The 62,012-nt window shown below is 43.2% G+C and overlaps 1 protein-coding gene across 7 annotated transcripts; it reads left to right on the plus strand.

The window, feature by feature from the left end:
* The first annotated feature begins 10,092 nt into the window (after positions 1-10,092).
* esrrb (estrogen-related receptor beta) lies at positions 10,093-58,342 on the plus strand. Of its 7 annotated transcripts, none has more exons than XM_074692657.1 (8): positions 15,175-15,284; positions 17,099-17,272; positions 31,058-31,467; positions 36,755-36,880; positions 43,046-43,156; positions 43,652-43,813; positions 52,253-52,522; positions 55,247-58,342. In XM_074692657.1, exons 2-8 carry the CDS (start codon positions 17,265-17,267, stop codon positions 55,489-55,491), a joined length of 1,332 nt encoding a protein of 443 aa, XP_074548758.1. In that variant the 5' UTR covers positions 15,175-15,284; positions 17,099-17,264; the 3' UTR covers positions 55,492-58,342. The 7 variants fall into 7 exon arrangements, with proteins under 7 accessions (XP_074548760.1, XP_074548759.1, XP_074548758.1 ...); XM_074692652.1 differs by lacking the exons at positions 15,175-15,284; positions 17,099-17,272 and adding exons at positions 18,416-18,860; positions 22,421-22,489; XM_074692653.1 differs by lacking the exons at positions 15,175-15,284; positions 17,099-17,272 and adding exons at positions 18,416-18,860; positions 22,421-22,489 and having other exon boundaries at positions 36,755-36,871.
* The last annotated feature ends 3,670 nt before the right edge of the window (positions 58,343-62,012 follow it).

Genomic DNA, 62,012 nt, shown 5'->3' on the forward strand with positions numbered 1-62,012 from the left:
TGTATAGTTTATACGTTTATACTCGGTGTATCCCTCGGTGGCGGTTGTGTGACTAACTGACTTCACAGAGGAGGAGATGCTTTATCAGATTACTCCAATAAAAAGAAAGGATCCTCGTGTCGTCAGGACGGTTGAAATCTTGCGGCCAAATGGCAATGACCTATTTTCAGAGGCATCAAATCTCATTCTAGGATATCAGAAAAAATTAAATATCTAATTTTTTGAAAATTCAGGGGGTGAAAGGTCTTGTTTTCAAATTTATTATATTATATGTAAGTATTAAATCAGGGATCAGCATGATATGTCCCCTTTAAGTCTCTATGACAACACCACATTGGCTGACGAAGTTGAGAGGTGGAAAGAGAGATCTGTGTTTGTCTCTGCTAAAAATGACTTCTGTGACTAATTTTGTAGTGATGGTGGACACTGGAGCCTAACTGTCAGACAGAAAAAGACAGAAGAGCAGAAGAAAGACAAACAGGAGAGTGACACAGCCCAAGCTAAAGGCTAAAAAGGCTAAACTGTTTGTACTAATGCTCATTCCAACCCACAGTCAGCAGTTATTCTGCAGTGGTCTGTTCAAACTTGAATCTATCAATAAAATGAAGAGCGAGGTTCCGTTAGCTCTGATTGGTAGATGACTGGCAGGTCATAGCTAACCAGGATTTACTAACGTTACACTTTACAGACATGTCTTAGAGCAGTCAGTAGCATTACATATGGACAACTACTAAACTACAGCACAAACTGACAGTTTGCTTGTTGTCACATTTCAAACAACAGCCCTATGGAACTGTACTGATAAATATCTTACCTCATTGTGTTGTATCTGGTAAAAAGTTAACTTGAGCAGAGAAAATTAGTTCCAAAACAAACACACGCCTGGTTAAAATCACATCTTTACGACAGTGTGCGTGAGACTCCAGGCCAGAAGGTGGCGAGGCAGTCTAATTAAAACAGATCCTCCACATAGCATCTTTAAAAAAACTCTCTTCAGATTTTTACAAATGGTGGGTTGTGAGTGGGTTGTGTAATAGTTTTATGAAGGCAGCCAATTGCCAACTACACTGGTGATCTCTCAGTCTCAGGGCAATGAAACTGCCCTCTGCCATCTCCCTCCTCTCTGCCCTTTAGGACCCATGGGAGGCGAGCTGGTCGTATTGTAATGCTGCAGCTCGCCAACAGCCGTAGTTCAGAGAAGGCTTATTCTCACTCACGCCACTCACTGAACTCCTCCACTCTTTTTGCATAAAGTAATTGCTGTCAGCGAGTGTGCACTGCAGAGAGTTGCTTGGGCTCCAGAAGCACAGAGGGTGAGATTAGGGAATAAAAGAGCTAAGTCAGTGCTACTTAGGCACTCCCAGATCCCGCGTCTGTCATTGCTGCTGCTGTGGATGAGGGCTGACAGTGATGAATATTGGCCAAAAGTTGGTATTCCACATGATGATTTTCCCTAATGAGAATTGATGAATGCGGGAGGGAGGGACTCAGGATTGTGTGATGAGAGGAGGGACCACTCATTAGCAGCCAGTCATGCTAAACTGCGCCGCTTTAAGGTGGGCAGGACTGCTGGGCTGAGCCGTGCCACTCCAGCAGTTCTTCAAAAAACATCAGCTGATTCCACTGATCAATACCGCCTCACATAGAAGAGTGTCAAATGAGATGTATCCATAAGAGGAGAAAAATCAATACTGGAACTCTTCCCTGTGCACAAATAGCATTTAGCAATACTGTCCACATAGCAGAGCATTTATTAGCCATGCATCAGCTTCCATATATAGATGTACAGCAATCTCTGAATACATATGCATGAAGCAATGACAAACACCTGGGTGTGGGACAGTCGCAGGCCTCATGAGCTGGGGAGAAAGGGGAGCAGGGCCGGTGGTCTAGCAGATGGCAGCGTGGGCTTTGAAAAGCCGTGGCCCTGAACGAGCCCCAGGCAGCCCCAGAGGCCAGCGCTCAGCCAAAGCCCCACATGTGGTGAGCCAGGAAGGACATTAAGTGGATAATAGTTAATAGTGAACCAGGTCATTTACTATCATGTGCCTACTTTATGGAGCACAACCACTCGTGTGTGCAGAAGGAGGCCGCGGCTGAGAGAAGGTTTAACTTTTAGATGCAGATAAAAGCTCCAAATGATCGCACAGGGCCATAAGCGGAGTGTCACACTCCTGGATAAACATTGTGCAATACTTCATGCACTTTAATAGCTTGTTGTTGGTTGATGAGGAAGCATATTTGTGGAAATGTTGTTCTTTCAGTCATATGACTGAGCACAGAACACGGCCTCACTCATTCAACATTTTCCACTGCTGATGTTAATGGACGTCTCCTGTACTGAAAGCCATGTGATGTGTCACTCTGCTGTGGTTAAGTATAGATGAAGAGATAACCTCTTTAATATCCAGGAGCTCATTTCGCAGTGGCTGGCAGGTCACAGCATGATGACAGCTAAACAAGCCAGTCTACGTGAAGCCTCAGAGCATGTGGACAGAGTGTACAGAGGATATACAGCAGTCTGAGAGGATTTTTATTAAGACAGAGCCAGTGGTGAAAGCATACATTTCCCCTGATTAACATGTATGAATGAAGATGCATCAAATTGTTCCTGCAGAAGGCTTCTTCCAGTGAGGACATTCAGAGTTTCTTAGTGAGTAACTTCACTGTCGAGGACAGTCTGAGTGTTTTCTCCTCCTTACCTGCACAGATTGACTTTGTCATTGGTGGATGCAAAGCAGGGATATCTGGGGACACATAATAGGATTGCCTTGTCCACATTGTATTTTCTCTCAAAAGTGATTTAGCATATCTCTTTTCGTCACATAGTGAAATAACGTATCCAATCTGTGCATTCAAAACCATTAAACCACTTTGTGTGTTCATAATTGGATTTTAACTGCAGGTTTCTTGAACATCTAGCCGTCACCATCTCCTATATTAGATTTTTTTCAGATTCTTCCATTCATGCAGGCCTCTCTTTATTCCCTTCCTGTTGAAATGACATGCTTTTTAATCAGCCAATGCAAGAAATGTCTGACTGCACTGGAGTCATTAAAGCTGCCTCCACACAGACACATGCTCACATCCCACAGACTGCAGAGCCTATTAGGGAGATGGAAGATTATGGCTTAAATGAAGCCATTAGTTACGCAAACCTAATGATCATCTTATTTGTATGTTTAAATCTGATCCATTTCAAACACTCAAGGCTAATATTTCTCCCCTTGAATGATTCTGGAGGAATTGAGTAAAAACAACAGAAGCATCAACAACAAAAACAACATCAGGAGCCCTAATGAAAGGAGCGGAGGCAAAGGCACTCAGGCAATTGCATCCATTACCCCTCTCCACTATATGGACCCCTTCATAGGGATTACCCCTGGTTCCACAGAGGTTGATTATTAGACGCTCGCAAAGGTTTCGTTTGAATCGCCCCAGTTAAACGAGAAATTGCAGGCTGAGGAGAGAGGCTAATAACAGTTATTAACCCCGTGCGGGCGGCGGTGTAAAAGAGCGCCACAATAACGAGGTGCACCACCAAGGTTTGAGGCGCAGCGCAGCTAGCACACCCCCGAGGAGAAGCTAACTTATTAAAATAATGAATTAGCCGACCAGATTACTGCAGCCTGCGGCAAAGGCAATTATCCCCCTCCAAATCCCTGGACAGGGCTCCCTAGCGCCACCATAAAACAAGTGCTCAGAAAGCAGGAGCCCTCCGCTCCACACAAATGAATAGGCTGTTAATTAGGATCTCTCCCGCTGCGGGTAGCCTTCCCACTGCCATAACAGAAACCACTTCCACGACAGGGAGAGGAGGAGGGGGAAACAGAAACAAGAGGATACTGAACGAGTGTGAAAGATAGTGACATACGTAGAGTTGGACGGAGCGAGGAAAAAGTGAGGCTGCAAACTCTCCAGTTGTGTGAAAAAGCCGTGCAATGACAACGCAAGAGGTGGTTCAACTTACAGAAACTTGGAGCTGTGTGAGAGGAAACAAACACAGGCCATCAGAGCCCAACCCAGGGTGGCTACTACACGTTTGACAACTTAACTGCAGAAGGCCAGGTCCACTGAGTCAGTGTGACCCGATACCACAACCCTTCTTCAGTAACTAAACACACTAGAGCTGGACCGATATGAGATTTTTGGGGCCAATGCTGATACCGATACTGGGGGCAAAAAGAAGTCGATATCCAATATATCGGCTGATATATGATAAATTCATTGATATACACAGGATATATAATGTATATGAACACAAATTATGACTAGCTATTGAAAAGTTCCATCGTCCATTTAATGCATGGGACTAAACTAGATTTTAAGTTACAATGTAGCTGCTTTCAAAACATGCAATAAATACAAGTACAACAGAATACAATGAAACATTTTCAAAAACTATTTCAACCAAAACAATAACTTGTGAATTTATAAGCCCAGGTTAATCCTGCATGGCATTATGAAGGAAGACGCCGTGTAGTAGCCTTTTATTAATTAACACACAGGAGCAGGAGGGACAGAATCTCTGCGTAGCAAAATTTTTTATAATCGTTTACATTTTTGATGTTGATTAATCGGTGACAGGCTTTAATCGGCCTGATTAATCTGCCCACCAAATTAATCCGTTGGGCTCTAAAACACACATTAGTTATGTTTGCTCAACAGCAGACGTAGATCCAAACTGTGCTCTCTCTGCCTTACAATCACACTTCCAAAGAAGTGTGAAAACTAATGAAGATCACCTGCAGCAGCAGGGTTAAACTGTCCCCTTTCCTCGGGGTTATCAGTTCTGATGTGAGGGAAACAGCCAGACGAGGATGGAAGTGAAGTAGGCCAACGGCCACCCTGAAAAAGAGCCTGCTGTTCTTTATATGACACATATACAGCCCCTAATGGTTATAAATACTAAAGCATCACATGGTTGACATCATGAACCAAATCTGGCCACCTTCTGCGATCACCTTCCAACTCCACATCAGTAGATATAAAGTTTTGAAGGCTGGACTCACCTTGTCCTGCATAGCTCTACTTACACAGAGCAGGGAGATGGGTGTCAGAGTGGAAACTGTGCCAAAGGGATGACTGCTGCAGGTAGAGAGGTGCGCTTCTATCAGTATTTAGGTGGGAAAGTCATATTTTTAATACAATAGATCTAAGAACAGATCAGAATGCTCTACATTTGAACGCTTCAACCATCTTCTTAATTGTTTGTTTCCTGCAGCCTCCACCACTCAACAGTAAGTCTTATATACTCTGATAAAAATGGCTCCCTGTTGATTTCTTTGGGTTTTCACCAGAATAACAATAACCCACTCAACAAGAGGAAAGCAGCTTTTTATGTAAATATCATCTGCTATAATATTAATTACCTCTGGGTGAACTATGCACCACTATTATGATACACTACGCATCACATTCATATTAGTAAAGTTTGCTTTATTTACATTACAGGGAAGTAAAATGTACTTCTATACGACACCCTGCAGGGCTGTTTTTACCCTCTTTCTACATACAGCCTGTTAGAAAATAAAACATTATGTGTTAATAGTTTTTAAAGCATACTCTTTATAGTGCAATGTGCTCCCAAGAGGACGATTATATAGTCACGCAGATATACGGGGCACGAAACAAGACATTATGCTGGTGTACTGTATGAATATGCCTGCAAGGGTTGACATGAATGCAATTTCATGTAATTTGAATGCCTTTCATGAGGCAAGGACTCTTTTGAACTGTCTTAAAAAGCTCATCCACCACGGTAGCTGCCAGTGGCCCTGGGTACAGAGGAGTCATGTCGACAGGCCCAATTAATGATGGGGCGTCTGAGAGTGAATGAATGAGGAGCTTTGAGAGGATTCCTCCACCTTAAATCCCCCTGTGCTGCTGCTCCCAGACTGCCTGTGAAGAACAATCAAACGGCAGCAACCCCCTCCTATTTATCACTTTAAGACATTAGCCAGACATGGGCCTGAATATTAACCAGCTCCTTTTCCAGGAGAGTTCCACACCAAAGGCTGCGTGTGGCAACATACATTTTTAATCACAGGGGAAAACGAGGCCTCTCAATAGCTCTCATCTATTACTGTGTGCTTAACTCTGCATTTTTCTCCAGGGCTTTCAAGATGGGAAACAAGCCATCATTGTTGTTACTCTTTTAATTTCACAATCATTCAACAATTTTATCAAAACAGCACCAATCAGGTTTTTAAAATCTGTTTTCATCCAGGTTTTCTTGATGGATCTCAGTGAGTTTTCTCAGTGACTGGGGACAGAGTTCTCCTCCCTGTGTAGGACGACCAGGCTGAGGCAGTGGAGCGGGAACCGGGCCTCTACTGCTTAATTGGAGTCATGTTCTCCGGGGCCTGGAGCTGCTCCTCTCCCTTCTCCAGCCTCTCCAGTGCTGGGCCTGTGGTGGCAGCGGGCAGGGTATGACGATCTGTTAACCCTGATCCTCTCCCTCTGGGTCCCCCCACTGTGACACAAGGCACCCTGGTGACAAGGTCACTCTACTGTTGTGGCACCACGGGGCGAGCTGGCCCTATTATCAGGAGAGAAGATTTTCTACAGAAGAATCTAAAGGAGGATCTGATGTCCAATCAAATATGTTCACATAAGACAAGGTTTTTTATACCCAGAAGCTTTCTAAGTTTTTCAAGGTTGAAATTTTCATTAATAACGGTCATTAGACAATATGAGCAAAATCCAGATACACTGACATAAAGAAATATTCAGATTACTTGAACATCATGTTTACCTGGGTTTCTATCTCACTTTTTATAATATGCATAATAATAATGGCATTTGGCACAATAAAACAAAACCAAATACACCACACACAACCACTCTGTTGTTAACATAACTCCTGTAAAACTTGTGTCCATCCACCTTTAAGACCTCAGAGAGATGTGAATTCAGCATCACAATGTACATATGCTTCAAAACCCAACCCAACAGGCTGAAATGGTTACTGATATCTCTTTACAACTCACTAAAGCAAACACAACCATCAGATTTAAGATGATTCATATTGAAGCTCCTGTGAGGAGATTTTGGCCACTTAACTAACAGTAACATTTGATCTGCTGTCTCTCTAGGGCTCTCTAAGGCCAACTTCTCCCACCAGAGCCTGTTCAAGATGGACGGTGAGGAGAAGATGGGGAGAAAAATCTATCCTGGTGTCTGAGAAAATTTGACACTCCATTTGAAAGTCATGACCCATGTCCATTGCTTTAACGGGGAGTGAGATCAGCTGACTTGTTTTCAGTGCACAGTTTAAAGCCCCGTTTACACGACAACATTTCATTCAAAAATCAAAAAAAAATCTGCGTTTACACAAAAACGCTGAGGGACTAAAAACACTGTAGTAAGCATGCCAGGCCTGTTGTTGAGGCTTCATTATAAGTTGCTTGGTAGATCTCCACGAAAGTAGAGTTGGGCCGGTGAATACTAAGTGCAGAAATGGAGCAACAGATGCTCATTTTGTTGAAAGAAGGTTAGAAGATACAGCAGATTGAGTAGCACAAGCTCAACATGGTAGACCACAACGATTTTAACAACGGTATGGTCACACTGTTGTATGTGCTTGTGTGAAGTGCAGCGTGACATCAGCATTTCCACTGAAAACGCCAGCTCACTGTTTACACGGCAACGGTGTCGTGTTTCAGAGAAATTCCACTGTGGAGGCTGTTTTCAAAAGTTTGCGTTTTAGGTCTTGTCGATATGCCCTCTATAACATCAGGAGGATCAGACCCTACCTGACACAACAGGCTACACAGCTTCTGGTACAGGCTCTTGTGATATCACGCATTGACTACTGCAATTCCCTCCTAGCAGGCCTTTCTGCGTGTACATTTAAATCTCTGCAGATTACCCAGAATGCAGCAGCACGTCTGGTCTTTAACCAGCCCAAAACAGCACACGTCACCCAGCTGTTAATCTCTCTTCACTGGCTGCCAGTAGCAGCTCCAATCAAATTCAAAGCTCTACTCCTGGCTTACAAAGCATTAACAAGAATGGCTCCTGCCTACCTGGGGTCCCTCATCCAGCCATACACTCCTTCTCACCCACTGCACTCTGCTTGTGAAAGACGCCTGGTGCTCCCAGCCCAGCATGGCTCCAAATCACTAGCCAGACTCTTCTCCTCTGTTGTGCCCAAATGGTGGAATGAATTACCTAACTCTATATGATCCGCAGAGTTCCCTTTCTACTTTTAAGAGAAGTCTGAAAACTTATCTGTTCAGGGAACACTTGTGCACTTAACCTGACCCTTCTCCTCTTTGCCCTCAGAGGGAGAATGAGTCAGAGGGTATATGACTCAGCTCTTGAGATTTTTTAGCACTATTACTGATGTTTGATGAAGATTGAGGTATACTGTTGCAGCATTGCATGCAGTTTGCTTGTTGATTATTGTACCCCCCCCCCCAAAAAAAAAAAAAGAAAAAAAAAAGAAAACTTACACTTAATGGCAGCACCTGCAGCCGAATAACTTGAAGCACTTTTGTCGCACTAACTAGGTTTTCCTTCTGTCTAAATTCTTGCTTGTGTTGTGCGTCGCTTTGGACAAAAGCGTCTGCTAAATAAAACTGTAGAACTGTAGGTCAGTTGAAACGCTGTTTCCGTGTAAATGTAAGGCTGAAACGCAACAAAACTTTTGTGTTTCACCTTAAAACCGTTGTCATGTGAAACGGCCCCTAAACCTGCAAGAAAAAGATCATGAAGATGATCAAGTGCCCATGGCACAGGATGGTTATACATCTGCATCATTAATAGTGAATGATCTATACAGGGTTTGGAGCGACATATGATCCCATCCAGATAATCCCCTTTTCCTTTCAGGGAAGACCTTTTTTCAGCAAGACCTCGCCAAAAAATATTCTGCACATATCACAACATGGTCTTGGGGTAGAAGAGTCCTGGTACTACACTGGCCTTTCTGACTCAACATGTGATGCATCACCTAAATAAATAATTAAAAAGAAACCATGAACTGCTAAAAATCTCATCAAACTTGGTTAGAGCTAAAATCTTTTATCAGACAAGAATGGGACAACATGTCAGAGTAAGATCTCTAGAAACCGGTCTCCTCAGTACACAAACTTGTACAGAGTGATGGTAAAAGAAGAGGTGATGCAACACAATCGTGCCTTTTTAACCAAGAGTCTATCTCACCTTTAAAAGCTTCCTCAGCATTTATTTTCTGGTTTATGTCCCATTTGCTCAGGTAATCATAAAATATTCTCTGTTTAGCAGGGGGATTAGAAAAGTCAGTTAAATGAGGTACACTATGCATGGGCTGGCAATGCACTGCCAGCATTTATCAATCTCAATCTCTCCCACTGTGGGAGAAAGTGAAAACTAAGGAAAGTCATTTTGTGCCCAATGAAAGTTTTCCTTTGGAAATTTTGCCTTCCATTAAGAATCAAATTAAGCACTGGACCAGTGAGTCCACCCCTACACACACACACACACACACACACACACACACACACACACACACACACACACACACACACACACACACACACACACACACACACACACACACACACACACACACACACACTTCTAATTCATGATTTATTATGCCCTCCATGTGTTGGGAGCATTGGTGTGCCGGTGAGTGAGAGCTGGTTTCTGCTCTCCACCCAGGGCACAGTATGTGTGTGTGTTCGCTAGCATACATGTGTGTGTATGTGTGTGTGACAGAGTTTTACGCCATCATTCACTGCTGTGGGTCAGCCCTCACACGTGACAGCAGGTGACCAGTGTCAGACAGGAAAGGTCACTGGCCTGCAGTCTGCTTTACCTCCTGGTTTGCAGAGCTTAAAAAATCCTGCAGACAACCAGGTGAAAAATCTGACTTTGTAAGACAGATTATCCACCTCTCACGCTGTCATGGTGCAGCTCTGAGGCTTGGGTCATGATGTGAAATTCATTGGATAAACATGCAAGCTCACTCTGCTGGATGCCTCCAAGCCTGGTACATTTTTTTCTGTCCCCCTCTCGGTATTTCACTTCCTTTTTTGTCCCTTTGTCTCCAGAACTTAGACAGCACGTAGCCTTTCTTCCTGCTTGTCTGTCTGCACGGACCCTGATGACAGCGAAGTCTGCAGGCAGTGTTTTTGAACTTCTTTCAGCCTGGCTATTCTCAGTGGGAGCCCTCGGACTTGAAGGTACCACCTTATTTGTCTAATGCATGATGCAGATTTGACATTCACCTGTGTATGAGTGCGTGCATGTGTGGGGCTTTTTTCTCGTGTACACAGCCCCATTAGTTAAAGAGATAAAATGCACTGTTCCTTTTTGTCTCTTTATTGCCTAAAGGCAGTATTTTTCTTGATTTTGTAGCAATTACACAAAGCTTTCCCTCATTAGTGGTGGGCGTGTGTTCATTTCTTAATTTAGACACAGCCGCACGTGCAAATGTCTTGTTTGGCACAAGAGGCTATATTTAAGTTTCCTTGGTATGTGCTGTTTTGTTTTTATTTTTAAGGAGGATAAAATCTGCAGGATGGAGATTAGGAATGAAGTTTAACGTGGGAAACCTTTGTACCGGCCCCTCCATTGTGGGAAAAAGGGCACTGATAGGAAGGCAGATAGAGCTGATCAATAGGTAGTGCAGTTTTCTCCCCAGGCCTTCTTTCATATCTCTCTCTTGTTTGTGTTTTGAAGGGGTCGGGGGTAGGGTCTGGTAAAGTGGTGGCGTAGGCGGGCTTCTGCCCCTTTATCAATCAGGATTTTAATTACACACGTCTAGGGCGACAGCTAGATTAGAAACCAATCGACGCTATCGGCCACAAAATCTAATTACTGTTTATTGACAGATAAGGGCAGGCCCCCTTCACTTTTCCAAATAAGATAAACCTCCCCCCTCGTACACAATGAAGAGCAGCTCATACTGTCCATGAAAGACTCTATGATAAGTAAACCCCTGCCAGAGAATTCCTCTATGCTTATAGAGAGATGTTTGCTCTATGGACTACAGTTATATACATGATCAGCGTGTATGACCCAAATGACACCTCTTCTTTAAAGTGGGACTCATGAGACGCTTCATGCTAAAAGTTCATACCTAATTAAGAAGGTTATTTTGACACGTGTCTCTGTGCCCTTTGGCCTCCTGCTTCATAACTATCTCGTGTTGAACGTTACTGAAATCAATAGTTTTAATGATGAGTAATGAGTGACCTTTAACCCCGCAGCACATCCCTCTCCTGTACACACACGTCACGACAGGACAGTCCACCCTCAAAGTCTTCCCTGAGCTAGAAGCTGCCCTGAAACACCCTCCTCACCCTCACCCTTACCCGTATCAGCTGTTTTACAGCCCCCGCCACTGCGCAATGCACTTTGCCTCCAAAGCCGAGAATCTGCCTCAGGTAAATATGGAGTAAATGATTGGATTATTGTTCTTTCATTTGGCTGTGTAGTAATGGCTGGATTATAAACATTGCAGAGTATAGATTTCCTGTCAGATCCTATGAATCAGACATCCTTATCTCATTTCCAGACTGCCGCTCCAGCGAGCACTGCCATCTCCCAGCCAGAGAGTCTGAACGAGCGCAGGACAGCCGTAAGAGTGCACGCACATACACGTGTATGTCGACTTAACCATAAACAGACATAAACATAAACAGACAGACAACAGGAGGAGCACACACAGTCTCAGCTCACATGTTTTGGTTACGGACAGAGAGATGCTCAGAGACTGTTGTCACCCAGCACAGCACAGGCACTCCAAAGTCCATTCGAAGATTTCAAAAACCACTTAGGCCCCCTGTCCATATTTGTTAAGCAAGTAAATCTAAGGGCTACGGCGCACTGAATTCAAAGAGAGGGAAGAGACAGCCACGTACAGAGCATAGGAGAGAGGGGGAAAGGGAGAAAGATGTCTCCTAAATGAAATTTAGGCCAGGCTGGGATGGAGGGAGGCTGACAGCAGGTGGAGGGAGAGAGGCTTCAGACCCTCTGATTTGGTTTGAAACACGCAAAGAAAAATGTTTGGGTTTGAATTATGCAGCATTTCTGACCAGGACTGGAGATTGATGCATGATTCATCGGACGCTTGGACATGATATCAGTAGTTGTGTCTGATATGTTTCATGTTTTTCTCTCAGTCTGCCTCTCTGCCTCTTCACTGGATTTTCTCTTCACTGGATTACAAACAGTGTAATTGGGTTAAAGAGCCACATGGACCAGTGATGGCCGCACAAGCTAGCTTTTGTTGGAATCCATCAAACTCACCACAAAACTAAGTCAACAAAAACATAATGAGGTGGGCTCACTAAACATCAGTAGAGTATGTGGTTAGATTGACTCTGAAGTTAAAAACAAATAAAGCAAAAATGTAAATCAGTGTGAGTGTTCAGCAGGAGACAAGAGGGAACAGAAGAGAAACAGGATCTCAAAGACCACAGTGATGTTGGCTCTTATGTTTATTTGGTGATGACAGTCAGGGGAGCTTAAGAAAAAAAAGGAAATTTAATTTGATGCAGATCTTCAGTTTATATCAATACTCAAATCAATGAATGTGTTTCCAAGGATAATATTGCAGCAGCAGGGAGAAAGTATATGGCCTAACTAGTAAGCGTAGTAGCATGTAAATGTTAACTAGCATTGAGAGGGATCAGTGAGCTGAGCTGAGATAAATAACATAAAAGTGTAGGAATGGATGTGACAGTATTGTTGCTTTGCGGCTCAGGTCAACAGTATATCAAACTTATTTTTGTGCATTTTTATTTCATTTTATCTTACTTCATTTTATTTTATTCAACTTCATTATATTATATTATATTATATTGTATTTCAATTTGTTTTTATTTATTTTATTTTATCTTATTTCATTTTATTTTATTCTACTTCATTTTATTTTATTTTAATTTATTTCTTTTATTCATAAAATAACTGAAGAGGGACAGATAATGCTGGAGCTAGATAGGGGGGATGCTGACCTCTGCACATAGGGCTATGGCCACTGTACATTGGGCAAACTACAAGGCCAGCTGGCATCCCAGGTTTTGAACCATTTTAGCCGTTCTTGGTTTTTACTGGTTACGATTACCACACAGTTATCTTAATCCTTTAATTGATCAACTCTTTACAAGAAAATAAAACTACTAATCAACAAACAATCAAAGCTTTTGCTTTAACTCTATCAAATCTCATGTACTAACTTAATTTTGGCGCCCCCTGTGGATAAAATGATGACTTTTATTTTTCACCTACGTTGCCCTATAACTGTGTACTAGTGTTTCTCTTTTTTAACAGCCAAATGTATGACTCTAATATATCTTGTTTTTTTCAAAACAAAACATTAACTGTAGAGAAACAAGCCATTTGTTTACAGATTGTCTAGTTTGCTTTTGTACCTCATTAAGAGACATTCATTTTAATTTCAGACTCTTTCAGAACCAGTTTAAAACAGCAGACAGGAGCTTTAAGTGAAAACTTTAAGTAAAGACAGTTAAACAAAGATTCATTAAGATTATTCTCCTCCATGGTCCAGATAATCTTCCTGTTGGTTGTTAAGCACAGCTAAATGCTAGTTAATATTCCTAACAGAGGGAACTGAACAGGCCCGCTGTTGTCATCCCTTAGTGCTGAAGCGCTGTGCCATTACATTTATAGATTTTCTCTTTGATGGGATAATTTGGTCTTTATATCTCTCACAAATGAAGTGATCCTCAGCGCTCCTTGAGCAGCTCACTGTGCAGCTCACTGTGCAGGTCCCATTTTAAAATACAGTTAATTGCATTCGAAAAGAATCAATGATACTTTCATGGTGACAATATCATTCTTTTAATGTCACTTAATTTCCTCAGTGAAATGATCACATCAATAGCCCGGAACCCATTTCTATCTTTCAGCACGAATTAATCTATTACAGACAATAATTACACGTTTGTAATGGATGGGATTTTGTGCTCGGTAGTAAATGCAGTCCACTCTCCATTGGTTGTTGGCACTGTCCTGACTGTCATTCATTCAGTTTATGAATTACACTATCACTCCAGTAAAATAAAAAAATAAATGTACCTCTGCTGCAGCTCTTTGGTGGCCTTGTTGTGAGATAGCCCTCCCTCTAGTGGAGATGATAGAGTTGGTCTCTGCTGTCAGTAGGCTTCATGCTTTGCTACACACCTGAAGCAGAAAGTCAGGGATGGGGAATGTGAAATGTGGACAAGCTCCCAGGATAGACAATAAAACAGAAAATATAAAAACGGTTTTCCTTGTTTTGTAATAATTTTAAATGAGAAGTGGCTAAGGGTGCTGTGGAGTAAGGTTTGTTCCTGAGAAAAAAAGGTTTTAAAAACATTTTAATATACATATACAGGTTGTGATATGTGAGGCTTTGCATAAATATTGACACTGGACTCAAAAAGGAGCCTGAGAGCCACCTGTGGCAAGACTGTAACTTACCTCAGGGTACCCCATTCGTATTGGTTTATGTTCATCAATGTCACCTGTACATTTGATAATAATAACATTTTTTTTAAGTAGGCCCATTAAAACTTACTTAAAAGGCCTTGAAATAAACTCACTTTGAGTTTTCTGAGGCTTTTGACTGTGGCACGACACCACCGTCTTCTCTCTAACAGATTGAACACAGCTACTGCTCTGTTAATCCATTGGTAAATGATGAAACTAGCTAATGGTGGGATGTTTAGCCTTTCACGACTGTTGTGTCTTGCTGCTATCACCAGGTAAAAATATACTCAGCACACCGAGAACTCATTGTAGCAAATACACCAAATTACAGCCTCTGTATTTGCTCGAAAAAGGAAAAAAGGCTATAAAAGTAGAAAGATGCACTGCGGAAGGCTACAGTGACAGTGCGTTTCCTTACCGGTTCGGATGCTCATTGATGTTTTTAGTAACAAAATAAAATTACACGGTGGAATTGGCTAATAAATCTGAGGTTTAAGAGGGTGTTGTTGTTGTTTTTTTTGACAATACTTAAAGGGAGAGTTTATGTCAGAGGGACAGAAACCGCAGCCTGCATTTAAAACTTCTTCGCCCCTCTGCTGCGCACCTCACCTCTTCTCATCTTGAATCCTATCTGACCCCGCTCACCCGGCTCCCGCTGCCAGTAGAGGTGTTTGGTTTAGCCACAGGGCGCGCGCCGGAGGAGGAGTTGATAGTGTGGCTGCAGTGTGTGACAGTTAAACGGCGCGCTCAGACACACAGAGCCACAGCACCAGCACCACCACCACAACCTGGAGACACCACGGCTACTGTGCGCTGTGCTCAGCCCGGGATGTGACATGACTTGTCCGAGTAAGGTACACGATACACTCATTAGCCTGAGCTTAGCTTGCTTTTTGACACTCGAGACACGAGGTTAAGCTAACTTTCTTACTTTGAATGTTTTATGAAAATGAGTTTTGACGCACCTGTAGCTAATGTGAATTACATAAGTGTGCACGCGCTATAACTGTAATTGGGACATGTACAGTGCACGCGGACCTTTACGCTGTACCTGTCCCTTTAGGAATGATGACTTGATTGTGTTATCGATTTGACCATTTCTAAATGCATGAAATACTTAAATGTTACATTACAAGCCCCCTGTCTGTTTGTTTCAAATACATTTTGAACTGAATTAGTAAGTAAAGACAAAATAAATTTGTTTTCACAAGTTTATCCTTAGCAATTATTTGTTGAACTCGATCTCCTCTTGTTTACTCAATTAGAAAATAAAGGTATAATGCGCTAAATTAACATGACAGTTACAAAACTGATGAAAGCAGTGTCATCAATCTGATTACACATATTTCTTGTTTGAAGGGCAGCCAATTTTAACGCTTCAAAGCGTAATTTCAACAATGTAATAAATGGATAAAAATTAAAAGACTGTCATTTTGTGACTTTAAAGACTAATTAACACACACAGATACAAGGCCTATATGTTAGTTTACCAGACAGCTTTAAGTTCACAAGTCTCACTTTTCTTTCTTCTTTTGATGGGTTAATTTTCCAAGTTAATTCAGATTCAAACAGGTAACAATAAATTCATAAATCTTAGTTTTACAAAAACAGAAAAATTGACATTGCATGTGATCAAACAGCTCCTCTCTTGTCATACTCCTCCAACTTTGTCATGTCATGTGTGATAGAGTGTTTGTCTCATGCAGCTCAATTCTTTATTTGTATCTGATCCCTTTGTGTCAAATCAGCTGTCACCTGCCAGGATTTTTTTTTTTTCATAACCAAGCTGATAAGAAGCAGAGATAGCAGCAGCACAGCTTTCATAGCTCACACTGTGTCAAAAACCTGTGTGGTGTCTGTAGAAATGCCTTGTGAGGCCAAAAAAAACAAAACAGAAATGTGATTTATCAAGTCGAGGAAGATATCAACATGAGAAACAGTACGCTGGTTTGATTAGACATTATTTTGCAGTCTATCATTTTGTATTCTCTTTTTTATTTCTTGTGAGTAGTGCCTGCATAAGTCATATTTTTACTTTTAATGGTGGATTTAATTTTTGATGCAGTTATTTAACTCATAATATAGTATTTTTAACATTTTCAATAAAGTCAGAGACTTAACACCCTCAATGAGCTGTAACAGGATGTAGAAAACTGACAGTAGAAGCTGAAATTCTTCATTTAAAACCATATCTAAATTCTGATCAATAACAGGTTAAACTTTCTGATACTTTCTGCCTTGTCCACGCCATGTGAGCAGATTTGTGTTATTTTATATGTTGCATTGTCTTCTGTGCTGTAAATATGTAAAGTCTGAGAACAGTGTTTGATGGTGAATTTAGCCGCCTTTAAGGAATTAAACTGACAGGTGTTTCATTTGGCATCCGTCTTCATTGGATTTTCATTTATTTAGCCATTTGTTTTTGTCACAAAAAGAGAGCAGATGCTGTGTGATCTGTGCCACTGTGGAGGCAGGCACTATTGCTGCACATCAATAGGCCTGTGATGATCAATAGGGATTGCGTGATGTTTTTGCATTGATTATAGAAACGTGAGCCGATGAATGGAACCGGATTCCTCTCTGAGGGATTTGCAGTTCCTGTTCGTCAGAGAAAAGCAGGGAGCAGGAGAGCGACCTAACACACCTTTTTTGTATGATCTGCTGGTAGATCTGGACTCCTCCTCGCTCAGTCTGACTTTTACTGAAGTAGCAGCAAGCAGACCGTCAGCAGGCACCTTTTGAGTTTCTAAGAAGTGACCAGGCTCCTGTTTTCCCCCTGCTGCTTCACTCGGCCAAGCGTCTGCTGTTGTCGGACCGCTCGCTCCTCCAGTAAGATGCCATGGTAAGCTCTGTTCTTCTAATGTGGGGATACAGTAACATGGAGACCCTCACTGACTGTGAAATGGTATCTGCATTCTCGGCATTCTTACTGAGCTTGATCAACAGTGAAACACACGGCTCTAAAGCTGGGGTTAGAGAAGACAGAGCTGGATTTTCCGCTGCTTTGGAAGCTGATGGGCTTCCAGAATATGAGTTATGGCTTGAGATCATCTCTCATAGGTGGTGAAAGGTTTCACAATGGTACCTCACATGTAACACCAGCAAATGGAGCCAGCGACACAGCTCAATAAATACATTTACTGTCCTCAGTGCTTTGAAAGCTATTGCTTTTTGAGAGTGAAGTGCTGCAGATGCACTCGACTGCTTGTTGGAGCTTCTGTTGGGGAGATGAGGCTGGTGGCACATTTTACTTTGTGTGTTATATAACAGTGAAGGCTTTGCATGGAAATCTGTAAAACGCATTGTGTAGATTACTGCGGGGTGTTTAGATGTTGTGATACGCTGGTTTTGAAATGGTGATATTCTTTGCTGTTGTCTGATGTGATTTGGTTTGACTTTCTTTTGTTTGATGCATGGTGATGGACACATGACGACAGGATGCACAAACTTGGGAGAGAAAACATCAATTTCAAATGTGAAGAAATTCTAGAGAAATGGTTTGCAAAATATAAAAGCTATTTTTTTTTTTTTACTTGAACGTGATGGATGTTTTTTGTTTTTTTAATAAAACAACATGAAACATCTAAATTTCCAAAATATTCCAAATGACACAATCTCTTATTTTTGTCTTTCCAAAAAAAAAATAAATAAATAAAAGAAGTAATCTTACATTTTAACCCTGCTCAGTTAGTAAACCCAGATGTTAACTTTATGTGGTGGCTGATCCACTTGCGTCTCTGTTGTTCATGTGATAGGTTGTTTTGTCTATCCGGTGTGAGTGCGTGTGTGTGTGTTGTGTGTTGTGCTTGTGCAGAGCAGAGTGTGCGAGCGAGCAGTGAGCGTTTGGATCCCTCCTCCCCGGTGCTCTGCCGGCCCCTCTGTCGCTTTAAGTCCTGCCCCTCGGAGCCAGCCAACAGCAGCTGTTCCATATTCATCAAGCCCTTGAGTCTTAAAGAGCCCTATCCCGACCATGGAAAGAGTCATTCCTCTCGCTCGCACTCTCATGCTCTCTCCATCTTAGCGCTCATCCCACTGCTGCTGCTGCTGCTGCGCTCCTCTCTCACCCCCCTGTACCTCTCCGTCTATCTGTCCCTCCCCTCTCCACTCTCCCTCTCCCTCTCTCTCTGACACACACTTAGGCACACACTCTTTCTCCCCCCAACACATATATACATAAACACACATGCTCACACACACGCGCGCGCCCACTCGATCCATCAGAGCCCGACATACCTGTGCAGGCTTGGGGGAGCGGTGCTGGAGGGGCTTTTCAGCGGCGCTGTCTCTGAGGGTGCTGCGCTATCATTTGGGGGAAGAAGTGGGTCTCAGTTGTTTCCTCTTTCCTCTTCCTCTCACTCCTGGAATGCTAAAACTGGACTGATGGACATTTCAGAACTTTGTCTTCCAGACCCTCTCAGCTATCATAACCAGTAGGTGCACCTTGTTTCTCTTTATTTCCCTCTTTCACTTTTTAACCTCTCTGTTGTGATGCACTTTCCTTTCCTCCTCCTTCTCTCTGTTTGATATCTTTTCTTTTTTGTAACAGTGTCTGCTTTAGTTTTGTAGTTCTGTCTCTCTTGTCTTGTCGCTGAACTTTTTACATTTTTTATTTGTGATATACTTTCTGAGCTTTTCTCTTCGTGTACCCTCTCACACCTACTCACACTCTTAAACATGCACTTTCTCTTGTTCATTGTTTTAAGGGCTCTTAAATCATGCAGGACTTGACAGTTTAGAGCAACAGGGCAGGTGCAACTGTGTGGCGTGTGTGCATGTGTGTGTAGATTTATTGTGTGTGCCCATCATGTATGCAAGTCTTTTTAAATTTCACCCTGAGCATGGCTGATTGATTTAGCTCGCTACGCTGCAAAGTGAGTCTTTTCTCTCTGAAGAAGTTGGGGTACCTGTCCAGTCGGGTTAGGAGGTTGTTTGCTGATGGCTTTGTTCCTGGATCTGACCACACAGGGAGAATGTGAATGATATTTTAGGAAGATGAGATTAATGTGAGTCAGGGGAATTAGGGAGGATAAATTACACACAGTAATATTTGGAGCCAGAGAAAGAGGGATGAAAGGAGCCGGTAAGCTCAGCGAGCTGGCAGCTCTGTCCCAGGCAGCGGCACACGAGGCGAGCTGCTGCTCGACAGTCTGAGTGCTGGGACACTCTGCTCACACACTACACACTTAAACTTTGTTAAAAACCTCGGTGTTAGACTTTAAAAACAACCTTTAAAACAGATTAATAATTATCTATTTTTTATTTTTAATGAAAGGGTTTAATGGATTGATATACTGATGTGTTTTCTCAAACACGTGCTGGTAACAGCTTGAAAACACACACTAGAGCGATAGACTTGTGAATTTGTAGGAATATTTCATCTTTTTGTAGTTTCATCATAATTTTCAAAAACATTTCTAATATTTTAGAATATATATAAAAGTGGTAATGTGTGGAAATGTAAAGACATTTCATTAATTTCTTCAAATCAGCTGAAATCTTACTTGATTTTAAATCCTACACTTTATTCTCTTTATTGAAACATTTGTTTTTAAATTTTGTTTTACTAATTTACTTGATGGAGTTCTTCTCTTTTTTAACAATGACATCAATTGATTAGATATTTAAGCACAGCATAAAGTCAAAACACCTCACTGGAATTAACCTGTCACTTCACAAAGCTGAATTCTCCTATTGTTATTGCTTCACTTTATGTTTTTTAAACACAGAAAGACTTTCCTCATCGCTTTTATTACTGCACGTTCAAAAAGAAATTTTACGAAGGCATATTCAGCAATCTTCACTTGTGTTCTTCCTCTTAAACTAAAGTGTTTTCTCACTCAGATATCTTAATACCAAATTACACCAACAGCATTAACAAGGTTGATATTATTCTACCACATCAGGTCTTCTACATTAGTGTGAATTTTTAGTTTTTATTCTAACATTTCATGAAAATGTTGACTGAATTAGTGGCAAAAACTGCAATACTTAAGATTTACACCAGCTCAACAAAATGAACAAATACAACATGTACATTCAAAAGAGTAAACGTATGATGTTCTGCAGATTTTTATTTCCTTTTCCTGGAAAATATTGTACAATACATTTGAATCATTTTAGAGAAACAAGGAGTAACACTGAAAACAAGTATACGTTTAAAAAAAACTATTCATGCTAAAAAAAAACACACTTAAACTGAATGTTTGCAGTGGTTTTATCGGACTTTTCCCTCCTTCTGATTAATCCAGTGATACACAGGAGTGTATTTGTAATTATTGTATGCTCGTTTAATTTAAATGTTGCATGAAAAATATTTATAACAAAATACTGCGACTAATGTATTTGGGTTTTTCTTAAACATGGTTTTTGTGTATCAAAGAATTGCAATATAATAGCTGATTAGGGGATGGGTGCACTGATTTGAACGTGTTTTAAAATGAATACAGGTGATATTTATGACACTTTGCACAAGAAAAGAGCAGCATTTTGTCCTCCATGCTGATAACTTTTCATTATTATCGGAGAATAAAACATGAAGAAAAACGTGAACAGAATCTCTGCTGTGTGAAGAGCTGAGGGTGTTCGGTGTAAAAACGACTCAGTGTATTAGAAAAGTTTGCTGTTCTCAAAGATCTTCTTCTAAAAATCTCTCCCTGCATTAAATAAACATTTACATGTCAGCCTACCAAGTTTTCCTCTCCTCAGTGTGGCCTCAGAGTGCTCTGTATTTACGTGCATTGGCTTCTCTCAGCTAATGTACAGTGGTATTTGCAGCCCCTCACTGAGGGCTGGATGTGGCGCTGATGCTGGGTTGAGAGGATTAGTGGGACGTATGTGCTCCATGTAATTAGCACAGCACTGCTGTGGAATCACTGTAGTAATACACTCTATAGATTGACCCGAGGGGCATCGCCACGCTCTGGGAGCCAGGCAGAAACTGAGTTCTTTGCACTCAGAAACTCTTGTCTCTCTGCACAAAAGAGGTTTCAATAAAAGTTTTTATATTTTTTCACAATATGTTTTTTCTCAGAATCCAGAGAGTCACATCGCCGCTGAAATTAAACCCACAGATCTCAACCTGTTTTCTACTTTTGCTCGACTTGTTCCATTCTAAGCAGCGCTCGGCTCGTGCAGGGAGACGAGTCATTTACTGTGGGACTCTGACAGCCTTGTTGTTGATCATCTATTGCAGTGTCAGTTCGCTCCTCTCAGAAGGCAGCCAATGCAGAGGATTGTCAGTTTGAGTTCCCGGCTGCTCGCTAGAAAACACACACAGAGTGTGAGCGGCAGTGAATTGAGATGTGACTTCTTTTTGTTTCTAAACGTTCCATCAACACCCTTGATTTCCTTAAGCCCTGGCAGAGCCTCTGCTATAAACTAACAAGGCTATCCAATTTCCTTTCATGAAATAAAAGCTTTTTAATGTATTTTTTTAGAGAAGTTAGAACACAATGATGAATTAGATTTCAATTTATTTGACTTCATTCCCAGCCTGCTGCATTAGAGCCTGCAAACACCCATCTCCAGCAGTCCGTCTGATTCTTATTAGGTTTCAGAAAACAAGGCGAGGGAATTGCATTAGTGTATCTTAAGTTAAAAGCTCTTTGCTCTTTGACCAAGTGTTTCATTGTTATTAGGTTAATCAGATTTTTGCTGTCTTCATGGAGATGCTATCGCAGGCTAGAGGCAGTGGTGGGTAACCAAAGCAGCCGTGCACAGACACTATCCAGATGGGATCAGCTTACGGTAATTTGGTTTCAGAATACATTACCAGAAGAGGCTCCTGGCCGAGAATGGCCGTCCCGTGATGTGAGCCAGGAGCTGGTGGCCTCTGTAGCAGCAGCCTCAGAAAACCCACCTGTCCCAGTCCCACTCAGCCCGTCTCCCACAGATGTAGGAGGTGTTGGGAAATGTGCCTTTGACAGAAAACCTAATGTTTTAAAATTCAGTTTGTCACACCATTCTAAATACTTCCTTCTTGTACCAACAGGGCTTTGTTGTCCAATTCATTAGAGAGATTCCTGAGTCCACTGGCCACGCTGGAGCCCTCTCATTTCTGGTATCTAGTATCATTACTTTCACTGTAAATATGTCACTCAGCTCAGGCTGAGCGGGGGGAGGGTGGAGCATGTTGTCCCTCTCCAGGCCAAATGGGGATGCAGAGTATATTGACACTATCTGGATGTTCACTGTTCTGCAGCTCCAGAGGTATTCGGGTTCATTCCTGTTAGCTCTTATGCTGGCACATTAAGCTCACTTATTAAAATGTAGTGGTGCTTTATTCCCTTACACTTAACCAAGATACTGTGAGTAAGAAAAGCATGCAATATCCAGACTTGTCTCATATTAAGTATAAAAAAACAAGTAAACCTTTGAAAACCTGTTTAAAAAGAGGGGTAACAACACTGCATAAATGCCTTTGCAGAAAGATTTGAATTTAAAAATATCTGTCGCACTCTGCCCTTTGATACCCCATCTGCTTATCAGGCTTTACACCTTTTAGTGATTGGAGTCCACGCCTCTTTGGCTGTTTCACCACATCCACCCATACAGACACCACCGACCATCACCGCACGTGTCCCCTCTGATTTCTCATCCATTGTAACCTTGGACACCTCCACCGCAGCAGTGTGAGAATCTGTTTAAAAATAACCAGGTCCATTAGTCTAGAAGGATAATGCTAGCCTACGTGGGCTCTCATGCCCTTGTGGCAGCAGAGTGCTATCACTGACACGGTGCGTCAGCACTTCTTCCTGTTGCTCCAACATTGAAGGGCTCCTCCTCATTTACACACATGCACACATGCCTTTACACCCACTAGCATACATACATACAATCTGAGCATTAAAAAACTGAGTCATCAAAAGAGCCACCAAATTATACTTGATAAAATACTACAGATAGTCAAGTGGTAAATGAGTTGCAAGAAAACATGAAGTTTCCTGTTTGCAAAGTTTTTCCTGAGTGTCACACTGTCAGTTTAATGTTTTTCAGTAGATATGAACGTTGTGTTTCAACCTCCACATCATTAATGTTGGAGTGTGAGTGTAGGTCCATCAGTTCTCACTCTGTTAGAAAATGTGATGTAAGCTGGTTAACTGTATGGGTGTTTATCAGTGAAGGCTATTGGTATTGAACAGAGTTGTTTGAAGGTTATGTTTCGGAGCAGTAATTGAAATGCAAAATAACATTAGGATCGATGGTTAGCTTTGTTTATTTATGAAATCAATATAGAAACCGTCGGTCACAGCAGCTGCTCTGATTCCCACTGACAGCTTCACCAAGTTTTCTCTGCACGGCCGGATGAGCCTCCACCCATTCCAGCTTTTAGGACGAGCTCTTTCATTTTCCTCGTCACATTTTGGAAGATGTGGAGAAAAAGTTTGTCTCTACCTCAGTAGAGTGTCATTAACAGTATTAACTTGAATACTAAAAACTGATGCTGCGCTCAAACTCACAGTAACTGTTAGAGTGAGAGTCCGACTGTCACTGCTCCCTGGTTTGTCCAGAGGAAAAAGATGTGACCGATAACACAGCCATTAACAGGGCAGTGCACAGACGGACAGACAGACAGACCTTGTTTCTCTGTGCTGAACAGAAATGATTATTAATGTAGTTGTTCCTCTCCAGACCAAAGTCACATCTGCACTGGTTATATCACAGAATGAAAAACAAATCCCTTCAATCTGTAACAATTTTTCCTCTTTGGTTGTTAGCTCCCTAATCCTGATCCAGAAATTAAAAGTAGAGATGTGATAGGAGGAAGATTTTTGCTGCTTGAGGCCTTTTGCAAGTTATTTAGTTTTGTTTACCCTGATGTTTTTTTATTTATAGTTTTAAAGCAGATAAAAATATTGTTCCCTTTTTGATTTTGATAAGGCCTGACTCTTCATATTTGATTGATTTTGAAAAAAAGAATGAGTTAAATGAAAAAGAATCATAATTTTTTAGGTCGAGGTTGGGGTTACACAGTTGGTTTGTCTGTGTGTGTGTGTGTGTGTGTGTGTGTGTGTGTGTGTGTGTGTGTGTGTGTGTGTGTGTGTGTGCCTGACTCCCCATTATACGACTCTGTGCTTCTGTGTGTATTTTCCTGTTAGCCACAGAGCATGTTCACATTAAAATGACCACCCCTGCAGCGCTGAGTAGAATCCAATAGTCACATTGAGTGGCTGGCTGTTGAACCTGCCACTCTGAGGGTCCCTCCCTCACGGTGCGTCCGGTGAGGCCAGACGTGCCGAACACTGAAATGTATGTTTAGATTGCCCCCTGAAGGAGACAAATTAATTCAGGAACTATCCCCAAAGTTTAATTATTCCTGAATGGTGTGGTGGTGGTGGACACTGGCGTATAAATCAGTTAGGCCCACCCGCCTTTTTATTACCAGCACTATTTATAGGGAATGTGTGGCAGCTGGTAGAGATGAGCCTGTAAAAAGCTAGAGGCGATTGCTATGACTGTGTCTGCTGCTGAGGCAGACTGTCATACAAATACTGATTTTTGTGCAGCTCTGGTTCATTTTGGTGCTACGGGTAACAGTTTGAATGAGGGAAATTGGGTGCAATTTTTGACATGATGATTATGTTGTAATAAGCATGTCATTTCAATTTTACCTTCCCTGGACGTGTGCAAACATTTACACATCTGATTGCTTTGAAATGATCCAAGACACCTGATAAACCTGACCTGCTAATTCTCCTTTTTCTATTTGTTTACGTGTGTTTATCTGTTTGTATCTGGCTCTTCTTATAAAGAGGACAAATTATGATGAAAGCTGGATGGGATCTTTGTTTTTAAGCAGGTAGAGTTCCCCCCTAAACAAGGACGGCCTATCAGAAGAAGATTAATGAAGTAATTTCATGCATGGCTCTATGCCTCTGTCCTCCTGTACGCACAGTCACTGTGTCTAAACCTGTGATTTACACTGGACTGTGTTAAATAGCCTTAACCCTTTACAATAATATTTCTCTCTGTTTGTCACACACACACACTCTCACACATACACCTTTCACATTTTCTCTCTAAGTTTGTGTCCCACAAATATCCAGATGGTGAACAGGATGCATGACTTTCCACCAGTTTAAAATTTTTGCACCTAATTTTCCATTATTCATGTTTTTTAATTCCTCCTCTTTATTTTACGTAAGGATCCCTGCTGAGAGTACATGAGAGGTATCCTGAGGTTATCTGCTGGCTTTCCACATAATTTATGGCTGTTAAACAAAACCAAGCCTTGAAACTGTTTTTTTATTACTTCTTCCTGAAGTGTAAGCCTGCACAGTTCAGCTCTTGAGATCTGACTCTGATTGTTCGGTTTATTCTTACGTTTCAGAGAAATTTCATTTAAAAAATCTGCAGTATTTATTTTTTTTATGCATCAGAGAATTAAAGTTAAAAAGTTGTGTCCATTCAGTAGTTTTTTTCTTTTTTTCAGATATTAAAGTGTTTGAAAGTTTAGAGTTCAGTGAGCTGTAACAAAAGAATCCAGCTCTGCCTCCATATCGTGCAGAGCGCTCTGTGATATGGTGCCAACGTATCAGTTGCATATCACACAACACCGGCTTAAGTCTGATGTCATCACCCTCACAAAGATTTACTGAGGCTAACTTAAGAGGATATTTTTTAATGTACAAAATCTTCAAACTTTTTCAAGAATGGCCTTGGCCAGTGGTAGAGTATAATTACTTTCTTTAATTATCATGATCCATTGTAAATTTATGTTGTTAAATTAAACCGTAGCCACTCTGTATAATGGGTGTAATGGAAACTAATCTTTTCTAATGAAATGGCAGAATTAGAAATTTGATCCCAAATGTCCTGCACAGCAGTCTAGACTTATCACTGCACTTCTCTTTTTCATACAGTATGATGAGCTGTCTAATTCTGCAGGGGGCTTCCCCGCTGGGTCCTCATATGATTGTTAACTCTTTGCTCCCCGTGATGAGAAGTTCAGAGACAGCTCTCCCACCCCCCTCCCACCCAGCAGCAGCAGCTCTATCATTAGCCGTTTGCTTCTCTCAACATCCTGAACTCAGCCTCTTAAAAGAACCAGATCTGCCCAGAGCGGCCCAGACAGTTTACGTCAGACAAACAGCAGCGCCTGTATCGCAAGAGGCCCTCTCCTTCCTGCCAGCAGCATCTCTGGAACAGGAAGGAGCACGGAGGGGGATCAATAGATGTGATCTGCTTCTTGGCCTGCGCTATCTTGTGGTGCTGCTGGAGCATGGGGCTCATGTTGTCGTAGTGGAGTGAGCTCATGGCTTTATAAAGACTACAGTGACATCGCTGTGGAGCAGCTAAATATAATCCTCTGCTGGAGACTGAAAAACTTAATTGCCCAGGCCACAGAGCAGCTAACCGAGCCCCCCTCCCTCCCCTGTGGTAACCCTGCACGAGCTCCAAGCCTACGGACTATTGATCCGGGGCCCTCGCTCTCCATCGGTACGATAAACACATATCTCTCTGCGTCCCCTCGCTGTCTTTCCCTCACGTATCGCTTACTCTCTCCTTCCCTCTTTTCCTGTTTTTCTGTCTCCTCGGCTTCCCCTTTTGTTTGCCTCCATAGATCTGCACATCATAAATCTCTGTCAGCTTCTCCTGAGTGTCTGGCATATCCCTTAATAAAGAGGCCCCTCCCTTCCTTTCAGGTCCACACCCCTCCCTCCCCTTTCTCCCCTTTCCCCTCTCTGTGCCAGAGCCGGACTAATGAATGAGAAACTCCAAAAATTAGGGGCCTCTCCCCTCATAGATTAGAACGGGTCCCTATGGAGAGCCGGGCTTGCCTCCAACCAAACCACAGCCGTTAACCAACCACCCCCCTCTCTGCCATATTTCCATCTTTCATATTCTGTCTCACACACACCCTGAGGCACAGACACATCCCCCTAGAGTGTGTTTGCCCCTTATTCCCCTGATGGTCTTTACCCTGGAACCAGTTAGACACTGGAGCATCCCCCAGGTTTCCACTAAGTGTTGTTTGCACTGCTAACTCAGTGTTAGAATGAGAAACATTTTTTCATTTTTCCCCACAAGCTCCCACTCTATTTGTTTACATTTTCCACTTTGAAAACACACACAGGGGCTGACACACATTTTTTTGGGCTGTGCTGAATTTCAGCACGGTGTTCGCCCTCCCAAAAGTGACCTGGTGGCTGTGTGTTGGAGCGGTAAGAGGTGGCAGTGGCCCCTGGAGGAGAGGTCAGCGTGGCAGCTGCCAGTGGGCTCAGGCTGTGGCGGGAAGGCTGAGCCGGGTGGAGAGGGGGTCTGTCAGGAGCTAATTGAGTTCGTCCTACCAGCGCCGACTCTGGAGCCAGTGGCTTATCAGGCCACATTGCCTGGGGCCCTCAAGACAGATCTGCTCCTACTGGGGCATCTGATATCACCATCACCCTGCCCGCTGATGTCAACCCCCTCCCCTCCACTTACCCGGTCCGATGAGGTTAGCAAATGATATAAAATCGTGTTTTTGGCATCTCGTGGCCTTGAGAATGAAAAGGACACCAGAAAATTTACTGTGTGTGCCTCTGATTCACACACATGAAGCAGCCGTGGTCACTCTGAGAACAGAGGAGCACACGTGTCTCCTCCTGAAGTGAGCAGGAAGCTCTCAGCAGGAATACTTACAAATTGGCTCATTTAGATCCTTAATGTACTGCCTCAGTAAAAAAGTGTCACCCAGCTTTCGCAGTTTTTGCTCGCAGGCTAGGAAAACAATAAGACACGAGAGAACAAGCGCTCCTCGGTCCTCGTCTTGGAAGTGGAGGAACGGCAAGTGTGAGACGAGCTGCCAGATCATTAGGCCAGCTAATCCTGGTCACAGCAGCACCAGTGGAATGATATTAGGGATCTGAAATGCTGTTAGGGGGGCCAGGTGGAATCAGATTAAAACCAAACTGCGCAGTGTGCGTTTGTGGGCCCATAACCCACCACTCAGCATGAATTTTGATCGGTACAAAGGGAACAAAAGGAGGAGGAACAGCGAGAGAAAAGGAGAGGGGGAGAGATACTGTATCTTAGACGAGCAGAGCTCCTTTGGGCAGCCAGGCAGCAGAATTTAAAAAGCTTTTACCTTGAGGAAGGAAGTAATACACAACTATAGATTTTACAGAATCAAGCTGACCCTTTCCTGTCCGCTCCGTCTGAGAGGCATACAAGCTAATTAGCACCTGCCCTGCATATTGAATTATTTATTACAACTATTGCTGCTGTCAGACTATTTAATGTTCGTAATTCATTTTACCATACAATGGTATTTATAGATTTAAATTGGACCTGTCCCATTAGATATTACTAATATTTATAGAAATATTTTAGGCTCTTTGATTAATGCGCCAGGTTCAAGTGGTTAGTATTCCCTCTGTATCATTAATCAATATATGCAGGCTTGTTAAAAACATAAGCATAGCAGTGGTGTAATGTGTCATAGCAGAATGAGTTAAGGGGGATTCTAGCCAGCACATTTATTATAAATGACCACATAGAGCTGGAGGGGAAACAGTTAAGACACTTATGCAATTATGCTAAGTGTCACCCTGAGGATGGCCTTTGAACCGGGGTTAAGCTTACTCTGAATTTGTGAAATAAAAGCTAAATGGAGCCATCTTGGGCTGCTGCGTTTTAATATATAGCCTTTAATAAGCCAAGTGCAGGTGCCCTATCGCACAGGTGCACATATCCATCTGAAACAGAGAGCATAAAGCAGATGAACACAGAGCCGTGGATTAATTTATGGGGATGCAATCTGCATTCATTACCAAGAGCAGCATGTTCTATTTTAGAAAGGCATGAAATGGATTCACTTTTTCAATTTCTGTCTGCAAGGGCGTTTATGAGCACAAGTGGATAATTTTTAAAACAGCAAATCTGTGTAATGGCCCCTGATCTCATCACAAGGAGTAATGTGCAGTTTTTGCTTTGTCTTGAAGAGGAGCAGAGCGGGAAGTGCAACATTTGTTGTGTATCAGTTTTTACACTGAAGGCTTAATATTGTGAGAAGATTCCAGAAGTGCTCGAGCACAAGGGCTGATTCCACAAGGTCAACTGTTTTAACAGGGGGCATTTTTTATTATTTATTTTAGCAGTTAACCTTTTTGTGAATTTCCAGAAGTGGTAGGCACCTGGAGCTCCGATGAATATACATGACAGCAGAGAGGGAAACCTGGGAATGAGATTTAATTTGACATGCTGACCCCCATCTCCACGGGCCCTGGAAGCCTGGGTGAGAAAATAAGGTTGACCCACTGACCCCTGGGCCTGAACCCCTCTGTCACCCACCCTCACAATTAAATCAGCCTCAGAGAGCAAGAGGCAGGCTGGCCAGCTGATAGGAGACAGAGAGAAGGCCTCTCGTTTCCTGTTTCCTCTGAGGCACCCTGAGGTGGACGGCCACCGTCCAATCAGGCAGAAAAAGGGAACATCCCCCTCTCCTCGTGCTGATGGTAAACTGACATGTCAAATATGTAAACATTAGCATTAGTTGGCAATATGCTAATAGAGCTAATGTGCTAAGGCACAACTTAGGCTGTCTAGCTGCCAATCAGAAGAAGCCCCTGTGTCTGAATTTGCATAAGCCATGCAAGGCTCAATTTTGTTAATGCAGGCAAGTGCAGATGACCTTTCACCCCTGGCGTAGTACCTAATGCAAAGGGGTGTGTGTGTATGTAAGGGTGTCACCTCGCCTTGACCCTAAGAGGTCAGGAAGTCTGCACTGCCTCCCCACCACATGGAGTTATCATTTCCTGCACCAGTCCACCCCTTCAGCTCTCTCCATTCACAGACAGACAAAAAACAACGTGTCCAACTTTTCCCTCTGTTGTTCTCACAGTGCAGTTTCAAGTTAAAGGTTACAGAGCGGAGACTGAAAAAGATTTACACGGGCTTCAGAGCACATTTTGTGGCCACAGCTCAAAGGCTGCACTTTAGTCAGCACACGTTACAGCATCATACTGCATGTACTCCAAAACACAGTTATTAGGCAGACAGTGAAAAAGTCAATATCTCGCCTTCGTTTTTCCTTTTGGTTGACTGCTGACTCAAGGAGACAAGCCAAGGTCCACTCTGCTTTCTAAACTATGGAGATGCTCCTGACTTGTGCTCTGTGTGTGTGTGTGTGTGTGTGTGTGTGTGTGTGTATGTGTGTGTGTGTGTGTGTGTGTGTACGCAAAGTAAAGTACTATTCCCTGCTGCCACAGTGTGTGAATGATGAAGCACTGAGGATCTTTCCTCTGGCTCACTGGTTTTAGGGAGGTCAGGGAACGACTGAAGAGACTAACAGCACAGACACCTGAAAAATGCAGATATGTGCTGTGTCTGATTGTGATTAAGTTAAATTTTACGATGCTGTAGGAGTTTTTGAAAGATACTCAAAGCCTCGTATTCAAAACATCTTTGTAATGTTCATTTTTGTTTGCACCAGAAGAACTGTGACTTTTTTCTGATCAAATCAAAAACTGTGAACTTTGAACAAACTGTTGAACTAAAGAAAGGGGTATTTTGACTCAACATTAACCCATTAATCTACGGTTTAAGCATTTATCTGTCTCCACTGTTTGATGTGACTCATTTTTAATCTCTGAAGACCTCAACTAATTATCCACCTTCCTCTCCCTTATCCCATCCCCCCTCACCCCAGGCTGCTAAATAGAATGGCCGCTGATGACCGGCACCTACCCTCCAGCTGTGGGTCCTACATCAAGACGGAGCCATCCAGTCCCTCCTCAGTCATCGACACGGTCAGCCACCACAGCCCCAGCGGCAACTCAGACGCCAGCGGCGGCTATGTCAGCACCATGAACAGCCACTCCAACGGTTTGGACTCTCCACCCATGTTCACCCCCAACGGGCTCGGAGCCGGCTCCTGCCGCAAGCGCTACGATGACTGCTCCAGCACTATCATGGAGGACTCGTCCATAAAGTGCGAATACATGTTGAACTCCCTCCCCAAGAGGCTGTGCCTGGTCTGTGGAGATATAGCCTCGGGGTATCACTATGGGGTGGCCTCTTGTGAGGCCTGCAAAGCCTTTTTTAAAAGGACAATACAAGGTATTTTTCCCCTCTCAGTACAAGATATTTCATCCCATGTTGCTGCATCACCAGACATAAAAACACCCCCCATACAAGGCACCTTTGGCCTCAAAACAACACTGAAACATACTCAGTCCAAGCGATTTACTATGTAAAAAAATCACTGGAGTGTGAGAGATGTTTTTTCTGTCTCCTGGGACCTGAAACCTCAGTGAGAAAATCTATTTTTGTTTTATTTGGATGTACGGTTCCTCACTACATTAGACTCCAAATAGAAAAAACTCACTCAGTGATTAAAAATGATGATTTATTTTAACATATTTGATTTTACCCACTGAAAAAAGGGAGGAAAAAAAGAGTATTTTGAGTTGGGATGGATCAATTCTGGAGGTATGATTAGATCATCTGTCATGGTTGCTGGTTTATGCTGGACATGACATCATCACTCAGGTCAGATTTGGTGGGAGGTGGGGGCTGTTTGTCCAGATGCCTCAGGGGGCTCAAAGAACATATTTTATTATTCCCGTCATGTGTGTTTTTGTGTGTATGTGTGTGTGGAGGGACTAGGGTGCGATTGGCTATCTGTGAGGCCTGATGTGTCACAGCTTCTCATTAGAGAGGCAATGAAAGCCCCCCCACTGTGAAACTGTGTGCTCTGCTCCAGATTAATCAGGAAGACGGAGATATCGTTGAGCCAGAAAAAAAAGTCTGCACAACAGGCGCAGCTGCTCAGGTTTAAGCCGTACCAGCTTAAGAGCAGAATACATGCAGTGGATAAATAGATTAAATATTGTAGGTAAACGGATGGGGCCGTGCTGAGATGGGCTGAGCATGAAAGCAGAAACTACATTTTCAGACGTAATGAGTCTGATTTCATTTAATCCATTCTTTTTTGTACATTTTCATCCACAAATGATTGCAGGCTGTATATGGAGAGCAGGCGGCCTGTCTGGATGAAAGGTGTTGATTTTGGACATTACAGCCCTATCAGCTTTAGACAGTCTATGTACCTTTTGCAGGCAAACAAAAGCATTAGGCCAAATCCTCCTGTTTACCCATGCTGCCATCAGCAATCCTGTCTATTGACAAAAGATGAACATTTTCTCTCAAGTAACATAACTGGGCTTTTGTCCCCTCACTAAAAGTACAATGACGGCAGTACAATGAAACAGAAAAGAGGCATCTGGGGAAGAAAGAGACGTCTTAAGTGGAGCAATGGCCCAAACAATTAAGAGAAAGGTACATGGAGAAAAAAAGGAAAGCTCCTCTTTTTTCTCCTCCTCACTCTGCATTGTCAATTTGAAATCCCTCTCTTTCTCTTCTTGGAGGGCTGCCTGTAATGGAGCTAATCTGCCGTCGTTTGTCCGAGCCACAGGAGTTTTGTCAATAACAATCAGCGTTTGGAAAGTGTAATTAAGGCCGAGGCTTTTCATTAGGAAGAAGGGAGGGGGCCGTCTCCAGGGACGGGCATGCCAATTAGAAACTCAGGCACGCGTCGCCGGGTAATTTCAGGGAAAGGAGGGGAAAAAAACCCAGGACTTCTTTAGATTGGAGAGGGACCCTGCTGCTCTTTCAGAGGAGAGGAGGAGAGGCTTAATGGCATAATAATCAGACAGGGGTCCCAGTCAGAGAAGGCAGGAGGATGCAGGGAGTTTTTGGGGGGTGGGTGGGTGAAAGCTTCCCAAATGATAAAAGAAACACATGCAGAATCGCTGGAGGAAAATGGAGGCGGTAAAAGGCAGGATGTAGAGCCCTTGAAAGAACGAGAGGGTGCTGTTGATGAGAACTGATTAATTAAAGGAATAACGAGGCAGTCAAGGGTGGAGTATGAGACGGCCCTCTCTAATGAGACGAAAACAAAGGAGCTGTCTTTTCCAGGCCTTTATCACATTGTTCTGTAGCACTCGGGGCAAACACCACGCTAAGTTAATGTTAACCATCCACATGACAGTTTCTTTATCACCTTGTGCTCTCCTTGTGTACTTTATGTAATAATTGTGAGACAGATGTTTTATTCAGTTTAGTTTTATTGAAAATATTTAGATGTGAAAATTTTGAGCAGTTCTTCTCTGAGAAACACATTACCTTTGTTCCACTCTGCCCTCTTCCTGCTGATGTCCTTTCCTTTTCAACAAAAGCAGAAGGAAATCCATCTTCTGTCACCTATTCATCCACTGAAAAGCCTCTTGAACCCTTACGTGGAGATAGTTACATTAGTCAAGGCTAGGCCCAAATTAACGTCAACCTGGATCTCCATCCATCCCAGAAGCACCCGGTTCTCAGTGCTGTCTAATCATCTCCCCTGGTCCTGCGCTTCACGTGCCCCACCAATCAAAAACATAAATCTCTTATTGAACCCTGTTTTCTTCCCATTTTGAACCCAAGTGTAAAATTGCTTGAAAACCAACTGAACTCAGTGGCCCTCTTTTATATGAAGTAATAGACCTTGACAGTAAGCCTGTAAAAGTCAGTTTAGATTTTGATGAGAAATACCTGCCATTTTACTGTAATTTACTTACAAGACCTGACTTTCCCCTCTGTGCCCTGGCATGGGTCCTGAAAAGCCATAAAATAGATTGAGACAGATACTTATCAAGAGAAGAAGGAGGGAAATCTTTTTCTTCTCCCTTCACTCTGTAATGTTATTGGTAACCATACCATAACCTCTCTGAAGATAGATAAACCAGAGCGTGGCCCTCGGGTTAAAGGATCTCCTGTCGGTATGCTGCATTTCACAAAGTGAAACTGGCCATACTATCAGTATATGAGCCGCCATGTCCAGGCTTCATCTTTAAATGACAAGGTTACTGTAAAACATTTCATCTTTGAATGTAGTGTTACAAGCTCTGATTTAATTCTGTTCAAATTGATACAGTGAGGGAGCACTACATGCAATGAAAAGAAAAAAAGTTGAGTATAAAGTTCCTTTAAAATAGGTCTTCGTGTTATGGAGAGGCATTTAAAAAAAAAAAAATTAGACAACTAAGGAGAAAGGAAAACACACTGTGCACATATGAAAGACAGAACTAGTAAACAAACACAAAAAATGATGGTTTATCTTACAAAGATAATACTAATCCTGATAAAAGTAAATGAAAAATCCAAACAAATATCTAAAGGAATCATACACTTTGTGGTTTGTGACAAATTTAGGAATTATCACAAGTTTTGTTTTGTCAACTGTCACTGTTATGCTATTTAAGGTCACTGTTTACCACTTGAGAGGTGTGAGCTGTGTTTTAAAGTGGGACTTAGTGAATGTGCACTGATAGTAAAATGCTCCCTCTTCTAAATATAAACCAAAAGTAGGCATAAGAAATGAGTTAATCCACCTCGCTCTGCACTGATCTCAGAGAAGCCCCCTCTGACAGAACATCAGACGCACAGAGAGCTCGACGGGACAGGTGGACGTTTGTTTTTGTTCCTGGAGTGTGTGATATCAAAGGGCTGAATCTATCTGTTAGCTATCAGGTGTGTTTCATACACGTGCACCTCTGAGGAAGTGGAGGGAGGAGCAGGGAGTAAAATACCCCGTAAACAAGGCTTCCTCAGGGACGCAGGGTCAACCGTGCAGGCAAACCTGCAACATAGCATGCAAATGAAACATGAGTTTGCCGCAGTGAGACGATAAAATGAAAAGAATAAAATGAGAAGTAAATATTTTTTAGATATGCAATCATACCCCCCTTTGCTGATTGGTTAGTGTATAATGAAAAGGCAAACCAAAAAGACCTCCGTGAATTGATTCCAGCACAGGGTGGCACTGATTGCCTTCTCCCAGCATATGGGAAATGGATAGGATTATTATGGTCTGGTTCTGCTAAGACAACAGAGAAAACAGAGAGAGGAAAGACAATCAGAGCTCATCAGCCGCTTCCCTCACACCTTTATTTACCCCAATCCCAAAGAGATGAGGAGAATTAGCATAATGATTTCTTACCCAGATATAAGGAGGAATTTCTAATTATTTATAACATCTTGGGACCCTCCACTTGATCTGTCCAATAATGTTAACATAATTGCATAAGTTGTCAAAGGATGTTGGAGGGCTAGTGAAGGAACGCCGGTGGAATATTACACAGCTTTCTGTCTCTGTACAGAAATATGGAGCGAGGGTCAGAGCTGAGGAGCAGATAGAGGATGCTGGGATGCAATCCTAATGTGCTGCTGTCTGTCAGTTTACACAATGCATGATATCAGAAAAAGGCTTTGTCTATAAAAACAGTATTTATGTGTTTAGCCTCAACATACAGAGGGTCTGATATGTACATGTTCTTCAATGGATAAGAAAAAATGTCAACACTTTTATAAAGATTAAATTACATTTTATATTGCCCAACAATGACATAATCCCAAAGCTTAAGAAATAGTTAAGAAAATAGCAATGTCAAAGGCTTTAAAGCTGAAGGCCCATTGAAAATGAGGATAATTCAGATTCCTGGGTTGAAGCAGCCATTATCCTGAAACCCTTTATTGAAAGCTCTGAATACAGTAAACTGTAGGGAATCAGACAGGAGCGAGGAGCTGCCTCACATGTCTCCCTTTTCTGTTGCTAATGCTAGAGCAGAGCACAACCAGCTCTTTTATTGTGCAGCAATGAAACTCTATTTCATTGCTCTGTCCTGGAATCAGACGCTGCAGCTGAATAATGCATAAAGCTTTTTGCCTGTACTCTATGTAAATAGTCAACAATGGCAACAGTGGTAACAACAGGTTTGGGTCTGCAGGAGTATTATGTAAAGTGGTCGGGGGCAGCGTGTCTGGCTCTCCAGCCTGCTATTGAGGCAGTTTCAGGCCCCTCTGGGCGCAGGGGGACACGGCCTGCGCCCGGGGCCCGGAGGGGACATGCACAGAATTAATGAGGCCAATTTAGTGTTGGACCAGGATGGCGTCTACTGATGGGTCCTGAAGGACTTTAGTAGCTGCACCAGCACCACCCCCACCCCTGTTCTTTAACTCTTACACTAGTTTCTCCTCCTGCTGCGGCCTCAGCGCTGTCATGTCCTGTACTCGCTGGAGAACACCTGAGCTGAATGGGTTCTGTGGAAACCTAAGTGATAAACAAGTGGTCGGCAAAAGATGATTTATTATTTACCATTTGATTGAACAGAGAGCACACACTGATGGTGATTACACCAGCAGCTGAAGCTCCAAATGTACCTTTTCATGGTGGTGGTGCCAATTTAATGCCTCCTCCTCATACTTCACTAAGTATTTGAGTTTTCCTCACAAAATAAAAGTATTACAGGACAATTAATGGGGCTAAACCCTCTCTTCTTCTTCCTCTTCCTCTTCCTCTTCTCAGGTAACATAGAGTACAGCTGTCCTGCCACAAATGAGTGTGAGATCACAAAACGGAGACGCAAATCATGTCAGGCTTGTCGCTTCATGAAATGCCTCAAAGTGGGGATGCTCAAAGAAGGTAAGAAGAGTAAGAACATTTTTATTATTTCTGCACCCACAGATACACACACTGAAGGTTAATTTTCAACACTTCTTCAAATAAAGACACAACACTTCCTTTAAGCTGCCAGCTATACATACAGACTACAAACAGTAGTGTCATGATAGGCGTTTTAACTGCTCAGCAATGAGTCCCATGTTTTCTTTTTTCCCTGCTAGTCCAGAATAAGACGTACAAACAACTGGCCAGCCTTGACACAAGTTCCCAGCCCCCTGCCCTCCCTCCAACCCACACAGCAGTAAATAATGTGCAGCAAAGCTGGGGACAGAAATATGCTGAATAGGTTGATCCTGCCGTCTGAGTAATAGAAATGTAACAGTATTCCTGCTGGAAAGGCTCAGACCGGGTCCCTGAGCACACACTCGGCTCGCTCCCTGCTCTCCCCGGCATATTGATCCACTAAATGTTTTCCGAACATCTCGGCTCTCTTCTTGTGGATGTTTTTTTAAAGTCACGCCAGCAGGGAATTCATTGACAATTAAACATGCTTCCGATGGATTTGTCTGGCTGCCCCCATCACCCCCCTGCTGCCAGGGACCGAGCCCCCTGAGACCATGAGGCCTGGCTCCTCTTCCGGGGAAGACTCCTATCGGTTCTCCCTTTCCTCGCTGCATTCTCCACTGCCTCCCTCCCTCTGTCACTTGTTGGTTGCTCCAGAAAGGCCAGACAAATGAATAATGAAAGATATGTGGCTGGGGGTGAAGTGGCGGTGTAATATTTATTCAAGCCTCCTCTGGGAGTAGCTCAGTGACTCTGTAAGGAAACATGTTTTCCTCAAGTGCTGATGAGTATGGGTCAGGTAGCACTTATGTTGTGAAAAGAATTATTGTCCCTCATGGTTAATACAATGATATAAACGCCCTCTGAAATTCTGTAATAATTCCACTTTGAAGTTCTCTGTCAAACTCTGCAGTACATACCCCCTGCTCTTATTCCTCCCACTATTCATGGGAGATCAGGATTTATAGATGCATATATATCCAGTACGTCCAGTCGCCACCTGAAGCCAGTCCCAGCTCGTATGGATCTCTGCTCAGTAACAGAATCCTCTGGACTGCATGCGGCCAGATAAAGCTGGAGTGCCAGAAAGACGGAGTAATCGCATTACTATCTGATGAAAAATTTATGCCAATATATCATCTTGGAGAATAAGAGACTACAAAAATATGTAGCCGTGGCTATAAATGAATGACCAGTGTCAGGTCAGAGTAAAAAGAGTGTAAAACTCAAATATGCAGAGCCTGAGGTTCTAATGCACACTTCTGTGTATTCAGCACATTCACAGAATAAAAATGACCCTCCTCTTTCACAAAGCAGCTGCTATCATCACCACATTGACACTGTGGTCACAGACTTATTCAAGTCTTGTGCAGGTGTTGTTATAGAGTCCTCTAAAACAAATGAATTCTGTCAGAAGTAAAATTTGTCATCATTTTTATTCAACTCGTAAGAACAACAGAAAAGTGAATTTTGCGTTAGGTGTACATCAAAGCCCAGGACTTTTACGTGTCACCAAGACAAAGTGGAAAAGACAGACACGTGGTTTGAGCTCTGTGAAGCCGGCGGCTCAACGCCACGCTCGGGTCCTGAGAAAAGAGATGGCCACCGCTCATGTGACTGAGGTTGCCTCTTACTTTCATTACTGCAAAAAGGTCACATTGTGTCTCAATGGAAAATTGCCTAATTATAACTTAACAGCTCCTACAAAGTGCAGCACTGCCCCCCAATGAGACAGAATATTAATAACAAAAGTATAATAATAATAATAATAATAAAATTTATAATAATGTTTTATTTTTGTTTGTTAATTTTTATTTTTTTAATTCTGCTACATTCAAACTAATATTAATTTTTCAGAGTGGTATGAAGTGTGAGGTAAATGCTTTTCTGAGATCAGCAGTCTGATGACAGGAGGCCAGCTCAAACCCCGTGTCGAGTCGCTGTACTTTCCCTCGACTGTATAAAGGAGGAAGTGATCAATAGAAGAATCAAATGTCAGGGGCAACAGGTTTTTCCTCTGATCAATGGAAACGGATCAGAGCTTAGAGCAGGAGAGAAGACAAGATACTTTTGAGAGATTACATTGACTTTATTCAGTGGCAGTTGCTCCTTGCACACACTTCCTGTCTCCCTCGCTGGCTGACATACAGATCCCACAACACACACACACACACACTGGTGCAGAGAAACACCCTGTATCTGTGAAGTCACAGTTAAAGCTGCATCTTCACAGCATTAGCAAAAGAACATGTCTTTGTGTTCCACTTTCCTCTCTGTGTGTCAGGCTGGAAAGTATCCTCTCTTCCTGTGTGAGAGCCGTGAGTCACTCAGGAGCATTTACAGAACAAAGGAGCAAAGCGTGTCTGCTCTGATATACTATACACCTCTCATTGTTCGGCTGACTGGCATGCAGAGAACACAGCCACATCCCACAATAGCCCCGTCACAGCCACATACACAACATACAGGACATACACACGGATAACTCTCACATGTAAAGGCCCTGAAATACTACACATGCAAATGTTCACGTGTGTTGCAGGCCGTCTGTACGAGTGAAACAAAGACACTGTGCTTTGTACACGTTAAACAGCTTTTCAGACAAGAAGATTTTTGAGATTCAAACATCGCTTAAAGTGTAAATAATCTTAAGTGTAGTTTGAGTAACAATTTGTCTTTTCAATTAGCAGTGCAGGCGGTGATGTCAGCTCACAGGGGATATTGTAGCTAACCTGTAAATGGAGTATGTGAAGGGGGTGTCAGTATGGCAGCCCCTGGGGTCAGCAGGAGGGGAGGGAGCAATGCATGAGAATTTTTCCGCTACCCTCGCTCATCACCACTCGTGATTAAAAATGCTGCAACACACTTACAAGTATGCAAAGCTGGCAACAGAGGCCCTTTGAAATAGTGCTGACGGCAGTTTAGCGGGCGGCTTCCTTGAAAGGCAAGGTTCACCATGCCTTGCCATGTGGCCTTCTGATTTTCCCAGCTAAAATAGGGTCCGCCTAAGCCCCCCTTGGCATTGCCAACCATCCCAGACATCCTGACACTTTCCCCAGGGAGAGACACCCAGAACAGGTGAGGGACTCAAAATAAGGGCCCCTTCCACGGCCGGCCACACAAAGTGAGTGAAGACAGGCCCTTTTGTAGGAGGGTGCTTGGAAGGGGATTATTATTGTTTTTGGAGAGAAAGAGGAGCCCTAGGTCAGCTGGCCCCAGCCCCCACCCTGAGGCCTGTGCTAATCCGTGCACAAATGCCAGCCGCCTTGGCCCAAAGCCCTCTCTGCCTGCACCCTGCTTTGAAGAGATGATACCCGAGCTCACCCACTGCTCCCCTCGCCGCTCTGTGTAGTGGGCCATAAAACAGTGAGGTGTTCAGCTCTATTTGCACATTAAAAACACGTCTACTGTTTACTTTGGAGGGACTCCCTGAAGCTATGGGCGACACGTGAACCTCAGAAAGATCTGCAAAAAGTCCAGATCATAGAGCCTGACAGAATGAATGAGTGAGTCAGTGCAGAACACGTAAATCGCTCTCCCTTCCTCTCGGCCTGTTTCGGGCCCTGTTGGACAGTAAAATGAGACAGGTTAGTGCCAAGCTTTAATTCCTGTCAGCATCTGTTAATTATGGCCAGGACTGCTCTAATTAAAAGAGGCACCCATCTACCTTCGTCGCTGGCTTTACACCGCCTCACACTGCCACATGACTCAACCAGCAGAGAGGTTCACTGAAAGCAGAGGCGCAGCCACCTGGCAGAGTCCGAGCTCAGCGCCAGCGCCGGAAGAAACCGTAGAAAGGGATGACATCACATTTGACAATGAGAGGAATTTTCCACCCTGACAGTAGTAACAGCAACATCTTAGCTGAATTGGAAAGTTTCTAAGCACCTAAGCCCGAGCAGCAAGTGGAAGATGTTTACAGACTTGTCTCACGATGCCTTCTCAGAAGAGGATCATCTTTACTTGTTACAGTCAGAGCTGAAATTGTCATGGTGTATGTAAAGTAGAGGTAGTAGTTGCCATCAGATGATTCCCTTTGCTTGCTGGGAAGGATGAGGCTCTGTTGGGAATTGGGGGTAATTGGGTTAGTGGGTTGTCAGTGTCAGGAAATTGAAAGACAATCCTAATCAGATTTGAGTTTCTTGGGAATCAAATCATTTATATTAGTAGAAAAAAAACTCTTTTCTTTAGATACATTCTGAAACAGTTTGATAGATATTCGCTGTATGCAGTGAGAGTGAGGGAAAGCAGCCTTAGCTCTGTCAGACAAGTGTTAAAAATCAAGAAAATATTTTGCATAAACCCACAGCTGAATCCCTCTTTGCTAAATGAAGGCCACCGCTCCTTTCTTACATCATCTGATTTTGCTTCTCATCCCCGTTCCCCAAGCGACCTCAAATCACGTTGCATGGGACACATCCAAACTCATCCCCTCCAAGAGCACTCGCTGATGGGCAAATTGTATTAGGCTCATTTGCAGTGGCCACACAATGCCCAGGTTTGACACCGTCCTCCCTGTTATAAAGTGATGAAATCATCAAGGAAGTGCTCTGGCTGCGGGTGTTTTGTTCGCCCAGAGGACGCGGGCGGCTGACAAATTAACTCCTCCTCCACCGCACGCATTTCATTGAGCCTTTTCTCATCCACCCTTTAGTATTAAATTTGTTTGGAGGGGTTACATTATGCATACAAAGTAAATTGAAGGGATTCTCCCTCTTGACAGGATTAAGATATCAGGGATATTTAGTCTGTAAAGGTAGCAGCGGGGATGGGTGATAGAAATGTTTGCATACAATCACATTAAACAACCAAATACCTGCCCGGTGGTATCAAATAAATAGAAACAGTGTAGATGAAATATTTTAACTATGTTGAAAATTAATAGAAAAGAATAGACACCCAAATGGAAACATCCTTATCAAATAATGAGATAATAAATAACTTATGTTATGATGAGGCTGGCTTGACATTTACAGTATCAGCGTGCAACCTGGCCCTCTAGCTGTGGCCGGGGTTGATAAGGCCTCGCTGCTACTCCTGTGAAAGAGGGGTGAAATAAGGGTCTTTTATGGGAAAGCAATACCTAGTTATCTATCTGCAGCGTGACAGCACAGGGTTTGTTCAGTGTGTGTGGGACTCTGTCTTTGCTTGTATGCTGGTTAAGTTTCTTTTTCCGGACGGTGAAGACCACACACCTGAGCTCACACACACACACACAGGCGAAGAGGCATGTAGCTGGCAGCTAATTAGTATGCAGTCTGCCTCACCCCAAAAGCTAAATAATTAGAGGGCCAGTCTGTGAGATCATTGACCCTGCGTTAAATATTCATATGTTTAGACCTGCTCTGGGCTCAGCTGTGTCACAGTAGACCAGCCAGGCATGGACCACATATGGGAAGGCAGCCGTGCCGCTGACACATCCACACACACACCAAGACACACACTTATGCCACAGTGCCGTCTTTAACAATGCATACACACAGAATAGAAATCAGTAAACACTCTTTTACTTTCACATATGAACTCACACATAAATGTTCTGTTGTGTTGTTACAGATGGAGGATTTTTATGTCTGCTTTTTACACTGCAAAAAACTGAAATCTTATCAAGTGTTTTTGTCTAGTTTTAAGTAAAAATTGTCTTGTTCTCCTCGATATGAGCCACATTCAACTTATCAATCCAGAAAAATGTCTTGTTTCAAGTTATCAGAGTACAAAAATAAGGTTTGAATCGCTTGTAACCAGTAAAAAAAAATCTGCCAATGGAACAAGTAAAAATTGCTTGAAAATTTCCTTGAGACTAGAATAATCTCTTAATACAAGTAACTTTTCTCTTGTTCCATTGGCAGATTTTTTTTACTGGTTACAAGAAATTCAGACCTCATTTTTGTCTTTAAATAACTTGAAACGACATTTTTCTGAACTGATGAGGTGAATGTGGCTCATATTGAGTCTTAAAAGGGATTTTCTACTGAAAACAAGACAAAAACGCTAGATAAGATTTCAGTTTTTGCAGTGTAGTATTTGATGCACTTTTCTTATGAGTAAATTATTTATGTGTTTAATAATTCCTTATCATTTAATCTATAAATAATCTTCATATTGTGTCCATCCTGTCATTTCTAAACCCAGGTGTTCGTCTGGACCGCGTGCGAGGAGGCAGACAGAAGTACAAGCGGAGGTTGGATGCAGAAAACAACCCATACCTGGGCTTGACGCTCCCCCCTCCCACCAAAAAACCTCGTGAGTACTGCCCAAACACTAACCCCTTGTCTCCTTCAGCCGCTGCTCCTCCTCTGCCAGAACAGCACAGAAGAAAAACTCAGGCGACGCTTAAGGCCATGTTCCCCCTGATCTCCTCCCTGTTTGGACAGTTAGGAGTACACAGGGCAGAAATGTAGGCCAGGTTTAGTTCCAGTCACTGCAGAATTATGGGAAGTCTATGAGCAGATGACCGATATAAAACACCAGAGTGCTTGAGGACACTTTCACACATATATTTTTTCCCACTCGCATGTATTCTGTAGGGATAAGAGCTTTCACTGCCACCTATTCGCTCATACAAATTCAGCCCCATCCATTAGTTTGCCTTAGAGGAGAGGGAGGAAAGAGAAAAGAGCAATCACTATTTCACCAATAGATATTTCACTGTGATGCCTTTTTGGAGCTCTGTGTTGATACAACCCTTGACTTTTGCTTTGCTTTGACTCTTGGTTCTCCTTCCTCCTCTTTCCACAGTCACAAAGATCGTGTCTCACCTGTTGGTGGCAGAGCCTGAGAAGATCTACGCCATGCCTGACCCCACCATGCCGGAGAGCGACATCAAGGCTCTGACCACGCTGTGCGACCTGGCTGACCGCGAGCTGGTGGTCATCATCGGCTGGGCCAAACACATCCCAGGTAACAAACAAATCATGATGCTTCTTTTTGCCCTTTGTTGTCTCAGACAAACCTGGAAGCACTTTTCACGTTTTTGTTTTTCACACTCCTCTTCTGCCCCTTCCACACTCTGTATCAATAAACATTCAGGCTCACAAATGTGGAGGTAATTAATGACAGCAGCTCATACAGCCCCGGGGTGTGTGAAGGACTGAGGGGAGGGGTGGTGCAGGATGGACATAGCTGTGCAAGACACAAATCAATAGAGTGCATCTAAAACCCCTGCACCGAATAGAAAGAGGGACAGTGCCAATGTGTGTTGTAATCACCAGGGAGATTCAGGACAAAGTTGGGGATCTGCCCAATCAAACAACACATCATATCACTCACACACACATATGCACACATGAACGCACAGAAGCACAAGCACACACACATTGAATTATTGATGGGCATAATCATGTTTCTTCCCTGCCCCATAGGCATTCTGATAGACGAGGTGTTAGGTTATAAGAGGCTGTTGAATTAAGGATACAGCGCCCCACGTCAGCAGAGATTTTGCTTCCTTCGAGAGTTTTCCTCTGATTTTGACAGAGAACACATTGTTTAGCTGCTTGTTTTTGTGCAACGGAGGCAGATTCTCCTTGATCTTGAGCTTGACCCCATAACTCTATAACATCACAGAGCTGTAGGGACGGAGGGGTAACAAACTAAATGAATGTGTCCCTTAGCGGCACCCCCATAACCCCGTCTTCTCATCAGCATAACTCGGATAGGCACAGAGCTGTCAGCGTGCCGGAGATGTGCGGCATCACTGCAGCACAAACACACACTGTCTCTCTCTCTCTCTCACACACACACACACACACATATTCCGAAGTGTGTGTATGCTCCGGAGTCATATCATTTATTTCAGATAACAAATGTCGTTCTCAACTTGTAGATGAAGTGGGTCCATTTATTTTTAGTGAAGTGAAATGGACTCCAGCTGACCTCCCTCATGCAGATGCATTTGGTTCTGAAAAGGTATTAGAGTACTTCTCAGAAGGAGGGTATTAATCAGGTACAGATCTGATAGTAAGAAGATTAGAGATGGATATGCCTCGGCCCCTGGCCTCAGCCTCGGCACACTTATGCACCTAAACAGTTTGGATCAGTCCCTGCAGGCCGTGCATGGTCAGCAGCCTGAGAGTTTAACAGGGAGCTTAGTCTGGACTGGATCACTACTGACTCCATAACACACTCCCTGTGCTGTTACCCAAAAATTACAACTGCATCATAGTTAATAAAAAAAGAAAAGTAATAATAATAAATCAAAATAATTTAAAAGAATAAAGCAAATTACTACATTTCTGTCCAGATGCAAATACAGTAGAAGTGATATGTAGGAAATATTCACAGGTCATCTAAGACGATCCATTTACCAAAAGCAGGAGTAGAACCCAAAAAACAAAAACACACTTTTGTAAAGGATTAAGACTTTCTTTGTCTTTTTCTTTTCAAGTCCACTTTTAGAAACAATATTCAGTTTACACAAAAGGTTTATCGGTTTAGTAATCTTCAAGTACATCATCATTCTAATGTGTCTGTACACGTTAATTGGATTGTGTTTGTCATAGTGTTGAAACACAGTTAATCAGATTACACTAACACACGTATTGTACAGTGGACACATACATAACATTAACAGGATATGCTCACAGCTGTGTTGATAATGACAATTTAACCATAACCCCTTTTTCTAACATTGAGTGAATACCTGGATCTACATGAACGGGACACAAAGAGTTAAGTATGTTATTGTCTGTACCTGTTCTTTGTTTTAAGTATTTTTTCTTTTCTAAAATCACACACACTCCTCTTAGATTTCAAAGACAGTTTGACAGGATAAAGACTTTTGCTTCAGCTGCTTGGTCTGTGCCTGTCCCTGTGGTGGTGTCTGTATTAGGACAGTCAGTGTCCTCTGGCCATGAAATGGCTGCATAATTGAGTTGTACATGGCTGAACCTGATCAGAGACGGTTCACTGGTTGAGCGAGACTCCGTGCACTAACACTCCATGCAACGACAGTACCCCAGGGCAGCCTTGCATGCTGGGTTCCTACAATATTTCTCCTTCCCTGCGCTCCGGGACAAGACAGGAACAGGGAGGAGAAAACTGCTGATTACATTCTGATAGATTTTTGCAGCCTTAGGCAATGGAATTAAGAAGATTAACAGTTCATTATGAAGTAGACCACATTGATTAGGCCATTGACAGATGGGCCAATAACTGAAGTCCAAATGTAACAATTTAAATGTCACGAAAATTGGCACTTACCTCCTCCAAATTGATTTTTAATTTTGCCTATTCTCAGCTAACATTTGAAATCACGTTTGAAAAGTGGCATAATGTGGAGGAGAGTGGCCCTATTGAGTTTTAATTGGAGGGCGACTGGAGGATATCAAAGTCCTATCATTAGTGTGAATGGTATCTTTGTCTTACTGGGTCCAATGTCGACTTTGTCATCCCGGCTCTGTTCAGCAGAACAAGGAAGGTCAGTTTGTACAGATGAAGTACTTCTTGGGTTTTAAAGTTTTCTCTCCACATTTTCAGGTAATATACGAACATGATAAATCAATCGTCTCAGGTGCACTTATTACTGAAGTTTAATGAGCGAGATATTGAAGGCTGGTGTCACGTATCGGGAGCCTATCCGCAGCTCTGTCATTCCCACAGACTGCTGCCCTGCCCTCGTTCTCAGTCTGCCTTTGATTAATTGATAATCACTGCGGAGCTTTTGGACACTAGTGTCACAGCTCCAAATAGCCCTGTGAAGCAGAGTGTAGCACGGCTGTTGCCTGAGGGGGGTTAGGGTCATTAGGAGCCGCGTTAGGGGGATGCTGACAGATGGCTTGTTGCTCCTAAGGTGCTAACAACCTTTGACACACATAGCAGTCCACTGTCCACCCCTCTGGCCCCCGTCCATTCCCATAAAGCTACATTTCACTCTGTCCAGGAGGTTTAGGGAGGAATCCGGTATAGTGACAGCTTCAGTACATGAGGACCTGTTTACCAACTTGACATTGCTGCCTTCTGAGGAGCGTCAGGATGGCAGCACGACCCCTGTGGCCTTCTGCTGCTCTACATCCCTTCCCACCTGCGATGGGAATGCCATGTGCTCATATGTAAAAGTTGCTATGCATGGTCCTTATACAGGAGGTCCTCGTTGTTTGGTGTTTGTCAGCTCTCGTCCCAGCTTCCCAGGCGCGAGTGTTTTCAGCTGGGAATTCTCTGAAGGCTAAAGGGCCAAACAAACATCGACTCTCTGCTGCTGTTGCTCTGCTTCCAAGCAATAAAACATATTCTTGCTCTAACATGTTTCCCCCAGAATGTAAAATATTCAAACAGTATTTGGAATTTTAAACCAACATTTTACTGTTTTTTTTAAAGGAATCACTTCACCTATTTATCCCATCATTTAATATAAAATTAATCTCAGATTAATCTAATGAAATAATCTTGTTTGTATTGTTCTCTTCGTGACTGGCGTTTTGGGAATATTCATCAACTGCGCTTTATTGGATTCCAGCTCATCAGCTCCACAGTTGACAGACAAGCGCCTGGCGTGTTAGTCGTTAGCATTGAGGCAACAATGTTAAGAAGAGATCGCGCCTCTTGTATGTTGTCGTGTTTGTGTCAGCTCAACCCTCCAACATAATCACCTACCCACCCACCCATCAGCCCACCCTCCTCCGGCCCCCTTCGGGCTCCTGTTTTCTCTTTGCCATTAAATTGTGAAATCTACTTACTGTGTTGCCAGGCTGATCCCACTCAAGCTGCGTAATCTCCTTGTAATAGAGTGTGAATACTGCCCGGCAATAAATCAGCACCTCATCAGTGCACTTTATTAAATATAGACACCAACAGACAGCTCTTAGTATATTCAATTTACCCTCTGACGTAGGCTTCAACACACAAGATAAAGATAGATTGAGCAATCAGGTGGATGCTGAGGCCTGAACCCCAGCAGGAGAGCGGGAGAAAGGCGGAAAAACCGTGGAGAGATTGAGATGGGGGCGTTTTTGGAGGCAGGCAGGCAGGAAGGAGTATGCAGGGCCAGGAAAAGGACATCTGCCAGGCAGGGTGGGGGGAGGGCTTTGTTTGGTTACGGTGACTCAAGAGCAGGTACATTCAGTCGAACAATTAGACACGAGCATTGTTCACAATCTCCTGAGTGATTCCTCATCAAAATCCTCAGTGTAAAGCTGCATCACGTGTGTCAAATTTCGTCTTTTTTAACAAAATGCTCTGCAGGAGAATGAAAATGCTGATATGCCTTTAAGTGCTCTTCAGCAGAGGCCATCCCTCATTAAGTAATGTTGCTCGATGGCAGCGGAGATAAATTATGTGTAATTATGGCCGTGATTAAAGCCTGATTCGTCCTGGTCTGTGGGGCTAAACAGATATATGTACCGTCAGTATTGTGCAGAGGGACCCCTGGGACGGCTAAAGACTCCTGTGTCAGGTCAGGGGGTCATAGGGGGCAGATTAAGACAAGGGGATTACTGTATTTAACGTTCTTCAACCCCATAACGTTCACAGGCTACTGGTCAAATCACCCATTCCCCAGCTACTTACAATGGAATAATGGACTGGCTATCATGTTGAAAGAAGGCAGATAACCTGCCCGCCTGAAAGTCAGGGCTGGAGCCTGGTACAAAAAAAAAGAGGATTAATTTTCAGTCATCAACCTCTTTTTTAACACATCAAGTTGGTTTGTATTGACTTGATTTTTTTCAGAATGAAAACAGCATCAAACCAGCGTCCAGGCAGAGCTCACAGCAGACTGACCTGTTCGTGCTCAACACGGGTCAAATTATTTATGTTGAGCGGAGCAATTTATTACCAAGCGGCTATTGATTGGTTCTCCTGACGCTGTCATGTAAATTCAAGAAGAATCATGGCTGAATGCTGCACACACAAACAGATCCACACACACTCACACACACTCAGAGTTTTGGAGCTGCTAGAAATGCCCTTCATCCCTGCGTCTGCGCCACATCTCAATCAGAGGAATCTATTCAAATCAGTGGTGTCTACATTTTCCTCTTGTCCTCTTTCTTTAAGTCTAAAGCTTTGATATAGAATAAGCTTATGGCAGCACCATCATTCAGCTCAGTCTAAGGTTAGGAAGAAAAAGACGCATGGAAGCCCTGGGGTCCTGTTAGGGGCAGTTTTACTCCAACCGGAGCCCAGAGAGCACTTGACTTGGCTGAGGTGAGATTGCCGCTGGGCAGAAGTCTTCGGGGCCTGCTTGTCCTTCTGATAGCCAGCCGTGATAGATCAGCTGCTGTCCAGCCAGAATTACTCTCCTTCCTCCTTCTATCTCCCTCTTCCTCTCCCCCTCATGCTCTGAACCCTTTCTTTCTGCTCGCTTCTCTCTTCCTTATCTGCCTCCTCTCTAGCCCATATCTCCTCCTCTCTTTTATCCTCCATTTCTCTCCCTCTCTTGCCATTTTTCCTCCCTCCCTCTCCTCTCCCTCCCTCAGTCTGCTCTGTTGTCTGATTGAGAGTGAGTTACGAGGGGGCTGCAGCTGGAGGGGGCCACCGTGCCTCGTAATTACATCTCTTTTTATTACCCGTGCTAATGGCCCTCGGGGAGAGGGAAACAATAATAAATTAATAGAATATGAACTCCAGCTCAACAGAAATCTCCAGCATTTCATTTTGGACCGTCCTGAGCTCTGGCAGATGAAACGGTGCTCTGATTAATCTCTGCGAGGGGTTTGAAGCAGCCGTCTGTGGGTTTGGGCTGCCCCCTCCCGCACACAGCCGAGGGCTTTTGGGGAGATAAAGGCAGAGATGATGGTTTTGGTTTCTGTTGATGGCCTTTAGTGGTCCTGCTTTCACCCTCTGAGCCATGAATGATGATGTGTTGATGTATTTAGCGGAAACTAAACTCCTGTTTCATTTTTTGTCAACTTTATTTAATATGTGTTCCTCTGTCTCGTCAAAGGTGACTGTATCTGACATTAACATTTTGAAAGCGAGATTTAAGGCGTCCCCTCACAATAGGAACGAGGTGCTTTGGTCAGAGTAAACAAAGACAAACTCTGCTTCGTTATCATCTCAGGATACAAAGACTTCCTGAGACAAATCTGCCAGCCGGGTGGAAAAGGCCCTTCAAACATGCAGGCAGGCCTCTCTGATTTGGTCAATATTGTGTCATGTTTGGTCAAACCCCGCCAAGGCAGCGGGCTGGAAATGAAGATGTAAATATTGATATTTCATTAGAGGAAATCACCCACTCCGACGGCACTTAACCGGGCCACCTTCAGAGTGCGGCGGCCGGAGCGCAGTGTGACCTGCAGAGTCGGGAAGTCACTTCATTACTCGATTAAATTGAGTGGAAAAAGGCGAGGCAACGACACGAGATCCCATTTGGAGCGATAATTTAGGCCCTGAAGAGAGGGGATGGAGCTGGGGAAAAACACCACCTCTCCATCTCACAACACTGGATTAAATTCAAGGACTTTTAGCGTCAAAGGTAATTGTAGGCTGCTGGGCTTCATGTGTGCATATGGCTGAGAGGTGTCTACCGCACGAGAACGACTCTAAAGCCTCTCCAACAAGCCCTGAACAAGGCCTTCACGCAGGCTGTCACATTGGGAGCAGCGCTTTAGTTCCGCTTCAGTCCTCCTTGGCATTAAAAGGCTAGACAAAGCCTCGCCTGTGATTGTGATGCCAACCTGATGCGGCAATCAAGACCACGTCCACGCTTGCATGACAATTTCCCTCCGGCCAGTCCACATCCTGTCCGACTTAATGGCCACGTATGCAGACAAGGAAATAACACAAGAGAAGATTTTAACATGCAGTCTAGATATGTGTAATGGCACAGGCCGTCACAAAATATGGCTTATTGCCTGGGCTGATAATAGCCGAGTGTTTTGAGTGCTTCTGGCAGTTTGCTTTGTTGGGTCTAATTTGGGCTCTTCAGACCTCTGACCGGTCCAGTGAGGCACCTTTCTGTTAGCACCCCATTCTGCCGACTATTGATTCCCCTTCAAAATGTGAAGGCCTCACATTCTGATCCCAATCTGTTAATTAATGTATCCTTCAGCTCTTCCCCTGCAGTGGTCATCACCACGATAAGGGAAATTGAACACTCAGGTTCTCCTCTCTGGCTCTTCTTTTCCCTCATCCTGTTTCTCCCTGTGCTTTTTTCTTTCCCACTTCCCCTCACGCTCCCTCATCATGTCTCTTGTTTTTCACGCCTGCACATTCTCGTATTAGTGTGTGTGAGGAGATAAACATCATCCTGATGTGGGATCATTTATATTTAAGAGAAAACGGGTGTCACAGGTGCAGTGGGCGTCCTGGTCAGTACAGTAATCTGTCGCTTCTTAATCATGCCGTGGCAGGAAAGCGAGGTGGCAGCAAACTTGTAAAAGCAATCATATTAATCAGGGGCGGAGCTGAAGAGCCTAATATGCTGTCAGAATGGGCCGCCTGCAGGCACGCTGTGCGGGAGGAGGGTGGCTGAGAGATAGGGGAGGAAGAGTGAAGGGGGTTCTTGCAGTTTATTGACAGCTGAAGGGTAGTTTGTAGGAAAAAGGATGAGATGAGTATCTATCTCTTATCTGCTCCTCACTTGCTCTGACTCTTTTTATCACTTTAGTTCTTTGACTTCCTCACAGCCCATCTTTCAGAGATTAAGTTTTCTCTTTATTATTTTTATTTCTCAGCATATGTAAAGGTGTCAAAAGAGGAATAACTGAGGTTAGATGTGTCCAAGCTCATCACCTCATCCACTGCTGCTAGTGAGTGAGGCCTGAGGTTTATGCAGGTCTTCAGGCAGGCTGGAACCATGTGACCCTGGTGCTCTGTGTGTTTGTGCATACTTTCATGTTTATAGATTTATGTGCATATGTAGAGGTGTCATGATATTTATGTGCTCATGTGTGTTTGTTTTCCTCATTGTTGCAGGTTTGTGCTTGTGTCCTGTGTGTGTGTGTTCCCTCGTCACCTTCTCTTGCTACACAGTGCATGTCATGTCCTCCACCCCACCCCAATGAGAATGTCTCAGTGCTAATCCCCCCTCACACCAATAGAAGTGTGACAGGATACACGGGGGTAACCACATGGCTTTGTGTATGCTGGACCTTTGCACCGATTTACTGTCCTCACTTACAGTAAAGCCCACTCAAGTGCTCTGACACGGCTTCAAAGAGGACCTTTTCACTGTGCATTTAAAATTAAACACCCCTCGTTGACATGTGCCTCATCGTATACTCCAGGATACTAGAGCTCCACAAGTCACGTTTGGTTTACTGATCGACTCAAAGCACGGCCTTACTTACTTTTACTTCATTTTATGTTTTAAAAACAGAGGAAGACCTCCGCTAGAATCTTGCTCAATGATCTTTTGAACACACACTCAGGTTCTTGCTCTTTTGATTTGTCCACTGTCCTCAGGTTTCTCCTCCCTGTCTCTGGGAGATCAGATGAGTTTACTGCAGAGTGCCTGGATGGAGATTCTCATCCTCAGCATCGTGTTCCGCTCCCTGCCTTACGAGGACGAGCTCGTGTACGCCGAGGACTACATCATGGACGAGGAGCACTCGCGGCTGACGGGCCTGCTCGACCTCTACGTCTCCATCCTGCAGCTGGTGCGCAAATGCAAGAAGCTCAAAGTGGAGAAGGAGGAGTTTGTCACCCTGAAGGCCATCGCACTCGCCAACTCAGGTGAGGTTTATTCTTATTTTTATTGGAAGACAAGATAATTCTGAAAATATTTAGACTAACACATAAGGGGGAAGCTATTTTCTCCATGATCCTGTCTTTTATTTTTTAGCCTTCTACACCTGCATCTCTTAATGAAACAAATAAATAAATAATGTGCAGATATCAAGCTAGACAAAGAACATTTGCATTTAGAAAAATAAATAATGTTGTGATGTGTATTTTTTATGTTTATTTATAATGGGATTATCTTTTGATTTTCCTTTAATTTCACAAATTATGTTTTTATAAATTGTTGTATTTGGAAGAATACAAGAAAATTCATGGATATTTTTCACCCATAATATCAGGTAAATAATGAAAGGCAATTATACAGGTGTGTGTTGGCTAAAATATCAAACCAATATTACACATTAATTTACAATCCAAGTTTTAAACATTTTTGTAAAGAAAGTTTGGACTCCTTTACTTCAGTATCCTCACTTTCCCCTGCCTTTCCCCCTGACTAATGCGCCCTGGACACTATAATGTCCAGAAACAGTGAGATAATGTCTGACACAGTTCCAGAAGTGACATTTCTTAGTTTTTCAGGAGTTTTTCAGTGTAACCTTTAGTTTGGAGAGTGGGATGGAGAGATGGAGCGAGGATAAGGGCAGTGTGTGAGCGGGGAGCGTTTTTAATTGAACACCTTCCATGTTGTGGTATTTCTCCTGCCCCCCCCTCCTACTCGTTCTTTCTCTATCTCCATAACAGTAGCTGCAGGGCACAGCAGCCACGGGAGATAAATTTAGCATTTCATTAGAAGCACAGGGGCTGTCAATAAAATGTGTTAAGTCGAATGGAATGAGTATCAGGGAGTGATAGGCCTCGTTTGTTCCGATGCCGAGACGGCACGCTGCTATCGACAGGCTCCTTTTGAGAAGGCAGGACCTGTCCCGCTCTGATCAATGCACGCCCGGGTCACTGGGCTGCTTTCCCTTGTTTTGTCCCCGGCTGAAAAATGAAAATGCTGATGTTGGAGCTTTGCTTTCAGACGACAGGGCTTTGAGGAGGGAGGGAGGGAGGGAGGGAGGTAGAGAGGAGAGCTGGGGGTCGAGGAGGAGGAGGGTGTCCAGAATGTTAGAACAAGGTCTCAGGGAGATCGCTCTCCTGGGAGCCCCTCTGTCTGACAGCTGTGAAAATTCATAGCCATTGATTTTGTAATTAGCAGTTTATCAATTGGATCGACGTGGGCTCACTGATGGATTGCGAGGAAATTGTTTCTTCAAAGTTGTTTTTTTAAGCCCAGCCCTCCTCTAAGGAATACAAGCTGCATGCTCATTGTCTCCTGGCCCTCCTCCTACTCAGCTGTTGAGTTATCTTTATCGCTCTTTTCATTTTATTCTCTTTTTCCCATCACTGCACATCATTCACTTCCATTCAGCAGATCCAAAGCTGAGTATTTCGCGTGTTAATCAGGGTAAAAACAGAATAAAATATTGTTTTGATTTGTTAAAATATGTTCTGAATCCAGCCTCTGAGAAAAGAGATAATTATGTCACACCACATCCTCATCTTTGATTCTTTTTCCTTTTTTGCCTTTTGTTCTTCTATCCTCCCCCCTCACCCCTCTCCCTCCCTCCCTCCCTCCCACATTCACTTTACAAAACGACCTACTTCATTTTACCACTGTGGATTTGAAAACCGTCAGGGTGAGAAATGTCTCAAGGTCTTGGGAATACAGTTGTTCCAGTCAATGAATTTGGGGCGAAGTCTGAAATCTGTTTTGCCTTTTATTGTCCCGTGTGGTAAAATATGCACCGCCAAGGTGAGACGAGTCAGGCAGCCAATGACACGCTGCCTCCAGAGTGCCAGACACCGGTTAACCAGTGAGAGAAAACGGCGACCCCGAGGCCGTCCCTGAGAGAGGCCGGGCGGTAGAAAAAGAGGATGCAAGAGAAAAGCTGTAACACGATGTACAGTAGGATCAGGAAAAAACCATCTCAGTGTGGCGAAACACTATAGGAGCAAAGAACACCGGAGAGACAGCGGACTGAAACTATAGACTGTTCCAAAATCAGCGAGGAGGGGGAGGTTTGGGCTGACTGAATCTGAGTCTCAGTGTTTGCACTTCACAGCCTTACATGAAGATAAAATATAACACAGAACTATCACGTCTACATGAGGGTTACTTCATTCAATAACAGTTTTAAAGCTGTATCCAGAAGCTCTCATGGTCATGAAATTAAAGAGGTGTTGTTTTCCTCTCTGGCCTGTTTATAGCGTCCAATCCTCTAATGGAACTCCTTTTTTTCTCCTCCGTTTTTTGTTCGAAAACAATCTGTTCTTTGGAACAGCGAGGTGTTTAATGTGTGCTCACTCAGCCCAGATTGGGTGCTATTCATGCCATTGTTGCTGGAGGACAGCATTGATTTTCAGTCTTGCTGGTCAAGGGCCATATGAATATCCCGCCCAGCCCCTTGAAGAATAAATATATAAATAAAAAAAATAAAGTAGATGTTTTTTTCTTCTTTATGATCTGTTCTTTATCTTGTCAGTGTGTGAGTTATATTGATAATGTTCTCCTACCTTCCAGCTTCTGACGGGGCAGTAAAGATCAGTCATGAGATTTAATTTTGCTTTCAGAAAATCCATTTCACACCGCTCCTGTTCTGCTGTAAACTACAACTCTTTGTTACTTTTTTATTTCTGTGTTTGAAAAAATTCCCTCTGCTCTCCTATCATCAGACTCTATGCACATAGAGGACATGGAAGCGGTCCAGAAGCTCCAGGACGCTCTGCATGAGGCCCTGCAGGACTACGAGAGCAGCCAGCACCAGGAGGACCCGAGGCGGGCGGGCAAGCTGCTCATGACGCTGCCTCTGCTGCGGCAGACGGCGACCAAGGCCGTGCAGCACTTTTACAGCATCAAGGTGCAGGGCAAGGTGCCCATGCACAAACTCTTCCTAGAGATGCTGGAGGCCAAGGTCTGATGGACCGAGGGGTTACAGAAAGAGACTTGAACCAAGCCAGGAGAGGAAGTCCCCCCACAAACTGAGGCAGGGCAGAGACCATTTCTCTTACTCCTCCTCCTCCTGGAGCCCCGGACACTGAATAAAAAAGAACAAATGCAAAACTTGGTTATTAGTATAATTATAAAAATGATGCAGATTAATTTAAAATATATAAGAAATACTATGTACAGTAATAATTTTGTTTTTTTGTTAATTGTCAGTGGTCATGCTGTAAATGAAGGACCCCACTGCCCCTCAGCATCTTCAGAACAAAAAGCTGCCACATCTTGATAACAAGAAAAAGCGTTTTCTTTTTAAATTGTTCTGAAGACGGCCGAGGTGTCGACATCCATAAACAGACTCACTTGTCTCACAGCTGTGTTTTTGCCTGGACTTTACCAGGACATGTAAATATTTATTAATGGAAGGCTGAGTGTACAGTTCAAAGTCTGGTGACCTTGGTGGCCATTTTCTCTTGTTCTCCTCCTGGAAAAAAAATGACCTAAATGTGAACTCTTATCAGTTTAAATGTACTTGGATATACCTCTCAGAGCAGTAAGCCGTGTGATCTTTGTAGATCTGTCTCAGACTGAAAGACTCGCTGGTCCCATGTTTAACCAAACTAGCATAAACAGGTACAAATAGTCAGTTGTCTTATTCTGTAGTAACTCAGCAATAAAGGGAGCTGTGGGGAAACAGGCTTAACCTCTGTCGTTCATGTGCTTTACAATGCTGCTGTTGCTGTTAGACCATGCCTGTGAGTCTCAGTCACACCACTGCACCGCTGTCACACACCAGTGCTCCTCCTCTCCTTGTGTCGGTGCTCTTCATGCAACTCATTGAACCCCAAATTTGGTCATTGTTTAAGCCCGTGGAAATCGCCTCTTGGCGTGCAAATAGATGACCTGATTCACGCTAGGTGAAAGATGATCAGCAGGTTTGGCGTTGGCAGTATCAAAGGATTTATGCCGAGTGGCGTACGTCCAGGAGATTCCATGTTCAAACAATCAGAGGCCCATATGTCAACCGCTCTATTTTGGGCACCTTTAAGCCTGTGGCGGAGTCATCCCACACACAGGGAGCAAGGTGCCCAGCATCTGCTCTCACCATTTTAGACACCTCCCTTCTTTTAATAGCTGTGCCCGCGTTTATAGAGCTTCAACCAAACGGAGGTAAACGGCAGGTGCAGAGCAGGAGTGGTGGCACTTCACACTGGGTTTATTTTTAACCCAGTGGGAGGCTGTTGTCTGTGCGGCCTCCCTCCCTTTTGGAGTACAGTAGACACGTGGATCACTTCTTCTTGACCTCATGTTGACTCAAAGGCCGGTGCAGAGCAGAGTAACACCCTCCACTCTGGCCAGGAGGCGGATGAGCATCTGTGAGGAGCGCTCGGGATGCCCAAGCATGCACATGTGAATAGCTATGCAAGAAATACAGTGTCAGCAGCAACACAGCAGTGTGTCAGTACAAGGTGTGATCTCTGGTGGGAGACACAGATCTCCCTCTCTCTGTATTCAGCTCCACGTCCACTGCGCTGGGTGTGAGTAACACTGTAGTCTTCTCCACTCCTCTCCATGTGGGGGGGGGGCTGTGTCCGAGGTGAATGCTTATACTACTGAAGGATTTTATGTGATGTGATAAATTGTGGCGCTGTCACAACAATATGATACTGTGATCAAAGGAATCCCTGACATTGCAGTAGGGTTGAGTTGCCGCCATGCTTGCGATATCACTGGCTAGCACTGATCCTGCAGTCTGATTGGCCACATTATGGAGGGCGCCTAGACCCACTCCAGCACCCAATCAATGCGACTTTAACTAGTCACTACCCACTTAACAAGCTCCACCGTAGAGGGTGACAGTATACCTTGAGTTCATTTACTGTTGTGCAATACAACAGGGACCAATTCTGACTGAAACCATGCTGAAAGCATGTTTTTAATTGGATTTGGGAGAATCTATGTGCTAATAAGTAACATATTGTAAATCCCTCGAATCACAAACATGTATCCTGTAAATCAAAAGAACTATATTTGATTTTCTCCTCTGATTAAAAAAGTGCTTGTTTGAATAAAATTGCAGTATAAATAAAAACTTTTGCAGAAAATCTTTACAACTAGAATTTTGTAGAGGCCCAGCGTGATCAGCCATAAGAATCATAAATAACGGGAGTCTTCTCACCTCCCTTTTCCTTTCTCTCCTGTCGATAAGGCACTGTGTTACACAAAAGAGAACACGTCTTACATTAAAGGCTGTGTCCAAGTATGTAAATATATAAGCGTGGATACAGTACGTTGCCGAAATACCATAGAAAAAAAGGTATGCAGCGCCCTGCTGACTACTACCTCATTATAATATTGTCAATACTTCACTGATTCTACACGTTATCCTCACATGTGTGTGACATACCTGAGCCATCCATGTTTTTACCCAACACACTGCTCCTCCCTCAGTGCTTCTGCCAAAACATTTGTAATTGTAGTTATGGATCTGTTCCCATTTATTCTTCATTGATCTGTTTGTAAAGGTAAAGCATGCTTCACATCGATCACGTGACTTGGCCATCAGTGGGCGTCACCCCTCTTTTTTTTTTGGTTACAAAGCGGGTATGTGTTTTTATGAACATCAATGTGTCAGAATTGGTCCCTTGGTGATAAATTGCAGACAGGGGCAGGTGACTGATTTTCTGCATCTGTGCTCTGAGTATTTATGGTGTGAAATATATCATTTGGCAATGGTGTACATTGATATCTCTGATGGTTGAATCACCAATATCTGTGTAACTTTTATGTTTTGATTTTCAAAAAGGTAAAGGATCAATGAATTAAATACTCCCTGAACTCTGTGATTCTTCTGTGGTCTGACTACACATGTTACTGTCATTTATCTGACACACTTGTTAAGGTGAAGCCCATGTTGTTAATGTTTGTGTTGCGTTGTGAAGCTGCTACGTCAGAAGGCTAATGCTGTGACAGTGCTCATATGCAAAGCTTAGGAAGGTACATTTTTAACATTTGTCTTAGCTAAAAGTGTTAGCATATTTGCTCATGAGCACAATGTGATTGGTCTGAAGATAAAGGCTCATTTACTGTACGCCTGTGGAGGCAAATCTGCATTTTTCTTTGGCATCTCCTAATGTTACCAGTTTCACAGATATCTAACTCAAATGATAAAAGTTTTAACCATCCAGTCAAAAGAAGAAGTATCAGCTTCAAAGTGTCAGAAAATGTTACTTGTGAATAGAGATGGGTACCAAATTAGGTACTTTTACAGGTACCGACCAAATTCTGTCAAAAGTACTGGGTACTGATTCATGTAAAATCGAAAGGTACCATGTTTAGGTACCTGAATACATCCTTGTGACAATGAGGGAGTGGAAGAGTAGGCGATTTTCCATACTTGACATGAACACAGCATTGCAAGGTTCTATATTGACGAATAAATATGCTAAGTTGAAAAAAATATATATTTTACTATTAAACAAATTGATATTTTTTACCACATAAACACAAGAAAGTACCTAAAATTGGTACCGTTGAGTACCGGTGCCAAGTACCAGGCATTGGCAAAAATAAGTAATGTGACTCTTGTACTGCTGTAGCTTAAACATAAGGCACTTGTGTAAGACAATTCCTCAAAACATCTGTTCAGTCTTAAACAACATAGCTCTTCGTAAATATAGAGAAGACAACGGAAAATCTGCTGCAGGAAAAACAAAATGGTAACTTGTTTACTGAGGTTGTTTTTCATGGTATTTTCTTGAGCCCTGTTTCTGTTTTTCTTATTGAACAGAGGTTTTCACTGCGGCTTTCTCTGGCAAATACAAATTTCAACCAGCGGGAGTTGATCTTATAGCCAGGTCTACACACTGTATAAGAAAGATAGGTGTTTGAGACACAACTGCTTTCCATGAATATCATAGATAAATCTCATGTCATCAGACCAGTTGGAGAGATTTAAAAATAAAAAATTTGTTGACTAAAAGGCAGGAATTTTAGGTTATAGAAATTCTGGCACAGCTTTAACAGTGCAATGATTACCACTGCTTTAGTAAGTCGATCGTCGAACAACTACCGCCGTGCATTTTTGGAATGTTGCTTCAAATGATGGCTACTACCATAATGCTATACTACCCAAATGTAAACAAGCTGAGCGAGCAGACAGAAACTTGTTGCACTGGGTTGTTAGACAGCTTTTCAATCAGGAAAAAAGGAAATCAGGTTAAATGTTCAGTGTCTAGTTGGACTAACATGCGATGTTTGACCAAATAGAGATTGTTAACACCTGAGAGGATGCATGAAGGCTGCTAGCTCTGCTAACTTTAGCCATGTTTGGTAAACCTGTTTGACATAAAGCCATGTCAGATATGATTTGCTAAATTATGGCAGTTTCTAACGTCATTCTGACTTAAACTCGTCAGCCAATCACTGTTTTGAATTTCAGGTTGAAAAAAAAACAAGAAATGAAATTTTAAGACATCTCTAATTTAGTCACAGATCCTTTGAAACAACTCTTAGCCTAACACTCTCACTATTCTCATACACACACACTTTTGAGTTCAGCTAAAGGATAAAACAATGATCAGATCAGAGCTCCCAGCTGACGGCAGATGCTTTTGCAGCGAGCCAGACCAGGATTCACACACAGGCCACCCAACCACCCAGCCATCACCCACAGCCTGTGCAGGGCCAGGAGCTGTTGAAAATGGATCCGTCACAGGAAACAGGCAGACAGACACGCTAACGCTGATAGTGGCAGGAGGGGGGGGAAGCGAGGGGCTGCAGCTCCATTATTTCTGGAAGCTGATATTCCAGGGAGTTAAAGTATTCCCTTCTCTATATAATTATAAGAGCCAATTTCCCTTTTTGAAATAATGTCTTGGTAACCAATTAATTGTAATAATCCTCTTCATGGAAACAATGGCATCACAAGACAAGAAGGAAAAAGAAAAAGAGATTTTGAAGCCCACACAAATAAAATGTAGAGCACGGCTGCCAGACGCTGTATTTTTAAAAGCAATGTGCGGCTCGTTTCTCATGCAAATCATCCGGTACGACCAGATATTGCCATCAATAAGTTTCCCACAGATACAGTAGCCAGGCAATCATTTACCTCCATTGACAGGTCAAAACACCTTTCATTAGAGTTACGAGGCGTCTCATCAAGATGCTGCCGCGCTCGCAGCTGTACGACTGCTGTGTATTGCTTAAGTGTGTTTCATTATTCCCAAAGCAGCGTTGATGATGGCGAGGGAAAGGATTACACGTCAGGGTGAGTGATTGGGTTTGAACAGAGCTGCTGCATACACTTTGTATCAACCCAGGGCTCAAATTACACTTAGGTTGAAAACGGAGCACGCAAATGCCCAGGAGAGCTTGTGGCACAGAAATGAAGAGTGGGCCACCATCTCTCCCTCTTTCTCCACTACACACACACACACATGAGCACACACACACATTTCATCTTTCTTTCTTTTGTCAAATTCTCTCTTGCCCCCTCCTTCTTGCGCTCTCCTCCTTGTTTTTGAGGCTCAACCATCCTTTATGGGCTTTCTTATTGTTCCTCTGATTCTGTTATGTGTATTTATTGCTCCATTTGTGAAATTGGAGGCACCGGCCGACAAGCCTATTACTATTCAATAACAGGAGCCGGGCGTTTTCACAACCGTGGGCTATCAATGTCCCAGACAGAAACGTTACGTCACATCAATTTCAAACAGCAGACGGATTGTTTGACTGTTGTTGTGGATTATATTGGAGGGAAAAATTCAGCCGCTTTCCAGCAGCGTCTGATCTTGGAACCAAAAGGACACAGAATCGGCCGAGGAGTGGATCTATTTCCTCATAGATCCTGGTTACTGCTGTCCTCTTCCTACCTGTCCTACTAGCATTATCTGAGCCACACACCCCTCCACACCTCTGACCCTGCCCCTGACTCTCTTTGGCTGATCAATAGACTGTCAAAGTGCCTAGCAGGCACACGGGCCAGGGCCATCTGAGATTTCGCCCTCTCATTGTCCATCTTCACTGTTTTAAGTGCATTTATCAGGTTACACATGCCGGCTCTCCTCGCCACTTAATGCACAGCTGAGTGTAGCCATCCTAAAAAGCCATAATGGCTATCAGTAGATGTTTGTCCCAGTTTGTTGAATTACTCTGGTCACACTTTTATCATGCTATCATACAGTGAGGAGTAGGGGAGTTTGAAATTTCTATATTTTAAAATGTGTAGTTTGTGCACACCTGAGATTACAGTTATAGACACTTCACGAAAAACGTCACCAAAGTGCATCATGTTTGTGCAGCCGCCGATGAGCAAAGCATGCAGGTGCAGCTTATCAGAATCATAGATTGTATAAAACATGGACATAGCCTCCGCAATGTCACCCGTCTGTTCCTAAAACCGTGAGCGGAAGCCAATCCGTGGACACAGCCACATTCGCTATGACGCCGGCTGTGATTTTTTTCTTCAAGCAGCTACAGGGCGCCCAGCGGTCACGT

This window comes from Halichoeres trimaculatus, unplaced genomic scaffold (genome assembly GCF_033239565.1).
Source record: "Halichoeres trimaculatus isolate MK-OKI-2021-1 unplaced genomic scaffold, fHalTri1.1 fHalTri1_scaffold_17, whole genome shotgun sequence".
Taxonomy (NCBI): domain Eukaryota; kingdom Metazoa; phylum Chordata; class Actinopteri; order Labriformes; family Labridae; genus Halichoeres; species Halichoeres trimaculatus.

Excerpts from the sequence above, each read along its gene's own strand:
- esrrb (XM_074692652.1), top strand. The coding sequence starts at position 18,811 with ATGGACATTTCAGAACTTTGTCTTCCAGACCCTCTCAGCTATCATAAC. Across the intron at positions 22,490-31,057 it reads CTGGAGCCCTCTCATTTCTG|GCTGCTAAATAGAATGGCCG; the intron begins GTATCTAGTATC and ends CCCTCACCCCAG. Across the intron at positions 43,814-52,252 it reads CTGGGCCAAACACATCCCAG|GTTTCTCCTCCCTGTCTCTG; the intron begins GTAACAAACAAA and ends CACTGTCCTCAG.